The sequence below is a fragment of the Perognathus longimembris genome, unplaced genomic scaffold (genome assembly GCF_023159225.1).
Source record: "Perognathus longimembris pacificus isolate PPM17 unplaced genomic scaffold, ASM2315922v1 HiC_scaffold_457, whole genome shotgun sequence".
Classification (NCBI taxonomy): domain Eukaryota; kingdom Metazoa; phylum Chordata; class Mammalia; order Rodentia; family Heteromyidae; genus Perognathus; species Perognathus longimembris.
In genome coordinates, this window is record NW_025959901.1 from 25,178 (window position 1) to 97,266 (window position 72,089).

The 72,089-nt window shown below is 41.1% G+C and overlaps 1 protein-coding gene and 1 long non-coding RNA gene across 2 annotated transcripts; both read left to right on the forward strand.

Annotated features, from left to right (window-relative positions):
- Window positions 1-15,845: 15,845 nt before the first annotated feature.
- On the forward strand, window positions 15,846-33,480 carry LOC125344871. Its single transcript, XR_007209662.1, has 3 exons — window positions 15,846-15,858; window positions 24,208-24,216; window positions 33,193-33,480. It is a non-coding gene; the product is annotated as an uncharacterized LOC125344871 (long non-coding RNA).
- Window positions 32,289-33,005, forward strand: LOC125344870 (14-3-3 protein epsilon-like). Its single transcript, XM_048337176.1, has one exon. The coding sequence runs from the start codon at window positions 32,289-32,291 to the stop codon at window positions 33,003-33,005; it is 717 nt and encodes a 238-aa protein (XP_048193133.1).
- Window positions 33,481-72,089: the final 38,609 nt, after the last annotated feature.

A 72,089-nucleotide genomic window follows, 5' to 3' on the forward strand; every position in this document is an offset into this window, starting at 1 on the left:
CTATGTAAATATATGTTCAAATGTTATATATGTAAAATCTATTCATATGCTGATTAAGTTTACCCCTGTACTGCCCCAATGTTTCCCTCTCCTCTTCCATGACCTAAGTGCCTTTCTTTGTCTAATAGTGCCATTCTGCGCCCATATCTCATCTTTCTGGATGCCCCAGATTCCACATCCATACGTGGGAGCCCACCCCTGCATTTGCATAGCACTTGGGCCCTCTCTAGATGATGCAAGGTAACATTACTGTCTGCGGGCATCTTCAAAGATTCCTACACTGAGATCCTGGGTTCTTCCGATTTTGCTTTGTGGGTGTTACTCATTATCCACTTCGTTCAGACAGAGGTCGATGGAATTCCGCATAAGTAGAACTTGTCAGATATAACAACAAAACTTATAAGCCATTCAATGAGTCATTAAATCACAGACGTTAAATTGCAGAAATTAATTAATAATAATAATAAAAGAAAAAAGAAATTAAATAATACAGGCAAGAATTTCAGGGTATGTTTACCATCTAAAAGGTGGTAGAGGAAATTTTGAGTTTATGGCTCTATTTTCTAGGCTGTCAATCACCAGTTATGAGAAAGCAACTCTTTCACCGAGTTGGAATTTTACATCAGCCAATGCAAGCACTCTACTGTCTTGGGAGTGGAGGCAACTGTAACCATAATACCAAAGAATCACTTTTTAAACCATCAACATCATCATTCTAATTATTTATTCAACAAGAAAGAAAAAGAGAACACTTTCACAGAGGGATTTTACAGCCAGAATATTATTAAATATGAATCCCCAAAGGACAAATTCATGGAAGGAACAATGTGGTCTATTAAAATAATCATAATTTGGGGCTGGGGATATGGCCTAGTGGCAAGAGTGCTTGCCTCATGTACATGAGGCCCTGGGTTCAATTCCCCAGCACCACATATACAGAAAACCGTCAGAAGCAGCGCTGTGGCTCAAGTGGCAGGGTGCTAGCCTTGAGCAAAAAGAAGCCAGGGACAGTGCTCAGGCCCTGAGTCCAAGCCCCAAGACTGGCAAAAAAAAAAAAAAAGAAGTTAAAAGAAGTTAAAAATAATCATAATTTGTTGACACATTTCACACACAAATGATACATTATGCAACCTAATTGGGCTTTGCCATTAGCCGTAGAGTTTTGTAAAGTGGGAGAATTTTTTTCCCACTATGATGGAGTTTGAACTCAGGGGCTTGTGCTTCCTGGGTATTGGGTGATACTTCCCAGCCTGCCTGCCCAAATTTCTCTCTGGTGGCTGTTAGCCTTGGGTCTCACTTCCCACCCTGGCACGTGCCCAAGTCAAGATCTGCCTGACTCCATGGAATTAATGTCTACAGTACTTTACTGCCCATGTTGTCCTCAAATCACAATCCTCCCACACTCATCCTCCCATGCAGGAAACTATTCTCCCTGTAGCTATTAAAATATTAAAAGGCATAGTTCATTTCTTTCATTTCCTAAATGAACGGTGATTACATGCAAATAAGATTTTAATTTCTGTAAGATTATACTTCAGTCAACTAGCAAAGCTTCTTTTCTTAGCAAAAAAAATAATCCTTTCTTATCATCCAAGCCTATGTTGTCCAAGATGGCAACCAATAATCATGTGTTGGGGATATTTGATATGTCACTGAATTTAGTTTTGTTTTATCTTCACTTATCTTTAAACTTTTAAACAAGGCCCTCAGCTGGTGGATCATGCCTATAATCCTAGTTACACAGGAGGATGAAATCTGAGGATGAAGGTTGAAAGCAGACACAAACAGGTAAAACAGTAGCCTCTTATCTCCAACTAAGCACCACAAAACCAAAAGTGAAGCTGTAGAAGTCTAGACTTACCTGAAAGAGCTCAGGGACATGCTTCTAGGCTCTGAGTTCAAGCCTCACACAGGAAAGGAAATAAAATAAAATGAGAACTTTATAGAGATTTCTATTGAACTTAATTATGGTTTTATAGTACAATATTTCTTTTAAATTGTTGAAAATTTAGCACCTAAATTAGGCTGTGCTGAAAATCCATTAGCCATACTACTGATTTAATGTAGAAACAATGGAAAATATCTTAATGGTGTCATGTTAACTCAATTTATTTTAAGAAAATACACTAATGAAATTATTTTTACAAAAAGTGGCTAGAAGGTTTAGATTTTATGTCTGTGTCTCAGAGACATAATTTCTGTAAGCCATTATTTCTGTTTTGTCTGGCTCATCTTACAGTCTAGTGATACTGAGTCATGTTCTAATCTGTATAGTAAAGATTTTATCAAATGTATCCTCTTCCAGATAGAATTTAAAAATTGAACCAGATAGAGGACAAAAGATTTTAATTTTTATACCAGTAATGCCCTTGAACTCAGGGTCTGGGCATTGTCTCTTAACTTTTTCACTCGAGGTTGGTGCTCTACCATTTGAGCACAGCTCCACTCTTAGCTTTTTGGTGGTTCACTGAAGAGAAAAGTCTCATAGACTTTGCTGCCTCTGCTGGCTTTGAATCAAGATCTTCAGACCTCAGCCTCCTGAGTTGTTAGGCTTATAGGTGTGAACCACCAGCACCCAATTCACAAAGGATTTATGAAGACACAATGAAAATGAAAAAAAAAGAACGAAAGTAATAGGACTATGAGCAAAGGGGATTTTTCTGGATATATCTCACCCCAAGTCATCGCTTAATCTTCAGGAATCTGACTGGACAGAACTCAAACACAAAGTCCCAGGCAGGAGACCAGAAAAGAAGAAGCCAGATGTTATGGGAAGTTGACAGGAAGCTGCAGGAAACCAGGGGGCCTTACCTCTAAATGTGAATGTCACTCAATGGGAAGCCCCAGGGCTCACAGACTAAAACATCTTCAACATTTATGTGTGGGTACTTGTTTTTGGTGGTCATAGAGCTTGAATGCAGGACCTGGGCACTATCTTTGAACTTCTTTTTGCTTAAGGCTATCATTTTGAGTCACAGCACTACTTCTGAACTCACTGAACTCTCTCTGTCTCTCTCTCTGTCTCTCTGTCTCTGTCTCTCTCTCTCTCTCTCTCTCTCTCTGTGTGTGTGTGTGTGTGTGTGTGTGTGTGTGTGTTAATCCTAGAGCTAAAAGTCAAGGTCCGGGTGCTGTCCCTGAGCTTTCTTGCTCAAGACCAGTGCTCTACCACTTGAATGACAGCTGCATTTTTGGATTTTCTGATGGTTAATTTAAGGTAAGAGTCTCAGGGACTTTCCTGCCTGGGCTGGCTTTGTACCATGATCCTCAGATCTTAACGTCCTGAGTAGCTAGGATTATAAGTGTGAGGCACTTGTGCCCAGCCTAAGCTAAAACAGACACACACACACACACACACACACACACACACACACACACACACAACTTTTCCCAGTCTCTTTCTATTTTAGAATTAGATACCAATTGTAGAAAGGTAGAAACGTTCAGGATCTGTGTCTTTGAAAGGAGTTCATGTCAATGAACTAACTGTCCATGGATGCCCCAAAGAAAACATCTACCTAGCCAGGATGCTAGAATGCTCCAAACTTTCCTGTGTGTGAGGAGTGGTGAGTGAGAAGTTGAGTAGGGGCTCTCAACTCAGGACATCTGGCAGACTTTATTGTGAAAGATCATTCAGTAAGACTATCTAGCTTCCCCTTTGGGGAGACTTTCATAGTTTTTTTGTTGTTGCTCAAAACTACTGTATAATTAGGAACCCCATTTTAAAAAGGAATACTTGGTTTAAATTGATGCAAATCAGCAATGAGCAAATAGTGGACCTAGTTCTGATGTGTGCTCTACAGGATTTCACAATGTTGCCTGGGTAATTCCAGCATCTGGAAACACTGCCTTCTAGCGACAGAAAAGTTAGTACCGCCTGGAACACTCCTGATTATCTATGGGTAATTATTCATCCATGATCACTTTGAATCCATGTGTAACAAGGAAACCCAGTGGGATTAATCCCCTCTCCCTCACTCCTTTCTTACCTTCCTTTACTTTATTTTGTTAGTACTGTGTCTTGAACTCAAGGCTTCTGACTCCATTTTTCTACTTGAGGCTGCCCCACTACTACTTAAGCCACAGCTCTACTTTTGGTTTTTGGGTGGTTAACAGGAAATAAATGTCTCACAGACTTTCCTTCTGTCTAATTTTGAACTTTGATCCTCAGATCTCAGCCTCCTGAGCAGCTAGGATGACAGGAGGGAGCCACCAGCACCTGCTTGGTTCATTACATGGTGGAAGCATAGTCCAGAAGCTGGCTACCTCAGATGTGCAAAAAAAGCTCTTCCTCCATATAATTCAGATTAATGAGCTCATAGCTTCTTATATGCCTGGGTGCACTGTCTGAGCTTCTTTTGCTCAAGGTGAGCACTCTAGACTTGAGCTACAGCATCACTTCCAGCTTTTTTTAGTACTTTACTGAGTTTCATAGATTTTCCTGCCTAGGCTGGCTTTGAACGGCAATCATCAGACCTCAGCCTCCCAAGTATTTAAGATGACAGGCATGAGCCACTGGAGCTTGGCCTTTTATGCTTCTTTATAGATTCCCAATCACTAGACTTAAGTAAAGTGACTGCTTAGGATTCAGAGGGGTATTTGATCAAATACCCATCAATATTTTGATCATACTGATCAAATACTAGCATCCTCACACTAGCTAAATGAGAACGGATGAGGGCTCTACCACAGCTGAGATCTTTGCTGTTATCTTGCTATCTCTTCCTTGAGCACACACAAAAAGGGAGCTTTGTCTGTCTTTTCTCCTGCAGCTACTGTGGGTCAGCATCACATCCTTCCTGAATTATCCCAATGACCTCTCAGGTCCAGCCTCCCCTTCAACAACTCCTTCCCTTTTAGGTAGTTCATGTCTATAATCTCAGCTAGTCAGTATGTATACACATGCACGCATAATATGCATATAGACCTTCTGCACCTGCCTCATCTCCTGTCAGCTGCTACTTGTTCTCATCCCTGGTTGGAGAGAGAGAGTAAACACCTGTCATTACTGTCATTCAATGAATTCCCAGGTGCATTCAATTAAGGTAATTAAGAGAAGATTTGGGTCTATCCTTCTCACTCTACTTCCCCTGTAAGGAAGCCATTGGTCTCATTGGGGAGCCTTCTTAGTCTCTGAGAAATGTTGCAAAATATTTCTTGCCTTCTCTCAGTTTCCCAGAAGCCTACCAATGAGAGTACTATGGTAAGTGTCTAATCCTCAGAACTCCAGTTTTCAATATCGAGTGATTTGTCCCCCAATCTTTCCTTGATGTTTATTCCAATTTCTAAGCCAATTGTAAGACCAATTTCTATACCCATCTCTGCCACTCCCTCCTGGCATCTCTGCCCCTCCCTGGACTTAATTGTAGAAGAGAAAATAAGTGATTTATAAAGTCAGAATATCTTGGAGCCAGATGCCGGTGGCTTATGGTCGTAATCCTAGCTACTCAGGAAGCTGAGATCTGAGGATTGTGGTTCAAGGACAGCCTGGGCAGAAAAGACCCCAATGAGAGTCTTCTCTCTAATTTAACACCAAAAAGCAGGAAGTGGCCCTGTGGATCAAGTGGTAGAATGCTAGCCTTGAGCAATAAAAAAGCTCAGGGCCAGAACTCAGGCCTGAGTTCAAGCCGCAGGATCCATTCAGTCACACACACACACACACACACACACACACACACACACACACACACACACACCATGATAGTTCTTAGTAACCAATGTGATTAATGACACATAATCAAGAGCTAAAGAAAATTATATTCTTACATATTTTACATAATCCCAAACCACCAGTACTTGGCTTTTCAAGTTGAGAGCAAGAAAGCCAACAAGAATCTTTGCTTACAAAGGATTCTCTTAAATGGTAAACATTGGTCCTTTTCTGGCCTAAATTTAACACAGATTGAGGACAATTTTTATTAAGACATCCACATGGTTCTTTCTCAGGACTGGTTACAAACAAAATACAATCTCTACCTTCCAAATGGCTGTGGAAAATTCCATTCTGTTTAGGTACCACATTTTTTGTTTGATCCGCTCATCTATTGTGGGGCCTCTAGGCTGTTTCTGTATCTTGGATATTGTGAATAGTGTGGCCATGAACATGGGTTTGCGGGTGTCTTTTGGAACTAGAACAAATCATTAAGTAAGGTAAGCCAAGCTCTGAGAGACATACAGCACATCTTCTCTGTGAAATGCAGAAGTTAGATCTAAAATGCACTGGGATCTGATAATAGTTTACAGGATTCTAGACACTCACAGTGAGACCAAGAGAGGCTACTCTTAGGAGAACAATTCAAATGTACAATGCCCAAGTGCCCCTTCATATATAGAAAAAATAATGTACATATGGAAACAAACTGCAATTTATGGAAAAAGAGAAAGCACTTATTGGACACTGATGAAAATGAACTATGCAACTTATAGGTACAGATGAGAGGGAGGGGTTGGGAAAGAATGAGCGAACAGAAGACACTCTACAAAAGGAAATGTACTCATTACCAGACTCATGTCATTGCAACCTCTCTGTACATCACCTCTACAATAACAATAAATCAAATTAATAAGTAAAAAAATCTCTCTTCCACGCAGCTGAGTCGATCCAAATTATAGGAATCTTCCAGCAAACTTATTTGCATATCTTTACTCTCTCCTCCATCATGTAGATTTAAATGGAAAAAATAAATGGCAAAAATGAAATAGCCTTATTGGTCTTTTGGAAAAAGAACAAAATAAACTTGCTTCCATCTATTTGGCTGATGATTAAATAGATGAGTGAATAGCCTGTTCACATGTACCCCTCCATCATCCTAACTGAGCCATTTCTCGTGAGCTTTCTTCTAAAACCAGATGTACCCTGAATTGAGGAATTGATTTATAATAAGAATTATTAAGGAATTCACTTATAACTGAAAAAAAATTGCAATTGTCAATCAATTGTGAGAGTCTCTGGTGTTCCAAAGCAACTCTTCCTATGGATAGCACTCATGCCTTCTCTACAGAGAGTAAGTTATTTAGGGGGAAAAATACTGAGAAAAACATTGAGTAAGGAAGAAGGGAAATATGGTATACAGGGCCTCATGGAGAATCAAGGGAGGCAATCACAAGTGATAATATGTGTATTATTTCTAACTCAGGTCACTAACTAGTGAGAGTAAGACAGTAAGAGTCAGATCACGTGACTCGAAACTCATTCCAACACACTCAACACAAACCTCAGGATGTGATGTTCCTGCACTCCTCCTGCCGACAGCCATGTCTTCCTGTGATCTCAATCCCCCTTGAGCCATGGCACCAAAACTTTGAGCCCAGAGTCTTTTATCATCTATATACTTACTGCATCGGCACTTTTTCCTCAAGTGCAGCTTGTATGACCAAAGATCCTGTCTACCAGGTTCACTGATTTTTTTGTGTGTGTAATATACACTTTACAACCCATAGCTGGACTTTGAAGTGAGCCTAGGCAGGAAATTCTGTGAGACTCTATTCTCCAAGGAGTCACCAAGAAACTAGAAGTGGAGCTGTGGCTGAAGTCATAGAGCACTACCATTGAACAACACAAAACAAGACCAAACAAAGTACCCACAGAGACAGCATCACTGGTGGCTTGTTTCTGTGATCCTAGCTACTCAGAAGTCTGAGATCTATGGACTGAGGTTCAAAGCCAGCCTGGGTAGGAAAGTCCATGAGACGTTTTTCTCCAATGAACCACCAGAAAACAGCAGTGAAATGGATTCTCCATATGGAGGAGGGAAGGCAACTCTAAACATGGGTGCCCCCCTCCCCCTAGTACCTAATCCTGGTGGTTTGCCAGTTCTGTAGAGTGGGAACCGTGCTCCCTCTAGGGTGCTCACTCAGGACACACAATAAGGCCCAGGAGCCGCTGGGGACAACCTAACCTCAAAGGAGGTGAAGTCAGATGACCTGATTGGCCCACGACCACAGCCTCAGGGTGGGACAGGGTGGGCCCCATCATCCATGGACTGAAAGCTGTCCTGAAGTCAGGGCTCCGGACATGGCATGTGTCTCTCTGTAAACCGAAGTGATGATGCCATTTGCGTCCTCTCAGCCCAAACAATCTTCTTTTAATTTCCCCAGGACCACAAGAGAGAATTAATTTGCATGGTCAATTCATTCACAGACATGATGTAATTTGATCTTGGTGAAGCCAGCCTGAGCCTAAGGATCTCAGCAGTAAGGGAGTCGCCGCCTCTGCATAGAGACCCAACTTGCCAGGCTCAGGGATGCAGAGAATGTGAGCTCATGGTAAAGGAAGGCCATACACCATTCATGAACATGGCAGGCCACTCTCCCTCAGGCAAAGTCCAGTGAATATGTCCAGCCTGGTCTGTCACAGGAGCCATGGCTTGAGGCCTCCGGTCTCCTTCCCTTTCTACAGCCTTCCATTCCCTAGTGCTAAAGTATCTCATAAACCCAGGCAGATGATCTTTAACAATATGCATCTACATTCCATTGGATTATGTAATCAGTGTGGAAACACTAGAAAGACAGAAGAAACACACACACACACACACACACACACACACACACACAGACACATGAACACACAGACAAGCTTGCAAGTAAAAATAAGCTGGTGTCCATGGTGGCTCACTCCTGTCATCCTAACTACTCAGGAAGCTGAGATCTGAGGATCATAGATTGAAGCCAGCCTAGGCAGGAAAGCCTGTGAGACTCTTCTTGCCAGTCAACCAGCAAAAAGCCAGAAGTAGAGCTGTGCCTTAACTGATAAGAGCACTAGCCTTAAGTGTAGAAGCTAAGTGACAACACCCAAGCCCCGAGGTCAAGCCCCAGCAACAGCACAAAAAAAAACAAACACCAAATGCGTGATATGTCTTCACTCAGAGGAATAAATAATACCAATCTGTCTACTATCACACACTTATATACACTCCTATACACTGTATTATATGAAATGTTGTTAGGCAACTTGCTTTTTTCTATTCATTGCCTAAATGGGATATTTTTCTCATATGATTAAGCACTTCATTATTTTTGTGGATTTGAATCACTCTTTTATTAGACAGAATTATCTAAAACCATGAAACAATTTCCTTTTTTGTTGGAAAAGAGATTCATTCCACCATGTCTGTTATTCAATTTTAAAACAAAACACAAAACATCACAAGGGATGTTCTTGAGCTATCTTCATCTTTCTCCGGGGATTTCCTGAAGTGAAATACATACAGGCAATGCAACTTCTGGATGAAAAGAAGTGTCTGTACACATTTTGGAATGGATGTCTAAAGTTTTTTGAGGTATTCTCAGAGGAACATATCTTGGGGAAAACAGAAATAGTGTGGGGAATCCATGGGAGGCCTTGGAATGGAGCTGGCCTAGCAACTTGGCCATATTTATTTTACAAATCTCATAGGCATCATGATAGCCTGACCCTGGAATATATGAATTAGTGTATTCCTGGTCAGAGTTGTAGACTCTGTCACTTTTTTTCTTTTTTTCTTTTTTTGAGGCATGGGGGGGCTCAATATTGCTAAATACTTTGACAGGGCTGAAAGCCTATAAAACAGCCCTGAAGAAACTGAAGCTCCATTCATTTGGAGCCAGTGGTCATTAGGGGAGTGTGGAGAGCCACAGACAGTTTCAGGATGCTTACAACAAGGTGGTTTCACTTAAAACCATTTTCTTCTTCCTTTCTTCCTTTTTCCTTCTTTTCAATACATATATTATCTTTAAAAAGTTGCCCAAAGGCTTTGCCATTTAACAAAGCAGTTTATGAATACCATGAACTTCGATCCATGTCACCCTTTTCAACCTTCCCAACCACCCTTCACACACCACCCCCTCCCTCCCTTTTCTTAATTTCGTAGGATACATATTAGATTTTTCTTTTTTGGCTATCTAACAAGGAAGTTTGTGTACACAATATATCTTGATCTGTGTCATCTCCAGAATATTGGCAAACCTCCCCCCTTTTTTCCCCCTTCATGTTGTAGTATATGCAATGAATTCTTGACTACACAAAGTTTGCATGGTTTCCTTGGTTTGTGGTAGCGAAGCTTGTGCCTATAAATCTATACGTAAACACACGGGGTGGTAAGCAAGTAGTTACAAATGAATTACAATAGAATCTATGGAAAGCTCAAAAAATATAACTCATTAGAAAGATGAAGTCAAAGCCCAACAAAATAAGTACCAGGAAATGAGTACCTTCAGGAGATGAGGTGTGGCTAAGGGAGGAGGGGTAGACTAGTGAAGAGAGAAAGTGGGGGTGAATGCATTTCTTATTGAATGGGTTTTGGGTCTCAGAAATCCATCTCAGGGGTATTGGTTGGGAAGACTAGCTTCATTTTTCTTTCTGTCAGTCCTGGGGCTTGAGCTTGCCATCTGGGCACTATCCCTGAGCTCTTTTGCTTAAGGGTAGCCTTCTACCACTAGGAGCGACAGTTCCACTTTTCTGGTGTTTTATTGGAGACAAGAGTCTCATGGACTTTCCTTTCTGGGAGGACTGAACTGTGATTCTCAGATCTCAGCCTCCTGTGTAGATGACAGGCTTGAGCCACCAGCACCCAGCACCCAGCAGCCAGCTTCATCGGGGGCAATGGTATGACCTTGCTCTATCATGCTATCTGTGCATGTCATAGGAGAGACCTTAGCCACACCTCCTGAGCTTCTCTTTAGCCACACTAGTGCCTGAATATTGACTTAAGTATCTATGATGTTGTCTATTGAGAAGGAAATACCAAAACTTTCGTGGAATTTTAATAACTTAGACCTGAAAAAATTTACAACAAAACATAGCTACTATTATGACATTATGGACAATATTTGCTCAAATAATCTGGCTGCCCTTAAGCACAATGTATAATGGATTTGAGGGGAATGATGAATATATTATTAAAAATGACTGCCGGACAGCTTGCCGCCCTGCCGACATGCCAGCCTGCTTAACCACTAGTGCCTTAATATTGACTTGAGTTTCTATGTTGTCTACTGAGGAGGGAAATAGCAAAACTTTCATAGAATTTTTATAACAAGACTTGAATAAATTTATAACAAAACATAGCTACTATTATGTCACAACAGACATTATTCACTCAACCTTCATGGTTGCCCTTAAGAATAATGTATAAAGGATTTGGAGGCATGTTGTGTACATTATTAAAAATGTGTGCCTTTCTCCGCGTCCTGCTTGCCTGCCTACCTGCCTTCCTAACTCCAGTGCCTGAATAGTGACTTCAGTTTCTCCAATGTTGTCTATTGAGCAAGCAAATAGAAAAACTTTCATGGAATTTTTAAAACTTAGGTTTGAAAAAATTCACAAGAAACATAGGTACTGTGATGTTATTTATGGACATTATTTGCTCAACCAATCTGGTTTCCCTTAAGCACAGTGTATAAAGGATTTGGAGGCATGTTGTATACATCATTAAAAATGCCTGCCTGCCTGCCTACATGCCTTCCTCATCCCTAGTGCCTGAATATTGACTTGAGTTTCTACCATGTTGTCTATAGAGCAGGTAAATTGAAAAATTTTGATGGAATTTTTATAACTTACAATTGAAAAAAATACAAAAAACATAGCTACTATTATGTCATTATGGACATTATTTGCTCACCCAATCTGGCTGCCCTTAAACACAATGAATAAAGGATTTGGGGGAATGTTGTATCCTTTATTAAAAATGCTGCCTTTCAGCCTGCCTACCTGCCTGCCTGCCTGCCAAACCTCTATTGCCTGAATATTGACTTGAGTTTCTATGATGTTTTCTATTGCGCAGGAAAATAGGAAAACTTCCATAAAATTTTTGTAACTTAGACTTGATAAAATTTACAACAAAACAGAGCTACTATTATGTCATTATGGAAATATTTTGCTCAACCAACCTAGATGCCCTTAAGCAGAATTTTTTAAGGATGTGGGGGCATATTGCAACATTATTAAAAATGTCTGCCTGCCTTTCTGTTTGCCTACCGGCCTGCATGCCTGCCTTCCTAAACTTTAGTGCCTGAATATAGTCTTGAATATCTATGATGTTTTCTATTGAGCAGGCAGATAGCAAAACTTTCATAGAATTTTTATAACTTAGACTTGATAAAAATTACAATACATAGGTACTTTTATGTTATTTTGGATATTATTTGCTCAACCAATCTGGCTGCGGTTAATCACAATAAAGGATTAGGGGGCATGTTGTATATTGAGGGCCTGCCTTCCTGCCAGCCTACCTGCCTAACCCCTAGAACAGGAATACTGACTTGAGTTTTCACGATATTTTCTATTGAGCAGGCAAATAGCAAAACTCTCATGGAATTTATAACTTACACCTAAAAAATGTACAACAAACATAGCTACTATTGTGTCATTATAGACTTTATTGGCTCAACCAATCTGGATGCCCTTAAGCACAACATATAAAAGATTTGTGGCATGTGGTGTACATTATTAAAGATGCCTGCCTGCCTAACCCCTAGTGCTTGAATATTGACTTGAGTTTTTGCAATGTTGTCTATTCAGCAGGGAAATAGCAAAACATTCATGGAATTTTTATAACTTAGAGTTGAAAAAAATTACAACAAAACATAGTTAATATTATTTTATTATGGATATTATTTGCTCAACCAATGGGGCTGCTCTTAAGTACAATGTATAAAGTTTGGGGGGCATTTTATACACATTATTAAAAATGCCTGCCAACTGCCTGCCTGCCTGCTTCCTTGCCTTCCTAACCCCCAGTGCCTGAATATTGACTTGACTTTCTAAGATACTGTCTATTGAGCAGGCAAATAGCAAAACTTTCATGGAATTTTTTCTAACTTAGACATGAAAAAAATTTACAACAAACATAGCTAATATGTCATGATGGACACTTTGCTCAACCAATCTGGCTACCCTTAAGCACAATATATAAAGGATTTGCGAGCATCATATATATATTATTAAAAATGCCTGCCTGCTGGCCTGCCTGTTCTATTTCCTGCCTGGATGCGTAACCATTGGTGCCTGAATATAGACTTGAATTTTCATGAGGTTTCCTGTTGAGCTTGCAAATAGCAAAAGTTCAAGAGAATTTTTATAACTTAGACTTGATAAAATTTACAACAAAACATAGCTAATATTACATCATTATGGACATTATTTGCTGAACAAATCTGGCTGCCCATAAGCACAATGTATAAAGGATTTGGGGGCATGTTGCATACATTATTTAAAATGCCTGCCACTGGCCTGTATGCCTGACTTCCTGCCTGCCTGTCTTCTTAACCCCCAAAGCCTGAATATTGACATGAGTTTCTATGATGTTGTATATTGAACAGGCAAATTGCAACACTTTCATGGAATTTTTAAAACTTAGACATGAAAAAATTTACAACAAACCATAGCTAGTATTATGTCATTATGAAGAGTATTTGTTCAACCAATCTGGCTGCCTTTAAGCAAAATGTATAAACAATTTGGGGTATGTTGTATACATTACTAGAAATGCCTCCCAGCCTGCATGCCTGTCTGCCTGCCTTCCTAACCCCTAGTGTCTGAATATTGACTTTAGTTTCTTCGATGTTGTCTAAAATGCAGGCAAATAGCAAAATGCTTGCCGTAAACATGTTGAGACAATTCAGGAAGTTCTGCTTACTGTAGTCTTGGATTTCTGAGATAAGAGTGATCATGACAGGATGTTCACTGTACCACCTAATGCTTGCCTGCCTATCTACCTCTCTGACTGTTTGCCTGCCTGCCTTCCTGCCATGATCACCCTACTCTCAGAAATCCCATGGTACAATCAACACAGAAAATTTACAAAAATACATAGCTACTATTATGTCATGATTGGCCTTATTTGCTCAACCGATTTGTCTATCCTTAAGCAAAATGTATAAAGAAATTCGGGGGCATGCTGTATACATTATCAAAAATTCTTGACTTCCAGATGTGTGCAGACAGTTCACCAAGTCTTATTTATTGTAGCCAGTGATTTCTGTGAGAAGGGTGATCATGACAGCATATTGATTGTACCACCTAATGCCTGCATGCCTTTCTGCCTGCCTGAGATCCTGCCAGAATGCCTGCCTGCCTGCATGCCATACATGCTCAACCTTCTATCAGAAATCCCAGGCTAAAATAAACCGAAATAATTTACAAAAAACAGAGCTACTATTATGTCAACATGTACATTATTTGCTCAACCAATCTGTGCCCTTAAGCACAGTGTACAAAGGACTTGGGGGCATATTGTATACAGCATTTAAATGGCTTGCTTTCCCAGATATGTATAAACAGTGCACAAAGTTTTGTTTATTGTAGCCTGGAATTTCTGAGAGAAGGGTGATAATGACCGGATGTATAGTGTACCTCATAATGACTGCTTGCCTGCCTGCCTCCCAGCCTGCCAGCCATGATCACCCATCTCTCAGAAATCCCAGGCTACAATATCAGGAAAATTTTACAACAAAACATGGCTACAATTATGTCAAAATAGACATTATTTCCTCAACCAATCTGATTGCCCTTACCTACAATTTATAAAGGATTTGGGGTTATGTGGTGTATAACATTTAAAGGCTTGCCTTCCCAGATATGTAGATACCGTGCACGAAGTTCTGTTTATTGTAGTCTGGAATTTTTGAGGGAAGGGTGACCATCACAGGATGTTGAGTGTACCTCCTAATGCCTGCCTTCCTTCCTTCCTTCCTTCCTTCCTTCCTTCCTTCCTTCCTTCCTTCCTTCCTTCCTGCCTACCTGACTGCCTGGGTGCCTGTAATGATCACCCTTTTCTCAGAATTCCCTTGCTACAATAAAGAGAAAATATTTTGAAGAAAACTTAGCTATTATTATGTCAATATTGACATTATTTGCTCAATCTGGATGTCCTTAAGCACAATGTAGAAAGGTTTTTGGAGTATGTTGTATACTTTACTAACAATGCTTTCTTTCCCAGTTGTGTTGAGACAGTGCACGAAGTTCTGTTTATTTTATCCTGGGATTTCTGAGAGATGGGTGTGTATAAAGGATGTTGATTGTACCGCCTAATATCTCCCTGCCTGCCTGCCTGTGATGATCATCCTTCTGTAAGAAATTCTATGCTACAATAAACAGAAAAATTTATAACAAAACATACCTATTATGTCATTATGGACAGAATTTGCTCCACCAAATTGGCTGCCCTTAAGCAAATGTATAAAAGATTTGGGGCTCTGGTGTTTACATTATTAAAAATGCTTCCATTACCAAAGGTGTTGAGACAGTGCACAATGTTCTGTTTATTGTGGACTGGGATTTCTGAAACCAGGGAGATGACAGGATGTTTACTGTACCTCAAAATGCCTGCCTGCCTGCCTGCTTGTGTTCCTGCCTGCATGCCTGTCATATTCACTCTTCTCTCAGAAATACCAGGCAACAATAAATAGAAAAAATTACAAAAAAATATAGCTACCATTATAACATTATTGACATTATTTGCTCAAACAATCTGGCTGCACTTAAGCCTAATGTATAAGAATTTGGGGTTATGTTGTATACATTATTAAAGATGCTTGCCTTCCCAGATATGTTGAGACAGTGGACCAAGTTCTGTTTATTGTAGCTTGGTATTTCTGAGAGAAGGGTGACCATGACAGGATGTGGACTGTACCTCCGGATGCCAGCCTGTCTGCCTGGCTGCATGTCATGATCAACCTTCTCCTAGAAAACCCAGGCTACCATAAACAGAAATTATTTCGACAAATCATGGCTACTATTATGTCATAATTGACCTCATTTAATCAATCAATCTGACTTCACAGATTTAGCACAACCTGTTAAAAATTTGGGGGCATGTTATATACATTATTAAAAATGCTTGCCTTCTCTGATGTGTTGAGAGAGTGGACGAAGCCCTGTTTATTGTAGCCTTGGATATCTGAAAAATGGTGAACATGACAGACTGTTCACTGTACCTCTTAATGACTGCCAGCCTCCCTGTCTACCTGCCTACCTGCCTGTCATGATTACCCTTCTCTGAGAAATCCCAGTCTAACATAAACAGAAAATGTTACAAATCATAGCTACTCTTATGTCATAATTGACATTATTGATCAATCAAACTGACTTCCCTTAAGCAAAATTTATAAACGATTTCGGGGCATGTGATAAAAATTGTTAAAAATGCTTGCCTTCTCAGACATGTTGAGACAGTGGGCCATGTCCTGTTTATTGTAGCCTGGGATTTCTAAGAGACAGTGTCCATGACAAGATGTTGACTCTACCTCCTAATGTCTGCCTGCTAGCCTGCCTGCCTGCCTGCCAGCCTGTAATGAACACCTTTTTCTGAAAATTCCATGGCAACAATAAACAGAAAAATATCACATCAAAGCACACCTACTATTATGTCATTATGGACATTAATTGCCGAAACAATTTAGCTGCCCTTAAGCACAAAATATAAAGGATTTGGAGGCATGTTGTATACATCATTAAAAATTCTTGCCTTCCCAGATGTGTTGAGACAGTGCACAAAGTTTTGTTTATTATAGCCTGGGATTTCTGAGAGAAAGGTGATCATCACAGGATATTGACTGTACCTCATTATGCCTGCCAGCCTACATGCCTGTCATGATCACCCTTCTTTCAGTATTCCCAGGCTACAATAAAAAATAATTTACAACAAATCATATCTATTATTATGTCATAATTTACATTATTTGCTCAGTCAATCTATCTGCCGTTAAGCACAATATATAAAGTATTTGGTGACACGTTGTCTACATTATTAAAATGGCTTGCCTTCCCAGATGTGTTGGGACAGTGCCGAAATTCTTTTCCTTGTAGCCTGAGATTACTGAGAGAAGGGTGATTATGACAGGATGTTGACTGTATTTCCCATGCCTGCCTGCCTGCCTGTCAGTCATGATTACCTTCCTCTGATCAATCCCAGGCTACAAGAAACAGAAAAAATTTACAACCAAGCATAGCACTATTTTGACGTTATTTGCTCAACTAATTTGGATTCCCTTAAGAACAATGTATAAAGTATTTGGGGCATGTTGTATACATTATTAAAAATGCTTGCCTACTGCTTTTGCTCAGAAGGTAGAGGCAGCTGGAGGTACTATTCAACCATTTAGCTTAGAATGTCAACTCCATTTCAGCTGTCCTTTCCCCTAATCCCTGCTGCAGGATCCCCTGGCACTTGTCACAGGACCTGGCTGGGCTGGCCTGAGCTGAGGACTCTGATGGGTGTGCTGGCCACATGCAGTGTGAACTTCCAGCATGACTTGCTCTCGCAGCATTTATGTGAACACCTCTCTGATTTCCCACACCGCAGTGAGAGAAATTTTCTGAGTTCTGCACCCCTTCCTGGAATAGCTGTGCTCTTACCCTATGGGCATTAGTTTGGGACCTTCACACAGCAGCAGAGTCTGGGAAAAATGGTGCCTATCCTGTAAACCACTCTCCTCCATCCCTGCCTTCTACTCCAGCTGGAGGCTGTGGCCTCCACTTGTGGCTGCCCAGAGGGAAGGGCATTCTCCTGTGCCTCACAACTCTCTAGCCTTCTCAACCAGTCAAAGGAAAACTGGTCCAAGATTCTGCTAGAACTGTAGCTAGGCAGGAAGAAGCAGGGAATGGCAGGCAGACTAGCAATTCAGACTCTCCTCACATGTTTCTGGGTGCCATCATCATCCCACTGAAATTCTGAGGATAAGCTGAAACTACTAAGTTGTGTGGGTAACCCGTGTCTCCTTCATGGAAGGAGAGGTCTGGGGTGATGTTCTTCAGGAGTTGGGTATGGTGGTACCATCCAAGGCATTGTTCTCAACTCCACATGGCTGTCATTCTATTTTAAGTTTCCTCTGATGACCAGGTAGATGCCCATGGCTTCATTGAATGCTCTGTGCTGTATTGCCTGTTGAGTCTCAGCTGCATTCTACCCTATGTCACACATGACTGCTAAAATAATGGGGTCCAGCTTGCTGGGTAGTGGCTAATCAGGACACGGGCTACATACCCTATCAGCCAGGGGTGCTCCAGTATTTGTTCAACATTGGGCCTCTTACTGGAGTCCACAGTCAGAAGTGGGAAAGTAGGTCATGTCCCTTTGCAGTTAGGTATAGTGGAGGGCTATACTTGGCCTCTATGACTAGGACCTGTATGTCAGCAAACTTCCTCCCCTCAAAGGGGAAATTTTGCTGTCATCAAATACTAAATGATGCCCGAGTTCCAAATGTCCATTTTGTAGTCATCACAGAGTATGTGTTGGAACATTTCCGGGGGTCATAATATCAAGGCTCCACAAGCTCCCTTTATCAACTGGCCTGTGGTCGTCATGACACTCAGCCTAAAATCACTGACCTTGGCATTGTGTTTGGCTTCCAACAGGCTGTTTTTGGGCTGGAGGTCTCAATGTGTAATTCCATTCTTGTGAAGGTAGTGCACAGCACTCACGATCTGCTTGAACAGCCTCCTGGTTTTATGCTTGAATATGCGGCTGCAGCAGTATTTGCACATCAACCCCATGAGGTGTCCCCATGTGGCCGACTCCAGGATGAGATATAGTCTTTATCCTCCATCACCTCAAAAAACCGGATGATGTGTAGGTGACATATGTTCTTGACAATGACCACCTCATTTTCTATGCCATGGTTCTCCAGGTCTCTCTTCAGGAGAACATTCACGGCCAGCCTTGTGTCTGTGAGGCAGTGATGGGCCACCTTCAGATATCCAAAGCTACCATGGCCGATGGTCTCCTTCAGTTGATACTATCTTATGATGGTGATCTACTCCTCCCTTTCTGAGGAATAATTAAAGGAAACTTTGTTGTATCTTGACATCTATCCACTGGGATGGCAAGAAATCAATGTTACAATATCTTGAATGTTCTAAATGAAGATGACACAAAAAATTTTAACGAAAATGAGCTAAACTAAAAAACAAACAAGTAAATAGAAACACCAGAATAATGAAAATACCCACCACCAACCACAAACCACACCAACACAGCTCCCTCCCAAACCCCCACACAAATAATGCCTTATAGTCGTTCAAAGTTAGTCCAGTAGGTCACCAAGAAAGATCCCAGTGCTGTAACTGACAAAAGTGAAGCAAAGCTTATTATATACCCTACTGGGGATGCCTCACAATGCCTGATGACATCAGGGAGCAAAAGGACCAATCACAAGTGGGACCAGTGACATCAGTGAGGAATGGACCAATCAGGGCTCAGCACGCACCCACTGATAGGTATGCTCTTGAGCTGGAGGACTGTTGCCAAGGAAGCCAAGTACATGGGTTGATGCTACTGCTTCCATGGCAGCCATGTGGGAACCATAAGAAGAGGACACTGGCCAGTGGCCCCTAATCTTTGTAGTGTGGGGGTAAGGAGGGCAGGGTACCTTAGGTTTGCTCCTGGGGGAAACATCACCCAGTATACTCAATCCTTTTACAGAAATAGTAACATTGTTCTTGTCCCATAGTATTATCTATATCTAATTACAAAGGAGCCGAGAGATGGAGACTTTGCAATGATTTCTTAATAACCTGAGAGGCAGAAGCCCCTCCCCAGGTTGGCGTGAGTGCCACGCCCCACTGCATAGAAAATAGGAAATCATGCCCCACTCTGTGGGGACCAGAACCTCCACCCCAGGACTGCTGGTGCAGGGAAGTAAAAAGAGGGGAGTACTTCTGGAGGAGAGGAGGAGAAAAGAGAAGGAGGAGAGAGGAGGGGAGTGAAGTGGAGCAGAGTGGTATGAGACCAGACAGAGCTGGGCGTGGAGGAGAACAGAGCAGGTCGGAGAAGAGTGGAGCAGTGAGCCATACTCGGCCTGCTGTAGGAACAGAGTGAGCCAAACCAGGCCAGCCGAAGGAGAGGGCGAAACAGAACTGGAGCCTTAGGCCTGAGGAGGAGTCTTAGGCCTGAGACCTGAGGGAGAGTCCCAAGCCTTAGGCCTGAAGAAAAATCTTGGGCCTGAGGCCTGAGGGAGGATTCCAGAGCTCTGTGATGGCAGAAAAGCCTAAAGCCTGTGGGGGAGGCTTGAGGCTTAAAGTTTGAAGAGAGGCGAGGCCTACAGGAAAGAAGCCTGCTCTGCTGGATGTCTGGAGTTTTGGACATTTTGAGGCCTGGAGGCTGAGGTGGTTAGAAATTAAGTTGGAGATTCAGAGTTCAGGTTAAGACAGGTCACAGGTCTGAGTTCTGGGTAACTATTCCAGGACAAGGTAATTGCAGGCAAGCATAAGGAGGTGGAGGGTGGATCTGCTTCTGGGTTTTAGATTATAAATAAAATACCTTTGTAAATAAAGCTCCTTCAAACTTTAAGTGTGCCTCCGTGGTTTATTCTCGCTCTCAGAATACAACAATTTGAATCAAATATTCTGTTTGTACCTGAGAAGGGAGAGAAGACATCCAAGATTAAGTCATAGTTTTGTCCACATCTGCCATTCTAGTTTTAGTTTCTTGTTTGTACCATTTTATATGCTTCTTTGTCCTGTTTTGGTTTTGATTAGCTAAATCATTTTTCTCTTTTTTATATTTAATTTTAATGTCAAGGTGACATATAGAGGGGTTACTTACATACATAAGGTAGTAAATACATTTCTTGTCACACTTTTTATCACCTCTTTCATTCTACCATCTCCCCTCCTCTAAAATTCCCCTTTGCCTGAGATATACAGTTAATTAATGACATATTTTCTTGTATCACTATTGCTTTGGTTTGCCATTTATCTTTTGTCTCACCATTTTGATGTTTTCCCTTCCCTTCTCTAATTCAGATAAATGTATACACAATAACCAGGGTACCGAAATCAAATAAAGTGACAACATGTACCTGAAGCTTATTCTACTTGAGAGGACTTTTTTGTTCTTGCTGCTGAACTCTGTCTGGATGCTGTCCCTGAGCTGACCTTAAGCTCAAGGCTAGCTCTCTACCACTAGAGCCAGAGTTCTACTTCTGGTTTTCTGGTGGTGTGAGCCACTGGTGCCCATTTTACAGTTCATTTCAAGGAAAATAAATAATGGGTGGTCCAGTGATGGCTCATACCTGCAATTCTATCTAATCAGGAGGCTGAGATCTGAGAATCTCTTTTAAAGCCAGCTTGGGCAAGAAAGTCCATGAGATATTTCTCAGCAATTAATTATCAGAAAACTGCAAGTGGCCCTGTCACCTCAAGAATGATAGGCCTACCCTTAGCATAAATGCTGAGGGACAGTTCCCAGGCCCTGTGTTCCAGCCCTACATCTGACAAAACACAGTATTAAACATGGGCTGGACATAATAATGTCATAGTCACAAACACAGAAGGCAGAAGAGGCTGAGGAAGGTGGTTTGGGGGGTTGAGTCCAGCTTGGCCTGTATAATTATTTTCAGTCCAACTTACCATAGCAAGACTTAATTCCAAACACTATACCAGAAATTTCACTGACAAAACAATCTCAGAGAGCCATACTTCCATAACCCTATTTTATTTTTTCAATTATTGTGACCTACTACATTATTCTTCCTCCTTTAAAAATTCTCCATAATTAGTTGCTGTCATTTATCACTGTTGGTTTATCCATGATGGTTATTTACACATCCAAACTTATACTTTCCCTTGTAACACTTGTTCTTCTCATACTCTCCCTCCCTACATTCCTCTACTTACCCCTCTGTCTTCCTTACCATCTCCTCCCATTCTCTTCTTTTCCTTTGTTACATTTTTCCTCTCTTTGTTTCTATCTTCCTTCTTTTTTGATATAGAAGAGGATGATGTCACCAAGCTGAATTGGATTCATGGTCTTTCTGCCTTTGTGTTCTGAATATCGGGGCTACAGGAGTATATGGCCATGACTGGCGTGGCCATTATCTTTTATCATAGAGTGCTCTCTCTATTCCCTAGACTCTTCACACAGATTACACTGTTTCACGTGCTAGATGTCTCTTAGACTATTTTCTGAATTTCCTTTCTTTTCTGTCCCATTCAGGAGCCCATAGCCTCAGGGCATTGCCAGCCAGTGCCAGACATACCCAACACTGCCCAAGACCATGGGCACAGACCCATTCAGGCACTGGATATGACAGAGCATAGGTGAGGTTTAGATTGTTCCTTCAATTCAGGACTGCAAGTCATTAGCTGAGCAGTTCCCTTTAACAGAAAGTACTCTAAAAGGAAGTCCCAGGTCAAAACTGCGCCAATTCTGACAATCACCTGCCTCATTTTTCAGATGTGGACAGATCTAGTCTTTGCATCTAATGAATACAAAGGGACAGAAATGATGAAGTATCACTTCTGATACTAAGTTATAAATGGCTGTTACTCTCACTGTGACATCTCTCTATATCTCTCTCTAACACTCTTTGCTCCTGGTGAAACAACTGCATGTGTGAGCAGTCTATGGAAAAAGCCCCATGACAAGGAGATGCAGCTTCCAGATGATGGCTGGGGGACATGAGCTGGGAAGCAGTCAAGCCTGGTGATGACCATGGCCCTAACAGAAAACTTCAGTTGTTTCCTGAGCTCCTTACTCACCCCCCCCCCCCACAAGCTTCTCCTGGACTTCTAACCCCTTGAAACTGAGTGAGAATAGATGCTTGGTGTTCAACAATATTTGCTACACAGGCAAGACACTGAAATGGTGAGAAATATAAAACAGAGATCATGTGAGTCACCTTCTCTATGTTAAAGACTCATGGTCTACAGTTCAGTTGTAGTCTATAGATTATTAAATTCACTGTCTAGTTCCCAAATATGTGGGGCCTTGTTACTGAACTTATTTGCACCTCAGTTTACACTTAGATATGTACAATATGTATTTTATTAATTGTCAGTTTTGATGTGACAGCTTACATTCAAGTATATTCATCTGAAGAAAGGCTTCAATAGTCCTTGGGGCAATGGCTATAGCTATTACATTATATGAGGAACACTTGAATTTTTAAAAATCAAGTGAACATCCCATAGTTTTCAGAGAGGCTGATGAAATCTGCACAGTCAGGGCTAAGATGCTTTATGCTGACTTGTGTAGTTCTGAAAGAGAATCTGGACCCTGTAGCTCTTGACATTAAGGTGAGCAATTAAGCCATCTAGCACACTTTGAATCAACTTCAATTCAAAGCCTTCTGTAATTCAGTGAATCCTATTTAAAATGACAAGGGAAGCCTGGAGGTGAGGGCTCTTGCGTGCAATCCCACCTACTCAGGAATCTGAGATCTGAAGATCAGATCCTGGTTCACAGCTAACCCTACCTCCAATTAACTATGAGAACACTGGAAGTTGAGCTGTGGCTCAAAGTGATAGAGAGCTAGCCCCATGACAACAAAAGACAATGGCCATGATTAGATAATTTATTAAAACACAAAACAGAGAAATACAATCCAGATCAGAATGATAGTTCAATTGACATTCGAGTTGTCAAATTTCACAGAGGACTGAGGAAAATCTTATAAGTTTAAACTCATAGGTTGTTAGAACTGAAAACAACATGAGATGAAACCTTCCACCTTCTTTTTCTCTTTGTAGCTCCGGGCTGTTAGCACTTGCCTTAAGGCTCTTCTGGACATGATGACTTGAACTCAGATCACCTGAATGTCCTTCTCTCCTGGAGTCAAGCAAGATATTGCCTTTCATAACAGAAAAGATATAAGGAACATAATTCCAAGTTGTGCATACATCTTCCATTTAACCATTTGAGTGTAAAAGGAAGATGGACAGTTACACATCAATTGTCTGAGAAACCCACAATCTGTACCACTTTTTCCCAATCCTCCATCCATCAGTATTTTTCTTAGAGCCATCTGTGTGCCTGCCTTCAGTGATTTGTGAAACACACACTTACCTGGAAGAGTGCTTTGTGGAGTGCTACTGTAATTCCACTGACTTCTCTGACCAGTGGGGGACTTAGCCTCAGAACAGATATTCTGATGCCTTATTAGCAATCTAAGAGGCCTATGTGGAAACATCTCCATTAAAGTCTCCTGTGTTTGTTGGCTAAAGGAAGCCACTTTGTCATGGGACTCCCTTCCGTCCTGTACCGAGCCTCCCTGGGGAGACTTATTTGCCCAGCTGCTCCAGGGAAAGCTTTTTACAGTAAATAGGGAAGCCAATGGTCTAAGATAATTAGTCTTGAGGAAATAGTAGCTAGGTGATAGCGTTGTTTTGCCTTGACTGGTTTGATCCTTTGTAGTAGTGACACCCTTAGTTGTAGGGACTTCCTTTGTAAGTAGTGACATACCCACCTTTGGTACTGATATGGATATCTTTCTGTATTAATTTTATTCTAGAAGTTTTTTTTTGTTGTTTTGTTTTGTTTTTTTTTGGCCAGTCCTGGGCCTTGGACTCAGGGCCTGAGCACTGTCCCTGGCTTCTTCCTGCTCAAGGCTAGCACCCTGCCACCTGAGCCACAGCACCCCCTCTGGCCGTTTTCTATATATGTGGTGCTGGGGAATCAAATGAAGAGCTTCATGTGTAGGAAGCAAGCACTCTTGCCACTAGGACATACTACCAGCCCTCTAGAAGTTTTGAATTGATTTCTAACCCTATATAAATCCTGGCCCTCCTAAAACAAAGTGTGCATTGGTCCACTCGCCTCTGCGTCCCACGTGTCCTGTCTTTCGGCTGCAGTTACCCAGATATATATATACATATTTAAGAAATAAAATAAAACATGAAAAATATTGCATGTGTAAACATATGAAAGCACAAAATATAAAATATAATCTGTACGGAATCTATGAAAATTAATATATATGAACGTTTTGTGTCCTCAAAACCTGGAGCAGGTTACAATGCAATGCATGTGGAGCCGATAAAACACGATGAACCATATAACATCTGTGAAAGCCTATGGAATGGAAGATATGTGAGTATATATAAAATATAAGTATAAAACATAAAATGTATAATTATAAAATATAAATATATAAAGATAAATTATAAATATAAGTATAAAATGTATAAATATGAAATACAAGTATATAAATATAAAATATAAATATGTATAATATAGAAGTATATATAAATATAAAATATAAATATAAATAAATATAAAATATAAATATTACTATAAAATATAAGTATATATCAATATATGTAAATATAAAGCACAAGGTATATAAAATGTTAAAATATAGACGTACTAATATATTTTATCAAATTTTATATTTGTATACAGGATATTTTTATATATTCTGCCTATATTTAGTGATGGGATGGGGTCGGGACTCAGTTTCCCCAGCTGTGTGTCGGGGGGAGGATTTAGCAATCAGCACCCTCCCAGGCAGACGGACAAACAGCCAGGCAGACCCCATAGATAGGCAGACAGACAGACACATACACATCGACAGGAAGACGGAAAGAGGTGTCGCACTAGGCCTGTCTACCCATCCGTCCGTCCATCCGTCTGTCCTCCACCTCTGTGTCTGTCTGCCTGTCTGTCTTTGTGTCTGTCTGTGTCTACCTGCCTGTCTGTCTCTTTGTGTCAACCTGTGAGTCTGTCTCCTTGCCCATTTGTCTGTCCATCTCTGTGTCTGTTTGTCTCTGTCTCCCTGTCTATCTGCCTGTCTACCTGTCCGTCTGCGTCCACTTGTCTGTCTTACAGTGTATCTGTCTGTCTGTTATCTGTTTACCTGTCTGTCTGCCCTGTCTGTGAGTCAGTCTGTCTGATCTCCTTGTCTGTCTCTGTGTCTGTCTTCCAATGTATGTGTCTGTCTCTGTGTCTGTCTCCCTGTCTGCCTGTCTGTCTGTCTCCTCATCTGTCTGTCTCTGTGTCCATCTGTCTATGTGTGTCTGACTTTCTGTGTGTCTGTGTGTCTCTGGGCCTCCTCTCTATGCCTGTCTGTGTGTCTGTCTTCCAATGTATTTGTCTGTTAGTCTTCCTGTGAGTCTGTCTCCTTGTCTGTCTTCCTGTCTATGCCTGTGTCTGGCTGTCTGCGTCTGTGTCTATCTGTGTCTGTGTCCAATGTATGTGCCTCCCTGTCTGTCTCCTTGCCTGTCTATGTGTCTGTGTGTCTGTCTGTGTGTTTATCTGTCTCTCTCTGTGTCTCCCTGTCTATCTGTCGGCCTGTCTACCTGTCTGTCTGCGTCCACTTGTCTGTCTTCCAGTGTACCTCTCTGTCTGTTATCTGTGTACCTGTCTGTCTGCCCTGTCTTTCTCTGTGTCTGTCTTCCAATGTATGTAACTGTCTGTGCATCTGTCTCCCTGTCTGCCTGTCTGTCTCTGTGCCTGTCTTTGTCTACCTGTGAGTCTGTCTTCTTGTCTGTTTGTCTTCCTATCTATATCTGTGTCTCTGTGTCTGTCTTTTTGTCGTCTAATGTATGTGTCTGTCTCCTCATCTGTCTTTCTGTGTCCGTCTGTCTATGTGTGTCTGTGAGTCTGTTGCTGTGTCTGTGTGTCTCTGGGCCTCCTCTCTACACCTACCTGTCTGTGTGTCTGTCTTCCAATGAATGTGTCTGTCTGTCTGCCTGTCAGACTCTCTCCTTGTCTGTCTTCCTGTTTATGCCTGTGTCTGTCTGTCTGAGTCTGTGTCTGTCTGTCTGTGTCTGTGTTCCAATGTATGTGTCTGTCTGTCTCCTTGCCTATCTATGTGTCTGTCTATCTGTGTGTTGGCCCGCCTGTCTGTCCCTCAGCCTGTCTGTCTCAGTGTCTCTGGGCCTCCTCTCTGCATCTGCCTGTCTGTGAGTCTCGGTCTCTGTGTCTGTCTGTCCACCTATGTCTGTCTCTGTCTGTGTCTACCTGGGAGTCTGTCTTTCTGTCTCCTCATCTGTCTGTCTTCTGGTCTATGCCTGTGTCTGTGTGTCTTTCTTCCAATGTATGTGTCTATCTTTTCTGTCTGCCTGTGTCTCCCTGTCTGTCTGTCTCTGTCTCCTTGTCTATCTCTGTCTTCCAATGTATGTGTCTGCCTGTCTGTCTTTCTGTGTCTGTATCTTTCAGTATGTCTGTCTGTCTCTGTGTGTCTGTCTGTCTCCTTGTCTGTCTTCCAATGTATGTGTCGGTCTGTGTCTGTGTGTCTCTGCGTCTGTCTTAAAATGTGTGTGTGTCTGTATTTCTGTGTGTCTGTCTACCTGTAAGTCTGTCTTCTTGTCTATCTATCTGTCGCTGTATCTGTCTGTGTGCCTCTGGGCCTCCTCTCTGCACCTGCCTGTCTGTGAGTCTCTTTGCCGGTGTGTCTGTCTGTCTGCCTGTCTATCTTCCACTGTGTGTCTGTCTGTCTTTTCTATGTTGGTTTGTGAGTTTGTCTCCCTGTCTGTCTGTCTAGCTGCAAGTCTGTCTTTCTGTCTCCTTGTCTATGTGTCTGTCTACCTGAGTCTGTCTATGCCTATATGTGTGTGTCTATGTGTAAGTCTCTGTGTCTGTCTCCATGTCTGTCTCTGTTGTCTCTGTTTGTGTGTCTGCCTTCCAATGTATGCAGGTCTGTCTTTTCTGTCTGTGAGTCTGTCTCCCTGTCTGTCTGTGTCTAGCTGTGAGTTTGTCTTTCTGTCTCCTTGTCCACCGGTCTGTCTCTGAGTCTGTCTGTGTATGTGTCTATATGTCTGTCTGCCTGTGAGTCTGTCTGTCTCCTTGTCTATCTCTCTGACACCAGACATTTCATAATACAATGATCTCAGGGCCTGGAGAAATAAATAGAAATAGAGGAGAAAAAAAAGGAAATGAAGACCACATTCTGCTGAGTTCTGGTTGTTTATTCTTCATGTTTTCCAAAGACTTCCAGAACTTTTCAACTTCTAGAAAATAAATAAAAAATTATGTCACAATATTAAAATCAATTACCAATAAATAAAAATATTATAAATGATAAACACTGTAGATGATGAATACTATAAATCTTAAGTAAATGATAAATGTTATAATAAATAAGGTATAAATAATTAAATACAAATATGTAAATACAAATAAATACTATAAAGATTAAACACTGTAAATGATAAATACTGTAAATCATAAGTAAATAATGAATAAGTATTATAATTTTATAAATAAATAAAAACAAATATAAATAAAATATGAATCAGTAAATCACTAATAAGCAATAAATGATAAACATTATAAATGATAAACACTTTAAATAATAACTAATATAAATTATAAGTAAATAAACAAATCACATAACAAATAACAAATATTATAAATGATAAGCATTATAAATGGTAAACACTATAAATGATAAACACTATAAATCATAAGTAACTGATAAATGTTAAAATACATAAGTTATAAATAAATAAATACGAATGTAAACAGGATAGAAGTCAATAAAACTGTAATAAGCAAGGCCACGCCCCTGAAGAGCTCAGGGACAACAGGCCAGGCCCCCGGGACTGCAAAGATGACAGACCACGCCCCCTGATGCCAGGCCACGTCCCCACGGAGCATACAGATGCCAGGCCACGACCCTGAGCAGCCAAGGGACTCCAGGCCACACTGAGGAGGAGCAAGGGGACACCAGGCCACGCCCCTGAACAAAAGGTCACGCCCTCAATGAGCCAGGGAGACCAGGCCATGCTCCGGAGGTGCACAGGGTGCGAGGCCACGCCCCTGGATGGCAGACTATGCCCATGAATGACAGGTCACATCCCCAAGGAGCACAGGGATGCCAGGCAATGCCCCCACCCAAAATCATCACTTCTGCCAGGCCACGCCCCCAGTGACACCACTTCTGCCAACCATGCCATGCCCCCAAGGCCTCCCCCTGCCAGTCCATGCCCGCAAGCCCTCACATCAGGCAGGCCATGACCCCAAGGCTTCACCTCCAACTGGGCCACTCCTCCAAGCCCTCAAACCAGCCAGGCCACGCCCCCAGCAAAACAGCCTCTTCACTCCAGCCAGGTCTTGGCCCCAAGAACCACCTCTTGGTAGGCCACACCCCCAAGGTCTCACCTCTTACCAAGCCAAACCCCCTATACTCCACTTCCTATCAGGCCTTGACCCCAAAGCCTCAGGCAGGCCAGGCCACCCATGCCCCAACGACAGTCCAGCTCTATGGCCACGCCCACTGTGACACCACACCAGGCACACTATGCCCCCAGCACCTCCATTTCTTAAGCCCCGCCCACCACGTCACAATGATGTTTCTGGGCACCTCGACAAGCTTCAAGTCCCCTAGGCCCCACCCCCAGGTGCTGAGGCCCACTGGGCCCTGCCAGCCACCTCAGGATGCCCCTAGGACTCCACCTGGAGCCTCACTTCCCCCAGGCCCCGCCCTGGAGTCGCTAATGCCCGCAGGACCCCGCCCACCACATCACAAGGATGTCCCACCGGCCCCGCCCCCATGCCAATGCACGGACCCTAGATCACGCCCCCAAGCGCCTCACCGGCCCCTAGGCCCTGCCCACAGAAGGCTTCCCATCCTCCTGGCCCTGCTCCCTCAAGCACTCAAATCCCAGGCTTCCTGGCTTCTCGACCCCAGACCCGCAGCTTAAAGGCGCTTCGCACAAGCCCAGGCACCCACTGCAGGTATCCGCTGATAGGGAGGGGGTGTTGTCATGGAGGAGGCCACATCCACTTCATCTGTGGAAACCTGCTCCGCCAGCCGCCACCGCCACAGCTTCAACTGCTTCACTTCCTGGCATCATCACAGTGAACAGAATGCCGCTTGTTGTGTCATCAGGCGGTGACCACCGCCCTCCACACCAGCCTGCTGCGCATGGGCCAGTGGGGCTGGGGATGCAACACAGCCAAGGAGGCTTCACTTCGTGTGCACAGCAGGAGTGGACCAGGTGTCACTGCATGTGTGCAGCAGGCTAGACCGCCACGTGGGAGCTTCCCAGTGCCAGTGTGCATGTGCAACAGCCTACACTGCGGATCAGGGAGTTACCAGGTGTTAGTGCACCATGTCAGGCTACAGTGTGAAGCGGGGAGCCTCCAGGTGCCATTGCAGGTAGGCAGCATGCTGGACCACCCATTGGGGAGGCACCAGGCAAACTGCAGGTGTGCAGCAGGTTGGACTGCTGAGCAGAGAGGGACTAAGCACCATTGCACATGAGCAACAGTTTGAACCTCCCGGCGGAGGGGGACCAGATGTTTCTGGACATGCACAGCAGGCTGGAATGCCTAGTGGGGACCCTCTGGGCTCCAGTGCGCATGCGAAACAGGGCAGGGGATTGATTACCCACAATTCTGGGTGGTGACATCATTGTCCTCCATCCTGTGGTTCATCCTTTCTATGTAATTTATAAGAGTAAGTAATTGTAATTGTGATTTGTACTTATAATTATTAATAATTTATTTATAATTATATAATTTATATATAATGTTTGGTAATAATTATATATAATATATCATTATAATTATTCATATTCATTATAATAATTAATTATATATAATTTGAAATTACTGTAATTACAAGTTATGTATAATTTATAATGATTGTAATTATTTATAATCAATATACAATGTAAGATAATTATTTATAATTTATCTATAACATAATTATTTGTCATAATAATGATTATTGATAATTTATGATAAGTTATAATTTGCATATAATTTATAATGGCTATAATCATAATTACTCGTCAATATACATAATTTATGATGATCATTATTTTTGGTGTGTATATAATTTATGGTCATTTATCATTATGATGTGTATATATTGAACAATTACAATTATGTATAATTTTAATGTCATTTAGAATCATGATTATAATTATTAATAATTTACAAATTATACATAATTTATAATCATAATTATTTATAATTAATGTACAGTTTTATAGTAATTTATAATATATCCTTGTAATGAATTGTAGTTATAATTAAGAATGTATAATTATTTGTAATTTATATAAAATTTGTAATTATTCATTGTTATTCTAAGTATAATTTATTAGTAATGTATAATTATGTATCTGTTAACGTGATTTCTATTTATAATTATTTATAATTTAAAAATTATTATTATTATAATTTATCTAATTTATGATTACAATTATTTATAATTTTTATGTAATTTAGAATTATAATTCTTTAAAATTATACTTATTTGCTTTATGATTATTTATTATTGTCAATACTAATAATTAATAATTATTATAGTTATGTATGATTTCTATATAACTTATATTTGTTATAATTATTGTATTTATAAATTATATATAATTTATTATTGTTATAATTATGTATACTGTATAAATGTTATCCATATTGTAATTTTCCTAAATATATTATTAGTATAATTATTATGCCCTGAGATTGATGTGGCATCATTGTTCAGTATCTTTTATTTTTAATTATACATATCCTATGATGTACATCATCTATTATTCTTTATATGTATATATAGATTTATTCTGTCCCACGTTGCATGTGGTATATTATGTATTTATGTGCATCTTACTTTCATATATATTTATATGTGATCTCTTATTTGTACGTCATTTCATATCTATTACATATATTACCATATGTAATAAATTCGTATGTCTTTTTATACCTATTACGTATGTATTATCACACATAGTATATAAGAATTATAAATCATTGATAATTTATATAAAATTCATGATTATTACAATTATTTATAATTTGCATGTAATTTATAATTCTTTTTTTATAATTTTAATGTAATTTAGATTACCCTATTATTGTTAGTGTATAATATTTCCCCTTTCTTTTTGTTTCCTCTTTTCTCCATGAGTTGGTCATCAAACCCTGATGGTGTCCATTTCCCACCATTTGCATTGATCTATTGATTGGATTCAGATATCGATACCCATGGACAGGAGGATTTTCTATCTCCCTCTTCATTGGAATTCATATTACAATTATTGATGAAAAGCGAGATGATTGGGATTATAATCACCACACAGGATGATGGATGGAAATTAACATTTATTTTCTTTTTTAATTTAAGTTTTGTCCCTCAGGAAATATTGGAAAAATATGGTTGGGTAAAAACGTAAAGTCCACGTGTCCATAAGAATTAATCACTATAAATAAATGAAATAAACAAATGATGCAATCTTCAGATCTGGCCCTATAGCAACCTTAAAGCTGATGGAGCAGGAAGCACAGACTGTAAGTCAGACTCTGCAGTGGCCTTGTGGAGCTGTGCTTCTTTCTCTGTGTTAGAGGCAGAATTCAGGCTTCTTAGACCCTAGTATTCCAACCCTACTCCAGAGTTTGGAAAGAAAAAGCAGAGTCAACCAATAATAACTAACAGGAAATACAAACATGAAGCAAAAAGAACCAACTGATTTCATCCTAATTTTTTATTTTAGAATTTCTCCAAAGAGAATATTGAAAAGCTAACCAGGGATGGAGATGCCGCCATTTTTGCTGCCTGGACGCAGAGCGAGAGGGAGAGAGAGTGGGAGATGCTATCCGCTTCCATCCTTCCCGCAGACCCTGCCAGGAGCCGCTGCAGCTATGGATGATCGGGAAGCTCTGGTGTACCAGGCGAAGCTGGCTGAGCAGGCTGAGCGATACGACGAAATGGTGGAATCAATGAAGAAAGTAGCAGGAATGGATGTGGAGCTGACAGTTGAAGAAAGAAATCTCCTATCTGTTGCGTATAAAAATGTGATTGGAGCTAGAAGAGCCTCCTGGAGAATAATTAGCAGCATCGAACAGAAAGAAGAAAACAAGGGAGGAGAAAACAAACTAAAAATGATTCAGGAATATTGGCAAATGGTTGAGACTGAAGTAAAGTTAATCTGTTGTGACATTCTGGATGTACTCGACAAACACCATATTCCAGCAGCTAACACTGGCGAGTCCAATGTTTTCTATTATAAAATGAAAGGGGACTACCACAGGTATCTGGCTGAATTTGCCACAGGAAAAGACAGGAAGGAGGCTGCGGAAAACAGCCTAGTGGCTTATAAAGCTGCTAGTGATATTGCAATGACAGAACTTCCACCAACGCATCCAATTCGTTTAGGTCTTGCTCTCAACTTTTCCGTATTCTACTATGAAATTCTTAATTCTCCTGACAGGGCCTGCAGGTTGGCAAAAGCAGCTTTTGATGATGCAATTGCAGATCTGGATACTCTGAGTGAAGAAAGCTATAAGGACTCTACACTTATCGTGCAGTTGTTATGTGATAATCTGACACTATGGACTTCAGACATGCAGGGACGGTGAAGAGCAGAATAAGGAAGCGCTGCAGGATGTGGTAGATGAAAATCAGTGAGACAGAAAAGCCAACAAGAGAAACAATCTCTGACTACCCCAGTCCTCCCCACCCCTTCCCTTGGAAAGTCCCCATTGTCACTGAGAACCACAAAATCTGACTTTCACATTTGGTCTCAGAATTTAGGTTCCTGCCCAGTTTTTTTTTTAAACAGTTTTCAAAAGTTCTTAAAGGCAAGAGTGAACTTCTGTGGATTTTACTGGTCCCAGCTTTTAGATTCTTTAAGACACTAACAGGACTGTATAGAGGCTTTTTCAGCATTACTGTATTGTCTCCATGCCAGAAGTGGCAAGATCATTGGAAATGGAAATTACATTTGAAAGCCATTAGACTCCTAGGTGATGCATCTTAAAAAAGAGATTGATCACACTAAAGAGGCATATGTGAATCATTTTTCCTTTTTCTAATTGTTTAAATCAAATTTTATACCAACTGTTTAAATTTAATTGGGTGTTAACTTGAAGTGGTTAAAGATTGTTTAGGGTGGGGAGTTTGTTGCAATGGTTTTGCTGTAAAAAGTGTTTCCAACTCTGCTGAAGTGTTGGCTGAAAAGTGAGTGCTGGTAACAGTTCACCAATCCGTGGCTGCTCATTCTTGCCTACCTTTTCTCTCCCTCTGAAGCAGGTTAGCATTGAAGGTGATATGGAGAAGCCTGCATGCATGTTCAGTTCTTTGTTTCTTCTCCTTCCCTCTCCCCTGCCATCCCTTCTTCCTTCCTCCTCCCCTCCCTTCTTCTCTCCCTCTCCTTTGCTCGCTCAAGCTCTTTTGTTCAGTATGTGTAACTTGAAGCTAATTTGTACTACTGGATATCTGACTGGAGCCACAGATACAGAATCTGTATTGTTCTTACTGAAACACAGCATGGAATTAACATTAAACTTAAATAAAACAAACCTAAAAGAAAAATGCCAAAAAAAAAAAAAAGCCAACCATATGGGCGGATAAGTCTGTTTAGATTCATCCTTTATTTAAAACATTGAAAAAGAAAAGGAAATATCAGCATTTCCAATTCCAGGATCTATTCACCATATATTTTTGACATTCAGAGTTCTCTATTTCACACACACACACACACACACACACACACACACACACACCCTTAATTTCTTAGAACCCAGATTTATTTTTAGGCTAGAGATTTGCATTCCAAATCAGGGCTCTCTGCTCCTGAGCAGACATTCTAAAAAACCCTTACTGCCAGATATTAAAAGGCCACTGTATAATTTATTAGAGGAACTTTCAAAAAGCTCTGATAACTTTTTAACCACAAGGGCGAAGCAAAATTACAAGCATCCTAATAAGCTCCAACCCTGCACTGGGCACTTGTGAATGTGTAGGAGCTACACAGTCTTAGCTCCTCAACTCTTCTGCCTCCTCCTTTGCAGCATGCCATGAAGGAGTATTCAAATTCCCTGACATTCCGTCTTGTCTCTCCCCTTCAAATGTGTGATTCCATTTCCCTAAAAAATGAGAGAGACAGAGCTAATAAAAACTCAAAACAGCAAAGTATTAGCTAACAGGATCTAGAAACTGATCAAGAAAATCATACTTCACGATCAAGTAGGCTTCATCCCACAGACCCAAGGATGGTTCAACATCCGAAAATCAATAAATGTAATTCACCACAATAGAGCTAAGACCAAGAGCCACATCATCATCTCATCCGATGCCCAAAAAACCCTTGTCAAAATACAACATCCATACATATTAAAAGCCCTGGAGAGAACAGGAATAGAGGGAACATTCTTTAAAACAATAAAAGCCATATATATCAGACCAACTGCTAATATCATATCAAATAGGGAGAAACTAAAACCATTTCCCCTGAACTCAGGAACAAGACAATGATGCCCACTCTCCCCACTTCTATTCACTATACTTCTGGAATCCCTAGCTATAGCAATAAGGCAAGAGGAGGACACCAAAGGGATCCACATGGGCAAAGAAGAAATCAAACTATCCCTATTCACATATGACATGATCTTATATCTGAAGGACCAAAAAAATCAGTCCCCAATTTCCTACACCTAATAAACCATCCTGGCAAAGTAGTAGAATACAAAATCAGCACACAAAGATCAGCAGATTTTGTGTACACCAGCAATGCACAAGCAGAAAAGGAAATTATGGACATAATAGCATTTACAATAGATAAAAAGAATAATTTACCTAGGGATTAACCTAACAAAAGACATGAATGACCTATTTAATGAGAACTAAAAAAATCTAAAAAGGGAAATCAAAGAGGGCACAAAGAGATGGAAAGAGCTCCATGATCATGGGTAGGCAGAATCAATATAGTGAAAATGGCCATACTGCCCAAAATGTTATACAAATTCAATTCAATGACCATCAATATCCCAGCTATGTTCTTCACTAGAATAGAGAAATCAACCCATAAATGCATATGGAACAGCAAAAGACCTAGAATAGCCAAAACATTTCTAGGCAAAAGAAGCAGTGCAGGAGGTATCACAATACCATATTTCAAGCTCTATTATAGAGCCATCATAACAAAAACAGCCTGGTATTGGTATAAAAACAGACCTGAAGACCAATTGAATAGAATAGAATACCCAGAAATAAAGCCGCATTCTTACAATGAGCTGATATTGGACAAAGGAGTTAAGGACATTCAATGGGAAAAACATAGCCTCTTCAACTCCTGGTGCTAGGAAAACTATGCAGCCACATGTAGAAAACTCAAAGTAGACCTAGCCTATCACCATGCACCAAGATCAACTCAAAATGGATCAAGGACCTCAACATCAGACTGGAATCTCTGAAACTACTGAAAGACAGAGTAGGAAAGATGCCAGAACTTATAGGCACAGGACAGATCTTCCTGAATATAGTCCCAGGGGCATAACAGATAGGGGAGAGCCTCGACAAATGGGACTACTACAAAAAAAGTTTCTGCACAGCTAAAGACATAGCCACCAAACTAGAAAGGCAACCAACCATATGGGAAAACATCTTCACCAACACAGCAACAGAAAAAGGCCTAATATCTGTCATCTAAAGAGAACTCAAAAAACTAACCCCCTCCAAGCCCAGTAAACTAATTATTAAATGGGCAAAGGAGCTAAAGAGAGACTTCACAGGAGAAGAGATAAAAATGGCAAAGAAGCATATGAGCAAATGTTCAACATCCCTGGCAATGAAGGAAATGCAAATAAAAACAGCCCTGAGCTACCACCACACTCCAGTTAGAATGGCCTATACTCTGAACTCAGGCAACAACAAATGCTGGAGGGGATGCAGGGAAAGAGGAACCCTTCTCCATTGTTGGTGGGAGTGCAAATTAGTACAACCACTTTGGAGAACAGTATGGAGGTTCCTCAAAAAGTTCAACATAGATCTATCCTATGACCCATCCGTACCACTCCTAGGTCCTGAACAACAGATCTCAGGATATCAAAAAGACATCTGCACATCCATGTTTATTGCTGCACAAGTCACAATAGCCAAAATATGGAAACAACCCAGATGCCCCACCACAGATGAATGGATCTAAAAAATGTGGTACCTATACACAATGGAATACTACATAGCGATTAGAAATGATAAAATATTGGTATTCTCAGGGAAATGCTTAGAACTTGAACAAATAATGTTGAGTGAGACAAGCCTAGAACACAGAGAACAAAGGGGCATGGTCTCCTTGAAATATGACTGCTAAGGTGGGGGTGGGGGGACATTAGAGACCAATTCTGTGAAACAATATCTTCTTGTCAAATGGTATTTCCACAGGTTTGGGACAGCGACCTTACATTATGTATCTAAAACTAAACAACTACTAAACAGAAAAAGGTCTAAAATAGACCTCTCGGTGAATCACAGTAGCTCAACAGCTATGTATATATGATGATATTAGACAAGGATAAGCAAACTATTGTTGACATTATGTTTGAAGTTCTAGGTGAATTTCCTTTGGCATATGCCACATGGCTACTGTGTATGTTTTTGGTACACTAGATATTGTATGGGTATTGTATATATCCCTCTGATCTAGGGAAGGTAAGAAAAACGAGGGTGTAAGATATCACAAGAAATGTTCACACTGCCCCATTATGTAACTCTTCCCCTTTTGCACAACAACTTGTCAACAAAATTTAATAAATAATTAAATAAATAAAAAATTGTAATGAAGGGATTTTCAAATGTTGTTGAGAAGCTAAATTCTGCATTAGAGGTATTAAATCTCAGAGTCAAGTTACATAAGAAATCAGGAGTTTTATTGATCTTTTCAATAGCAACAATCAAGGCCAAAACACACTGGTAGATCTTGAAGGTAAACCTGTGTAATGAGCTCAGAAATTTCAAAGTATTTCAAAACTTATTATTTTGCTGGACTGAAACTTTGCTTCTATGCCAAGGAATATTTTAGAAAGAATTCCCCTCAATTGGTATGGAAGATGTTTGTACTGTATTAAGCTTGCATATAAGATTATATAAGGATATGAAGGTAATTTGCTATGAATGAGATTCAGAAACTTACTTGTACCAATAACCAGAGTTTGTTTATTCCTTGCTACCTCAGGCACCACTGCAAAATCCTCTTGTCCATTACAACTGGAATAGGCTTTCATGAGACACTATATATATATATATATATATATATATATATGCACAGTAGCTAAATCATTTTTCTTTTATTTTATGATTTTTTAATTTTATAGTGGTATTGATACAGAGAGGGATTACAGTCACCTGCTTCAGGTAGTGAATAATGAGTACAATTCTATTTAACCATATCTTCTCTTCTGTCATTCTCTCATTATTTTTCACTACTGTCCCCACCCACAAGATATAACAGTTCATTTTCCACATAGTGTCTAGTGAGTAGCATTGTTGTACTTTGTCAACCTTCTTTGACTTTTTTTGTAAACTCAATCCCACCCCCATACAATCAAACAAGAATAAAGGAAAAGGAAATGAAAACAGCAACAATGACAACTAAAAATGTCGCGTCTCCTTTTCTTGGAGTTCATTGCATAGAGTATTATTTTATATGATCATCTACACATAGCTGTTATTCCATTGTTAAACATTCTTATGCAAATACGCCTTTGGCCTCAGTGTGTAATGTCTAGAGTCCTATATAATTACCAGAGAAACCAAACATTCTGTTGTCTTTATCTTGGAGTAACGAGCTCCACCTGTGTGAAAAACTTCTGTGTTTTAAGTCAGAGTTTATGTCATGTGGTTATGTGGCAGGTCATGCTAACCAAAAAATCTTCAATTGAAGAGCATATTTCAGAAGCATACTTAATTAAAGCAAGATTCTATAGGAATCTCTGCTCACATACCCAATATATTGAACAGCTCTCTCTGCAATATCAACCAGAACAAGAGCTCAAATATCAGATAAGGGAATCTTATTTTTATTTTATTTTATTTTTAAATTTAATTTTATTTTAAAGGTAATGGACAAAGGAGTTACAGTTAAATATGTAAGGTCATGAGTAAATTTCCTGTCAAATTTGTTACCCCTTCTCTCATTTCTCTCCCACTTTCCCTCACCCTTAGACTTCCTCCCCAAGTTGTTCAGTTCATCTCCAACATAATGTCTTATTCCTGCGAATGTGGCTTAGGGGTAGAGGGCATGCCTAAAATGCATGAATCCCTGGGTTTGATTCCTCAATACCACATACACAGGAAAGCCAGAAGTGGCACATGTGGTAGAGTGCCATTCGTGAACAAAAGAAGCACAGGGACAGTGTGCAGGCCCTGAGTTCAAGTCCCAGAACTGGCAAAAATTGGAGTTTTATTTTTATTTATATAACAAAAAAAGGGATGCATCGAGCATTGAGTACCTTCATGGAGAGAGGCACCTAAAATATGGGTGATGAGGAGAGAATTGTATGTAAGCTTTACATTGAAATTCAAGTTCCAAGACCAACATCATAAAATGTAGTGATTACTACTATCTTTTGAACATATTTAGATTAAGAAACTGGAAAGAAGGGAACATAGGGGACGATAGAAGATGAAAGTACCTTTGTTTCTTCCTGCCATGTCTGTGAGGGTGTGTGTGGGGGGGGGCACGCATGTGAATGTGTGTGCACACACATTCTGAAGAAATTCATATGAAATCAACACTTCATTATTCAAAAAAGCATGGAGGCAAGATGGCAATCCAAATGAAGGACAAAGTGGTTCAAGAAAAGTATTTGTATGCGTGAAATTTCACAATGGAAGCCTATCATGTTAGTTATGTCTTCTAAGAAGAAGAAAAAAGTGAGCTTGAAGAAAATCTAAGTGAACATACACAAACTAAGCAGTAACTTGAAAGTATCAATGAAGATATGTTGAAAACGTTTTGCCAAAGTTGGCAACAGTGTTTCAAAAAGCAAATATTAGCATTTGAGAGATTCCATAGATGTTTATGAAAGCCAAAACATAGAAATGCTTGTTCTTATATGTAATGACAGAATTTAAAGTTCCTAATATAGACAGTAATGCAAATAAGATATCTAAAGGCAATATATGTATATATATACAACACATATATACATATACATATACATACATCTACAACAAGTTATTCCCACACAAGCACAATCAAGAGAATATATTTCACCAGACCTGTTCTACAACAAATACTAAAATATTCTGGCCAAAGGCCACTAACGAACTGGAAAAATATACATGAATGTATAAAATTTACCCATTAGAATGTGTGCATAACGGGGCTGAGAATGGTCTAAGCATGTAAATGTGTTAGCAAACCGAGACACAATTCTTAAGCAGAAGGAAAATTATTAATATAACTTTGTGTCATAATTACTGTAGAACAATGTAAAATTAGATCTCCAATACTGAAAATGGTGAGAGGAATACTCTGCAGTTGCAATTTGTATTTGGTTTTAATATTTCATTTAAGATATTTCATTATACATATCTGTACATTTACTCATGGACTGTGTAAGTGTTTTCTCTTTTTCTATCATCCGTATTATTATCCCAGGTTATTGTAATTATCCCAAAATATTTTTCTGGAGTCTATTTTAAGGTCCTTAATTATGAGAACATCTGTAATAGAGAAATGAAAACTCATAATTCAGAAATAAAAATACATTAATATTAGGCTCACTTAATAACCACGGAGGTCTCTAAAAGTAGAGAAAGAGTGGAAGAAGCTTCAATATATCTGGAGAAAAACTTAAATAATGGCAGTAATGAGACGTGATCTGTCAACAATGACTGGGATTGGAAATGCAGAAAATGTTACCTGTGAGAACTAGAATGGATGAATGAACAAAAACTCAAACCAAATGATAGGTTGATTCCAAGATACTCACTTCAACACCAGAGGTCCTCAGTGATCCCAAGAAAGGAGTGGTATAGGCAGTTCAGGCCAATAAAAGCCAAAAGAAACAGGAGATTCTGCAGTATGTCACACAAGTAGACTTCAATGAAAGAAATGAAAAGTGGAAAATTTGTTATGCAATAATAGAAGGTATCAAATCTACAAGAGGAAATAATAACTCAGAATATATATTTACACACTGGCCAAGCACGGAACTTTATTAGAAGACTTTGAGGTAGTCCTCAGTGGAATACTAGCTGAAGTATTTATGGAGAAATCATTCAGACAAAATCAACATGGAAGCATCAAAGTTAATTTCCATGCTGACCAAGTGATTTTCACACACACTAACATAACATGTCAACCAACTTATAAGTAAAACATCTCTTGATAACATACAGAATGTTCTCAGTAGGAATCATGGAATGGGATAGGAAAAAACAAACAAACAAACAGCCACAGTTTTTAACTGTCGGAAGTAGATTGAGCACACATGCAGATCACATGTAATAAGGATAGATATTAGGCAGAAATTATGTATATAGCATGGGTATGAATAATTTCTCATCCATAATTCAATAGTTAAATTATAATTACAGTAAAAAATTCAATTTAGTTAAATAATTAGTGAATGATAAAGTAAATTGTTTTTCATGCCAAATTTGAAGATATGAACTGAACCTAGGAACAAATGAAAATATAATCAGAATCCATGGATATAGTGAAGGAAGGCATAAAAGGATACTGTAACAACCTTTTCTTAACTCAATAGGAAAGATACTGAACTAGAAAACCTACACTATATCTAAAAGAACCAGCAAACCAAACCCCAAATTAGTAGGAAGAATGAAATAATCAGGTTGAAGAAAAAGAAACAGAATCAAAACACAGCAGCATGGGCTGGGAATGTGGATTAGTAGTACAGTGCTTACCTAGCATGCATGAAGCCCTAGGTTTATTCCTCAGTACCACATACACAGAAAAAGCCAGAAGTGGCTCTGTGGCTCAAGTGGTAGAGTGCTAGTCTTGAGCAAAAGAAGCTCAGGGACAGTTTCCAGGCTCTGAGTTCAAGACCCAGAACTGGCAAAAATAAATAAAAATCCAGCAGCAATAATCAATAAAATAAAGAGAAAATTCTACAACAACAAAAGCTCAGGGATATTTCCAAAGCCCTAGGTTTCCAAGACAAGCACAATAGAAAGAATGATAAACAAACATAGATGTGACATATATCTCCTATAGCAGGAAAAAGATTAACTCCTATCTGGCTCATCTTGGCTCTTGATGGTGGACAGCAACCTCAGGCTACAATGATCACACCAGCATTTGAAAAATACTACAAATGATACAGGAAATGACATTTCTAAGACAAGAGGACTCAAATAGACTTCTAGAATTTCTTGATGTTCCTCATAGCCATTTTTCTTTTCCATCCTTTTTTTTTTCTCTCTTATCTTGTACATTCATTTATTAGTGATCCTCTCTAGTGCAGATCAAAAGCCAAGGACACATATGTGCATAACAAAAGTAGATCTTGTTTTTTGCAGATGAAATTGTTCCATAGGGATCATTGATACTGCGTGCCAACACCTGGATTTGGGGCAATATATCTGGCACAAAATAATGATACGGTGCCTAGTTTGAAACAGTAACGACATGCCTACATGAAGAGAGAGAGAAGTGACAGACAGCCCGACAGAGAAAGAGAGATGGAATGTGTGAGCATGTGCACCTGTGTGTTATGGTTTGAAATCAAGAGTCTGAATTCATTGTCCTCAAGGTTTTTTGCTGAAGGTTAGCACTCTGTCACATGAGACACAGCTACTGTTCCAAATTTTGAGTGATTAATTGGTGATAAAATACTCATGTATTTTCATGCCTGGGCTGGCTTCACACCTCAGTCTTCAGCTATCAGCTTCCTGAGTAGTTAGATTTACAGCCGTGAACCACTAGAGTGGAAGAAGAATTTTATCATTGTCCTCAAAATATAAGAGTAACCAAAGAAACCTTCTCAGACTAGTGGGCTGTGGGGTAGGAAATGTGTTTGAAGCCTTTTAGTTTTGAACTTTTGCCACTGACTCAGGTTGTTTGTCATAACATCACTTCATCATCCACCATGACAGCTGAGATGGTGAAGATTCAGGGATGTGGACATAAATTGAAGAGCTTACCAGACATGCAATGGAGAAGCGATATGAAAGGCAATCAGAGTCCTATCTGACTAACATGCAGGAAATTACTCAAAAACAGTTACAGGATAAAATAATTAAACTGAGCTCTTTCCGGTGCACTAGGGATGGGAGGTCAGGTTAGAGAAGACAGACAGCATTCGTGTGTGCATCTAGAGTTCCCTCACCTGTTGCACATCCTGAGAAAGAAACAGGAAATGGAAATACAACGTGTTACTTACAGCATGTTCTCTTTGTAGTTGGAAGCACTGCTGTTACTGTGATCTGTTCCCAAGGTGTAGAGAGGGAAAAACCCAGCAATCATCATATCACCATCCATGACTGCTGGCTGATTCATCTTGGAAAAGCAGCTAGTGCCAGCCAAGGACCTGTCAAGGAGGAGAAGGTGGAGAAGAAGGAACTTGAAAATGAAAGGGCACATCCCTGAATCATCTGCCAACCTGAAATTCTCTCTGGAAGTGAGGCCCACAGTGTCTGGTATGTATATTCTTATGTTTGTATAGGTGTACATGTACTTTTTATTGACAGTGATATACACTATTGTCCATCTTTCATTGTAGTGTCTTGTGAATCCCCAGGAACAATGTGTAAAGCACTTTCCTGGGGCTCTGCATCTGAGGCCTTGCATCCAAGAAAAAAATATTTTTTGGAAAACATGCTTGCCATTCTCGTCCTTCATCGCAGGAGCAATGATTTCCTCTAAGGTCACAGATAGAAGAGGCTTGGGATGAAGTTATTTTTGATATATTTGCATCTACATCTGTGCCCAGAAACTTTTTGCATGAAATCTATTTGGGATGAGGCAACTGGATTGCATCAGGTGGTGCATGGAAATGGCCAGAATACAATATTAGTACATTGTATCCACAGGGTCAGTTCACACACCCAATGTCCATTACAGCCATCAGATATTACTAGTTGATTCAAGCAGGTTTCAACAAGAATTCTATGTGCACAGTCCTCCACAAATGCACCCTGTTACTATTGCCCAAGGAAGCAACAATGCTGCCATTTCTCTTCAAAAAGTCAAGGCCAATACCAAAATTGAGTTGTCCATTTCCATCCTGAACTTTTACCTTCAAACAGCTCATTTTTACTAAACTTTCTAACATAGAAAAGGTTACTTTCCTGATACACTTCTCTGAGAACATAGAGTAATTGATGAAATTCTTCTTAATTCTATGTTTTCCTCTTCTCAAAATAAATTAGACCCAAATTCAATGGAGAAAGTTTTATCACCGTGGAGAAGACAAGTCCATCAGGGCAGTGAACATACTCTGTGCATAACTGCAGTGATGGATGTACATTATGTTACAATCGCCCATAACCATGCTGTGGCTATCACAAAGACATGAAGGGCTTAACAGTACAAGAAATTTTAAAATGAAGAATGTAAAAAAAGCCTTTCTAATGAGATTGATACTGGTCTATTATACCTGTATATTCATTGCATTATACAGGATTTTATCACTGAATTTGAAAATTCTTGGTGGCATATGTACAGAGGTCTTATTGAGATGTGTACATGTATGCATGCAATGGGCCTCAGCCTCACATGGCTGTGATTAATACCATAAATATTTTTATAGTTTCTTGTGGAATATACATACAGATTTCCATAATGGATTCGTGTGTAAGTGTGCTCTTTCTCTTCATTCTTGGCAGCATTTGTTACTAGATAGTAGGATAGACATTGTCACTGGAGTGACATAAAATTCAGTGTCATTTGGCTTTGCATTTTCCTCATCCCAAAGATGTTTAGTATATTTTTGTATACTTTTGTGAGCCATCTATACTTCTGGTTTTGAGAAATCTTTAAATTTATTTTCCCATTAGTCAGTTATCCAGTTTATTCCTTAGAAGTTTAGGTTTCTGTGCTTCCACCATATTCTGGTTATTAATCCCTTACCATGTGTTTAATATGCAAAATCTCTAGGCCATATAATGTCTGTTGGCTCTTCATGTGCCAAAGGTTTTAGTTTGATATAATCCCCTTTGCCAATTCTTGCTTTTATTTGTTGCTGTACAAAATTTTTCATTGTTGTTGTTCTTTGTGCTGTAGTGTTTTATCTTAAGCTTTAGCTCTTTAATATTTTGGGGCTTGAAAAATAAGGTAAAAAAACCCGAAGGTCATTTGCATCTTAAGCCTTCCTGGACATAGTATTTTGGAGAAGATGGGTGCAAGTATGATCACAGAGAAAGAAACTGTGAGTGGAGACATTCAATGAGCACATTGCTCGGCCTTATGTGTCCTCATGTGTTTTCCTTTGCAGCCAGTGGGAAGATAGCTCACTCATAAACCAGAAGAGCCTCTGCAGCCAGCCATTGCTTCCAGGACTTCAGTGGATGAATAGACCAAGAAAATGTAGCATATGTACACAATGGAATTCTATACTTCCATCACAAATTAAGATATTGTACTATTTGGGAGGAAATGGGAGGACATGGAAAAAATATATATTAAGCAAAGTAAGCCAGACCCAAGTAAATCCCAGGCTTCATGACTTCCCTCATTTATTGTAACTACAATATGCCTGTAAATTTACAATTAAACACACTGTATGATAAAAGTCAAAAAATATATTTCAACATGATAAACAATACAGGATTCTAGATAAGAGGACCACAAAGACTCAATTACTATGTGAATGAAATAAAGAAGTCTTATTCATGAAGAGAGTACCAGATTCCTTCTGGAAGGACCAGCCTTAACCTAGATATAGACAGAGCAGGGATTCTGAAAGGAGAGACTCTAGCTACAGAGGATTATCTGGGAAGGAGCTGATTGTCCTTACACATTACATCAAATAAGCATGTAATGGTATTGATCCAGGCACTGAGCATAGACACATGCACACACATACACAGAAACAAACTAGGCTAGGGCTCTCTCTCCATATGTATGTATATATAGAGAGATTTGTTGTGACAAAACAAACACACAACACACACATATGTATACATATATATAGAGAGAAAGAGAGAATGTATGTATGTATATATATACACACACATGCATAGGTGTATGTATATTTATATATGGTTGGTGAAAGTAGACAGCCATGTAGTTCTGGCAGAAAATAGTTTATTTGGGAGGGACAAACTTCTGAGCTCTTCTCTAGAGTAGGGCCTAGCACACAGCTGCCTGACTACTCATGAAGAGAGATTCCATAAGGGAAGGAAAGGAGGCATGACTGAAGTGAATGAGGGAGTGACCTCAGAGGAGAAGGAAGTGATCTCAGAGCTGAGAGGACCTCCACTGTCATGCAGGTGGGTGGTGACCTGTTACCTTGGCTACAGGTACTGGTGGAAGACCAGGTGCAGTCTTGAATGCAGAGGGAACAAAGGGGATGGGTGGGGGGTCTACGGCTGGTTATAGATGGAGAGAAAAAAAACAAGGGCCAATATTCCTGGGTGGACCTAACCTGTGTGCACATATATATGCATATATATTTATATATGTGTGTGTACATATATATGCACACATATACACATGTATACATACAAGTATATGTATATACTAAATACATATATACAACTACATATTATATATACTATAGCTGTATAGGTAGACTGATAGAGAAGGACACAGACACAGACACACACACACACACACACACACACACACACACACAGAACCAAATAGAAATAATCCTGTCCTCTGATAATTTTCTACGAGGCCAGTGTGCCTTGGACCTCTCTACATTTCTAACTCAATTCAGCTTTTGGCCTAGCGATTTTAAAAGTTATTTGAAGTGATTTTCTTGCAATAATTTCCTTGATTTTTTTACTAGAGACAGGGAGAATGAGGAGGAAAACAGCTAATTATCTTCCTTTGAATTTGTACTCATGTTCTGAGGATCCAGGTACAGTTACTTCCTTTTCTAAGCTAAAGAAGACGCACTGCTTTCCATCCTCACTGGGTCGACTTTGAAATATTTGAACTCATTGTCATTTTCCTTTGTGATCTCTTCCAGATTGTGTTCTTCCCTGGGTGCGATGCTCCGCATTGTCTCCTATATTCTAATGGGAGAATCAGCTATTTCCAAATCCAGGGCTGAAAGGGATAGTCTGGCTTTTCCCCCTGTATGTTGTTCACCATAATTATTTGTGATTTATCCTCAAAATACTTCTTTAAAGCATCTGAGTAGATGTTACCATGTGATGTGGGGCTATATATCGTAAATCAAAAGAGGTCCTTTATAAGAAGCAAGTGTAAATCAGACGTTGTGATTTAAGAGACACATAAAATGAGGAGTTTGAGGTGACCTACTAGCAAAATAATCATGAGACATCAAGACTGTCAAGTACAGAATGGAATTATATTTTGTGCTTTTACATTGAACAAATAACATTTTTTTTCATTTTACACAAGGACATGGTAATATGTGTACATGAGATTTGGGATACTGTGTAAAGTCTCCACTAGAGCAATATTCACAAAACTATTTCAACAAAATCTCTGCATTTCCTTAATTTATTCCAATTCACCAACATAAATGAAATTTAAGTTGAAATAATTAAAAACAAAATTCCTCCCAAAATTTGAATAAAATCTATATAAAACTCCCCTATCTCTGAGTCATTAATTGCTTAGGAAATAAAAATAAAACAAGAATATTCTATTGATTGATTAAAGAAATATTGTATGTATACAAAGTTTGAAAAGCTTTGCTCAAACTCATACAATACAGGCAGCTCACTGAGACTTAAATTTTAACAAAATAAAAGCTGTGCTATTGAAAATGCAGACATTGGACAGCTCTGTGTCACCTAACAAAAAGAGTGTGATATTCTACTGGAACTAAATTAAAAGGTGTGGCTGATCTATCATATTTAGCAGCACTTTGAGGAAGCACAAAATCTTCTGGGACGTGGATAAAAACAGGAAGAAATAGCCAGGCACCCAGTGACTCATGCCTCTAATCCTATCTTCTCTCAGGAGACTGAGATCAGAGGATTTTGGTTCAAAGCCACAATGGTCATAATAGTTTGTGAGACTCTTATCTCCAGTCAATCACCAAGAAGTCTGAAGTGGATGTGTGGCTCAAGTAGTAGAGTATTATCCATCAGCAAAATTTTTTTTTGTTGTTTGTTTGTTTTTTGGGCCAGTCCTGGGCCTTGGACTCAGGGCCTGAGCACTGTCCCTGGCTTCTTCCCGCTCAAGGCTAGCACTCTGCCACTTGAGCCACAGCGCCGCTTCTGGCCGTTTTCCGTATATGTGGTGCTGGGGAATCGAACCTAGGGCCTCGTGTATCCGAGGCAGGCACTCTTGCCACTAGGCTATATCCCCAGCCCCCATCAGCAAATTTTAAAAAAAGCTCAGGGACAGTAAACAGGCGCTGAGTTCAAGCTGCAAGATTGACACTAAAACATTAAAGGATGAGCCCTATACACTTTGTCTCTAGGCATTCCAACAGAGTGAGACCAATGGAAGATATTCATAGGAGAGGAAGACTAAGGCGCAATACCTATGTGCATCCTATCATATAAAATGCTATTTACTGTAACGAATTCAAGTAAAGGGAAACAACGTTTTGTTTTTCATGGTTGTTAGTTTTGTTTTCATTCCCTTTGGTCTTGTTCATTCGTTTATTGTTTTTAGGTGTGTGAGTGGGGGCACAGAAATGGAGGGACCAAATGGAGGGTAAACAAATGAAGCGTTGGTACTCTCTGGACACTGTTGAAAAGGAAGGATGAAAATTGCCGGTGGGGATGGGAAGGAAAAACTGGGGCAGAGAGATGCATGGGGTGACATTGTCCAAAAAGAAATGTAATATTTCTATGATGTTTGTAATTGTAATTCTTCTGTACATCTCCTTTACAATAATAATAAAACAATGCAAAAAAAGAAGCTGAAAGAAATAACATCTGGCTAGTAAATACAAAATTCCTAAACATTTATTGTCAAAAATCTGCCTTCTGTGCATACTCAGAGTAACAATACATTGAATCCCATTTCCCTCTGTCTATTACATCTCTGTCTGTTGCACTCTCCTACTCCACTCTCTCCACTTTTTCATTCCCCTCCCCCATCTCCTTTTCTCTCTGCTGTTCTTTTTCCCTTTCCCCCTCATTGTAGTTACAGTAAAACTACTCTCAAGAATCATTACCCAGGATTATATCCTCTGAGATGAAAGGCCTCCTCTTCCCCGTCTGTGATTTCTTGAGGCTATCTTGGTAATATCCTGCTGCTCCCCTTCTGGGTGCCTGAACTTCCTTCTGGAATGGATGTAGCAGAAGAAGAGAATATACCAGTGTTGTTTTTCATTATGTGTACACTTAGCCCTTCGCTTAGGACTTAGCTCAAAAGACACCAAAAATTGGAACAAAGATTATGGAATGAAAAATATGTAAGAAAAAATGTAAGCAATATTCATTGAAGTAACATTTCCATAATATAAACAAACATAAAATTGGAAAATTACTATAGATTTAGTTCTGAAATTGTATGTAGTAATCAAATATATGAGTATGTCTTAACAATGTTTATTTCGACTTCAATGGCTTTTATCCCTGAAGACATGAAGACAATTTCTGTCTGTCCTTAACAAGATGATGAGCACTTGGGGTCAAAAATGCAGCCCAGGTGCCCTGTACTGGACCAAAGATGGAGAATACCTCCATAGCCACCATGACCTTGCCCTTCGCACTGTGGTAGACAGGCAGGAAGGTGAGCCACACAATGCAGAACTCCAGCATGCTGAAGGTCAGGAACTTGGCTTCATTGAAGGTGTCAAGCAGGTTCCTGGAAGAGGAAAGCCACAGTGAAGCTGGCCAGGGCCAGGGAGCCCAGGTATACCAGGACACATTTAAAGGCAATGAGTGAGCCCTTGTTACACAGGATGATGAGGTGGCCATGTTCAGAGTGTGTGTCTGTCTCAATGAATAGAGGAAAGGTTCCCAGCCAGAGTCCACAGAAAGTCACCTGGATCAGAGTGCAGATGGGAATGATGAAGTTAGGAGCCCCTGACACCAGCAGCCACATCATACTTCTCCCTGGAGAAGTGACCTTGAAGATCAGAACCACCGTTGCAGTTTGGGCAAAGAAAACAGAAACAGCTACAGTAAATGCAACTCCAAATGTGGTTTGCTGTAGAATGCACATGACTGTGTTTGGACGACCAATAAAGAGCAAGGAATAGAGGAAATAGAAGATAAGAGAGATGTGCAGGATGTAGCTGAGAGCCAGATTATTAGCCTTGACAATGGGGGTGTTGTGATGTTTCACAAGGACTCCAAGAACAACTGCTGTGATTGTAGATAAACCAAGAGCCACACAGGCCAAGACCGTCCTCAGGGGTTCTCCATAAGCCAGGAAACTTGCAGCTCTTAGGAGACACTTGTCTCTCTGCACTGGCATACTGGTGATCTGGACACTTTACACACTGTTCCATATCTGGTGAGGAGGACAGTCACCATTATTCCCTTTTCACTACTTAAAAGTCAATTAGAAAATCCCGCCCTAGAAAATAATTCTTGTACATCAATAATGACGAGCACAATCTTCATTTGACCAAGTATTACCAGACATGTTTAGCATTATTTTTTCATAACTTCATCATGTTCCTACACTTGTTTCCAGAAGTCTAGTTGAAACTAGTTACTTGCAAGGAATACCATTCATATTGTTTCTTAGCATCCCTAATGTCCTAACAATGACTTTATATATCTCTTCGTGCTTTCATAATAATTCTCAGATTCTTGTGTAAAACTCAATGTCCTTATTTAAAATGACTAGAGGATCTTGCATTTTTCTGTATGTCTCTGTGCAATGTAGCTAGGAGCACTGTGGTCCTTCCTTGTAATTGTGACATTTGCTTCTCCTACTCACCTGTAAAGCACAAGGGAACAGAGAATATAATCATTCTTTGAAGTTATAGAGTCATGCCATGCACAATACTTGTACCAAACCAGAGCACCTGCTCTGTTTTAAGAACAGTTCTGGGCATTAGGATATAAAGATTTGTGCTATCTTTATAATGTAAAAGTAATTTTGAGAAACTTGTAGACCACATTCTTAAAAGTATTTTGCACCTCATATGATACAAAATTTGCTAACATTACTAAGTAGTTAAATAAATATGCATACAATATACTAGAAAAAGTTAATCCTATACACAATTCAGAGGACATGATTTTGTTTTAGTTTTTTTTTTTTCATTAAGGAGCAGCATCCATTGTTGCAATTATATTACTTCTAAGTGAATGAAGGAGGACATTGACTGAAACCCCTATACACAACTTTAGTAGTGCTTTGCATGGTTTGTGGGACACTAGGAGAGAACAAGTATTTCTCCCTCTACTGTGAACTTACCTGTCCCATTGGCCATCTCATTCTCTGTGCAAGGGGTGCAATCAAAGCAGCAGGCAGCCTTTCCCTCCTGAGGAGATTTCCTGAATCCAAGACCACAGAACTTACTGCAGACAGAATGTACAGGCTGAGGAAAATCAGACATGTGTCAGAAACTGTTTACACTTTTCCTAATATTGCAAAAGTTCCATTATTTGAGCAACTTAAATTCACAAAAGGATTATATGCTACCTCGTTCAATGATTACTCTAATGAAAGATACCTAAGTAACAGCTTAACTAATCATTAAATGAACCAACCAGAGGACAGAACCAAATAAAACTTTCAAACACATGAAGCAATTCCTTAGATACTTTATCAATGTTAGAATCCTGCTAAGAAACATGTAAATTGTATTTTATGATAATGTTCAAAATTAACATTTTTAAACAAATGAACTTTTCTTGGATGATGCTAATCCTGGAGCTTGAACTCAGTGTCCTTGAGTTGTTTTATTCAAGATGAGTAAAGGGCCACTTGATCCACAGCTCCAGCTTAAGTTTTTGTTAGTTTAATGACATAGAGTCTCACAGATTTCTTGCCTGGCGGGGCTCTAAAATGAGCTTTAATCTGAGAACTGAGGATGTCAAACACCCAAGTAGATAGGATTAGAAGCATCAGCCAGCACCCAGGATCTCTTTTGCAGTGGTTAAATGAAGATAAGAATCTCACAGGTGTTCCTGCTTGGCCAGACTTCAAATCAGGATATTCAGAACTGAGTAGCTAATGTTACAGAGACAGTTGCTGACATTCAATCAGGTATACATTTTAAGTGTGAATTTTACTTACGTATTTGTTCTTAAAATCATTAGAATTAAATCCAACCCACTTCTCTGGTTCCTATGGCCCACTGTACCATATCTTCAGATAAAGAGAGTTGATGATCATGTAGAACAAATGGAGAAAACTTTTCTATTTTCACCTGAAGATCAAGACCTTCTGGAAAATTCCAAATGTTCACAATGTCACACTCTGCTTCCAATTTGTTTTTATCATCTAAAATCACCCGATTTCCAGCAGGATTCTGAAATTGGGTGTTCTTCAGAAAAGGGTGCAGCTACAAGAGACATCATCTTATGGTGAAGTACATCCCAGTGGTTAGACAGAAATTAAGAAAATTAGAATTAAGAATTAAAAAAAGCTCCTGAGTGTCTTTAATCTCTGATTGAGAATTCAAAAAAAGCATGGACACATGATGAACCACTCCAGAAGAAAATCTTTGAAGGAGTAAAAATCATTTTCCTGAATGCTGGTCACTCAGCAAAGTGCTAGAAGTCCTTTTTTCAAGATAAACCTATTTCATTTAAATAATCATAAATGCAGGAATTCACAGATGTCTGGTTAGAGTTTTCCACACAGTGAATTCCATTAGCGTCTAGAGTTATAGTTTGAGCTTGTTCAAGATTTACTATCTAAAGGAGAATGAAACTAGGTCACTTATTAAAAATATACTTTTGCTCAGCAGGTCATGCTTAGAAACTCATATGGAAAAGGTACTAATCACTTATCAAAACATTATCTGCATGTATGTTCAGGTTATTAGTCAGTAGAAGAATGTATTGAAATATGGAATTAATTTATTGCGTGTTCTAGGCTTGTTTTCCTTAAGAGCACAAGAACACGTCTAGAAAACCTCACAGTCATTTACAGAAATATAATTACTTTACTTTGGGGAACAAAACTAAAATAATTAATTTCATGTTGTAATAAAGTGCTGTACAAATTTACTATTCCTACAGTGTGTGCTATCAGAAACAGAAGGCCTTACCTGTGCAGGGGAATGCACTCTCCCTGTTCCCCACTGTTTGTACTTTTGACTAATAAAGAAGCACCTCATAGAGAGCATGGGCCACAGCATACATAGTGTTGTACACATTGTAACTCTCTCCAGACATAGTCATGTCAAAAATGTGCCCCGGCAACCCATCTATGGAGATCTCATGAGGACAGTTCTCCCATGTTACATGGTCAGACTCAAAACCTGAGCAATTAAAAGACAGAAACCACAACTGAGCAAGGAAAAAGTCTTCTGGGTATGTGGAAGGGTTAATTGCCTTGACAAAATCTGTGAATCCAGAAACATCTGGGTGGTGATGTGAGAAAATGGGAGGTACATTGGATGAGCCTAGCATGAAATATCTCTTACTGATGGTTAATTCCCACTGTGAGTTCAGGATACAAACTTTGCCTTTTATTAATAGTTGCTGAACACACCTCATTAAATCTAGTAGGTATTCATCATCACTGTATATGATGAGGACATTTACTGAGGATGTATTAATCTGGTTATAGAGGGACGTGAATTTGAGTGTGTAAGATAGACCATGAGTTGGAATAGCTAGCTCAAAGGCTATAGAAACTCTGTTCTTGGACATTTCTTTTTTCAATGCAGGAAAAATCCACAAACCTTTCTAATCTTCAATGGTAAACAGATTCATCCAGTTGCAGTTGAAGTGAATCAGTAAGGAGACCATGGCAGTAGCTATTGATGTGTCCTTCTGGGCCATCTGATACAGGGCAGGGAACTTGTAATGGTCACTCAGGTCTTGATTAAAAGGCCCAAAGGTAAGCTGAAAAAAATCAAAATTGGACAGCCCATGAATGAGAATATTACCATCTATCACAATCACTATCGTGAAGTACATTAAGTAACCAGTATAATTAGATGGAAAGTCATATTCTCATTTAAACATTTTAATTGTTTTTAATAATTTTGAAATGTACTCATACAATGCCTTTGATATCTGTCATTATTTCTATCTATAACTCCTATCTCTAGCAACCACATTCATTCCAACTTTTCTAAGTCTGTTTTTACATAGGTACATTGAACATTATCTTGTATTTTCCCACCCATCTACATCTATTCCCCATTCCTCTGCTCTTTTTCAGATACCTTTAATATCTATCACCATCAGACAGGATAGGCTTCAGCTTTCTATTGTTCACTTATTTTTATACTGTCAGTTATTTGGTCAGACAATACGTTATGGACTTCAATCCCTATATGTAGCATAAACTAGCCAGATGGATCATGCACATACCAAAAGGCTTTGCATATATTTCATGCTTATTTCATAATTCATGGTCATGTTTTAGATGTACCTTTCATATATGAGAGAACACAAGTCCTCTTTCTTTCTGAGCTTGATTTCATTCAACATAATATCTTGCATGAGTGTGTGTTTGTGCATGTGCAAGCTAGCCAGTAGATCACAATGAACTCAGGGCCTCATGCATTATCATGACTTTTTCCTCTCAAGGCTAGCACTCTGCCAATGGAACCACATATTCACTGTCGGCTTTTGGCTGACTAACTGGACATAAACATTTCTTGAGTTACTGGGATTAGAGGCATGAGCTACCAGCACACTGGTCATCATAGCTCCATACTTTAAAATCATTTCCTATTTCATGCTTTAAAAAGGAATCACTTTGGTGTTTTTTTTTTTTTTGCTCTAACTTTTCTATCCTCTTTTCTACGCATGTGACTCAATCAAATTATTGTGAACTCTATGTTTTTTGGATATCACAAAATTCAATAGGATCCTAAATCTAGTATCTTCCTATCATTCTTTCCTCTCATGTGAAATGGCACTAAATTGGACATTTATTTAATATCTGCTCACTTTCTCACCCTCATCTGTGGAAAACAGCAGAGGCCTAGCATCATTACAATCTGGGTAGATGTTAATCCTGATGGTCCTATCAGCACTGCTATGGACTTGCTCTCTTTCATACAGGAGTAGTTTGGACTCTTGTAGTTCCCAAAGAGGCAAATGAAGGGATTTTTTTTTTTTTTTTTTTTTTTTTTGGCCAGTCCTGGGCCTTGGACTCAGGGCCTAAGCACTGTCCCTGGCTTCTTCCCGCTCAAGGCTAGCACTCTGCCACTTGAGCCACAGCGCCGCTTCTGGACGTTTTCTGCATATGTGGTGCTGGGGAATCGAACCTAGGGCCTCGTGTATCCGAGGCAGGCACTCTTGCCACTAGGCTATATCCCCAGCCCCCAAATGAAGGGATTTTTAAATGCTAGCCAATCTCCAAATTGCACATCATAGATATCAAATCCCAGAGTCAAGTTGTGTAAAAGTTGAGAATTTGTTTTGATTCCTTCAATAGCAAAAGGCAAAGCTAATACAAACTGGTAGTTTTTGAAGATAAGCCTAAATAATGAGCATAGAAATTTAGGAGGAGTAACTAAAAACCTATGACCCGGATGGATTGAATACTTGTTTATTTTTGCCAGGGAATAGGTTAAAACATTGCACTTATTGTACATGAGGTAATACTTGGATTGTGGGCCATATCTGACATGATATAATGATTTAGTAACTTCTTGTCTACAGTAAAAGAGACACAGTAAGAGAGAGAGAGAGAAAGAGAGAGAGAGAGAGAGAGTCTGTGAGTATATGTGTGTGTGTTGGGGTTTGAAATCAAACCCTGGAAACTCTAATAGAACTTTTTGGCTCAAGGATAGCACTCTGCTACTTGTGCCAAAGCCCCACTTCCAGCTTTTGGCTGGGTAATTGGAGATAAAATTTTCAAGGAAGTTCCTGTCCAGGTTGGCTTCAACCCACAACACTCAGATATCAGCCTTTTGCTTAGATAGGGTTACAATTAGGAGCCACCAGACTACAATAAGAATTTTAATCAACTTCCTTGAAATATGTGTCACAAAAGAAAAAAATTTCAGACCACTGGCTAGTTGGGAAGGAAAGGTTTCTGTAACCTTTTGGTACAGAAGTCATGCCACTGACACAGGTTGTCTCTAATAACATCACTTCATTATCAACCATGATAGCTGGGATGCAAGAGATACAGGGATGTTTGAATAAAGTGAACAACTTACAGCCCTGGAAGGGAGAAGCTACACTGCATGAAACAAGAGTCTTCTACTGATAGGGAGAAAGTCACCCAGGAGTACTTGTAAAATAGAATAATGAAACTGAGCTGTTTCTGGTACACTAGGGAGGGGAGGTCAGGGTAGAGAAGACAGAGATTATTGCTTTGTACACACAAGTTACCTCAGCCACTGCCAATCCTGAAAACAAAACAATAAATGAAAATAGAATGATAAGTTACTTTCAGCTTATTGTCTTCTTTCTTGGAAGCATCACTGTTACTGCCAACTGACAAAAGTGGAGAGCAGCTTCTTATATACCCTACTGGGTATGCCTCACAATGCCTGGTGACATCAGGGAGCAAATAGGCCAATCACAAGTGGGACCAGTGACAATCAGTGAGGAATGGACCAATCAGGGCTCAGCATGCACCCACTGAGAGGTATGCTCTTGAGCCTGGAGGACTGTTGCCAAGGAAGCCAGGTACATGGAATGATGCTACTGCTCCCATGGCAACCATGTGGGAATCATAAGAAGAGGACACTGGCCAGTGGTCCCTGCTCTTTGTGGGGTGGGGATAAGGAGGGCAAGGTATGTTAGGTTTGCTCCTGGTGGAAACATCACCCACTGTACTCAAACTTTTTACAGAAATTGCAACACTCTTCTTGTCCCATAGCATTATCTATAACTAATTACATATGAGTCCGAGAGATGGAGACTTTTCAATGATTTTGTACTAACCTGAAGGGCAGTAGCCCCTCCCCACTTTGGCGTGATTGCCATGCCCCGCTGCATAAAAAAGAGGAAGTCCCGCCCCACTCTGGGGGAACCAGAACCTCCACCCCTGGACTGCTGGTGCAAGCAAATTAAAAAGGAGAGTACTTCTGGAGGAGAGGAGAAGAGAACAGTAGGAGGAGAGAGGAGGGAGTGAAGCAGAGCAGAGCGGAATGAGACCAGCCAGAGAGCACGGCGGAGAGGAGAAACGAGCAGGTCTGAGGAGAAGAGTGGAGCAATGAGCCGTACCCACCCTGTTTAGGAATGGTGTGTGAGCCAAACCAGGCCAGCCAGAGGAGCAGGGCAAAGCCGAACCAGAGCCTTAGGCCTGAGGAGGAGTCTTAGGCCTGAGTACTGATGGAGGAGTCCGGAGCCTGATGATGGCAGAGAAGCCTAAAGCCTGTGGGGAGGCTTGAGACTTAAAGTTTGAAGAGAGGTGAGGCCTACAGGAAGGAAGCCTATTACTCTGGAGGTCTGGAGTTTTGGACATTTCGAGGCCTGGAGGCTGACGTGGTTAGAAATTAAGTTGGAATTTCAGAGTTCAGGTTAAGCCAGGTCTCAGGTCTGAGTTCTGGGTAACTAACCCAGGACAAGGTAATTGCAGTCAAGCATAAGGAGGTTGAGGGTGGATCAGCTTCTGGGTTTTAGGTTGTAAATAAAATACCTTTGTGATTAAAGATCCTTCCCACCTTAATTGTGCTCTCGGAATTCAAGAATTTGAATCAAATATGCTTTTTCTACTTGAGAAGGGAGAGCAGACATCCAAGATTAACTCATAGTTTTGTCCACATCTGCCATTCTAGTTTGAGTTTCCTGCTTATACCATTTTCTGTGCTTCATTGTCCTGCTTTTGTTTTTGATTAGCTTAATCACTTTTTCTTCTTTTTTTTTAATTTAATTTTATTGTCAAGGTGACATATAGAGGGGTTACTTACATACATAAGGTAGTGAATACAATTTTTGTCACACTTTTTAACACCTCTTTCATTCTTCTCCCATCTCCCCTCCTTTAAAATTCCCCCTTGCCTGAGATGGACAGTTAATTAACAACATATTTTCTTGTGAGTATCATTGCTGCATTGGTTTGCCCTTTAGCTTTTGTCTTACCATTTTGATGTTTTCCCTTCCCTTCTCTAATTCAGATAAACGTATACACAATAACCAGGGCACCGAAATCAAATAAAGTGACAACATGTACATGAAGCTTATTCTACTTGAGAGGCCTTTTTTGTTCTTGCTGTTGAACTCTGGGTTCGGATGCTGTCCCTGAGCTCTTCAGCTCAAGGCTAGCTCTCAACCACTAGAGCCATAGCGCCACTTCTGGTTTTCTGGTGGTGTGAGCCACCGGTGCCCACTTTAAGGGTTCTTGTCAAGGAAAATAAATAATGGGTGGGGCAGTGGAGGCTCACACCTGCAATACTAGCTACTCAAGAGGCTTAGATCTGAGAATCTCATTTAAAGCCAGCCTGGGCAGGAAAGTCCATGAGACGTTTCTCAGCAATTAATTATCAGAAAACTGCAAGTGGCCCTGTGCCCTCAAGTTTGATAGAGCTACCCTTAAGCATAAATGCTGAGGAACAGTTCCTAGGCCCTGTGTTCCAGCCCTAGGTCTGACAACAACACTGTATTAAACATGGGCTGGGCATAATAATGCCACATTCACAAACAGAAGGCAGCAGTAGGCTGAGGCAGGAAGTTTGGGGGGTTGAGGCCAGCTTGACCTGTATAATTATTTTCAGTCCAACTTACCATAGCAAGACTTAATTCCAAAAAACATACCAGAAAGTTCACTGACAAAACAATCTCAGAGAGCCATTCTTCCATAACCCTGTTTCATTTTGCCAGTTATTGTGACCTACTTTATTCTTCCTCCTTTAAAAAGTTCCTATAATTACTTGCTGTAATTTATCATTGTTGGTTTATCCATGAGGGTTATTTACACATCTCAACTTATACTTTTCCTTTGTAACACTGGTTCTTCTAATTCTCTCCCTCCTTTCTTTCCTCTATTTACCCCTCCAGACGATGTTGGGGAACCCTTGGCCTTGTGGGGGATGGGCATTGGAGAGTGCGCCCAAGACGCTGCCCTTTCCCCAGCCCTGGGGAATGTGGAAGCAGGCCACAATTCTCTGGGACCGGAACCAGAAGAACCGGCTTTGCGAACAGCCCCCAAACTTTTTCGCCAGCCCATGCGCCCCCAGTTTCGCGGCGTTTTCGAAGTGCCGTTAGCTCATGAGAGGGGGTCCTATGGCAAGCTCGCCAGCCTATCAGCGTCCTGGCCAATCAGCCTTCTCTTGTCCCTTCCTACCATATTAGCCTTTGCCCCCGGCCTAATAAATCAGATTGCTCACGAAGCGTCTCTGAGGTCCGTGTATACCTGGCTTTCTTCACGGGTAAGGAGGAAGGTAAAGCGATCTCATACGACCGCGTGCACCTGTGGTCTTTCCTGGGCCCCCCACTCCACCCTGGCCTTGCCTGTGGGTCGGGTGACCAGGGGAGAGGGTGAGAAAGGGAGCTGTTAGAAGCATAGCAGAGCCTTGATCCCCGCGCCAGGGGAGGCATCCCGAGCCCAGCATGTCTTCTTTACCATCTCCTCCCGTTCTCTTCTTTTCCTTTGTTACATTTTTCCTCCTTTTGTCTCTATCTTCCTTCTCTTTTGATATAGAAGAGGGTGATGTCGCCAAGCTGAACTGGATTCATGATCTTCTTGCCTCTGTGTTCTGAATGGCAGGACTACAGGAGTATATGGCCACGACTGGCATGGCCATTATCTTTTATCATACAGTGCTCTCTTTATTCCCTAGACTCTTCACACACATTACACTGTTTCATGTCCTAGTTGTCTCTTAGACTATTTTCTGAATTTCCTTTCTTTTCTGTCCCATTCAAGAGCCCATAGATTTGGGGCATTGCCAGCCAGTGCCAGGCATAGCCAACACTGTCCAAGACCACGTATCTTGGGCATAGACCCATTCAGGGACTGGATATGACAGAGCATAGGTGAGGTGTAGATTGTTCCTTTAATTCAGGACTGCAAGTCATTAGCTGAGCAGGTCCCTTTAACAAAAAGTACTCTAAAAGGAAGTCCCAGGCCAAACCTGCACCAGTTATGACAATTGCCTGCCTCATTGGTCACATATGGGCAGATCTAGTCTTTGCATCTAATGAATAGAAAGGGACAGAAATGATGAAGTATCACTTCTGATATTAAGTTATAAATGGCTGTTACTCTCTATAGCGCTTTCACCCTTTGCTCCTGGTGAAAAAACTGCATGTGTGAGTATTCTATGGAGAAGGCCCCATGACAAGGAGATGTAGCTTCCAGATGATAGCTGGGGGACATGAGCTAGGAAGGAATCAAGCCTGGTGATGACTATGGCCCTAACAGAAAATTTCACAGTTGTCTCCTGACCTCCTCACTCACATCCCCCCACCCTGCGAAGCTTCTCCTGGATTTCTAACCCCTAGAAACTGAGTGAGAATAGTTGCTTGGCATTCAACAATATTTACTACACAGGCAAGTCACTGAATTGGTGCGAAATATAAAACAGGTCTTGTGAGTCACACTCTCTACATCAAAGACACATGGCCAACAGTTCAGTTGTAGTCTATAGATTATTCAGTTCACTGTCTAGGTCCCAAATAGGTGCGACCTTGTTACTGAACTTTCTTGCAACTCAGTTGACACTTAGGTATATACAATATGTATTTTATAAATTGTCAGTTTTGATGACACAGCTTATGTTCAAGTATATTCATCTGAATAAAGGCTTCAATAGTCCTTGGGGGCAATGACTATAGCTTTTACATTATATGAGAAAGATTTGAACTTTAAAAAATCAAGTGGACATATCAGAGTTGTCAGACAGTCTGATGAAATGCACACAGTCAGGGATAAGATGCTTTATGCTGACTTGTGTAGTTCTCAAAGGAGAATCTGGACCCTGTAGCTCTTGACATTAAGGTGGGCAATTCTGCCATCTAGCACACTTTGAATCAACTTCAATTCAAAGCCTTCTATAATTCATTGAATTCTATTTAAAATGACAAGGGAAGGCTGGAGGTGAGGGCTCTTGCCTGCAATCCCAGCTACTCAGGAATCTGAGACCTGAAGATCGAGGTTCTCAACTAACCCTACCTCCAATTAACTATGAGAATACTGGAAGTTGAGCAATGGCTCAAAGTGATAAGAGAGCTAGCCCCATGACAACAAAAGACAATGGCCATGATTAGATAATTGATTACAACATACAATAGATAAATACAATCCAGATCACAGTGATAGTTCAATTGACATTCAAGTTGTCAAATATCACAGAGGACTGAGGAAAATCTTATAACTTTAAACTCATAGGCTGTTAGTACTAAAAACACCATGAGATGAAACCTTCCACCTTCTTTTTCTTTTTGCAGCTCCCAGCTGTTAACACTTGTCTTAAGGGTCTTCTGGACATGATGACATGAACTCAGATCACCTGAGTGACCTTCTCTCCTGGAGTCTATTGACTTTCCTCACAGAACAGATCAAAGGAACATAATTCCAAATTGTGCACCCTTCCTCTATTTAACCATTTGAGTCTAGAAGGAAGATGAACAGTTACCCATCAATTGTCTGAGGACCAGACAATCTGCACCACGTTTTCCCAATCCTCCATCCATCAGTATTTTTCTTAGAGCCATTTGTGTGCCTGCCTTCAGTGATTTGTGAAATACACACTTCGCCTGGAAGAGTGCATTGTGGAGTGTTGGGGATTATTATGGCCTTGGGAAGGCTGCCCTTCCGCCAGCTTTGGGACAATGGAAGTCCCTCCCACCTTCTGGCCTCCACCCCTTGGGAGGTGAACACTTGCTTGCCACCATGATGCGGTTGTCCCGCCCACAAAGGGAAGTTTCGTGAGGTCACTTGATGAACGTGATCCCTAGCCTATGACTGGCCCTTTGGCCAACCCCCTTTCTTTCCCGCCATTACTTCTATATAAGTGCCCTTCCATATTAAAGTCTTTGAGACACTTCCCACCACCGCAGCGTGTCCCTGATGCCTTCCTTTTCGCCTCCGCCCTTGGTAACATGTGAGGGGACTGGGGGGAGGGGAGGCTTCAGCAACCCTTCCTCAACTTAGCGCTTGCCCAAGTGAGCACGCCTTTGGCCTTCCGCTGGTGGAGGGCCAGGCTGAGTGCTCTTTCATAGAGTTTGTGGTTACCATTCTCCCCGTGGGGGGAGAAAGGGGTTGTCCAAACCCCAACATTATGGCGCCCAGACGTGGGGTGAATCATACGGCCGAGAAGTTCGGGGTACAGTATCCCCACAGATTGTGCTAAGTAGGGTTTTAGAGGAGGGTCCTGCCCATCCAGATGGGGCAGAAGCATGGAGACAAGACAGGCCAGACATGGGCTCGCGGGACGCGGCGCCAGAGAGTTGCCCCGCCGTGGCGATTTGGCGCCAGGCGGCGGAGGGAGCGGGGCGCGCCTCCCACAGAAACGTGTCAGTGCTGGAGCGAGAGGACGGCGACCCTGGGCTGGGGTCGGTTCTGCTCTGCGCGCCCCGGGCCAGAAGGCAGCCCGGCACCCACAGTGGTGCTTGAGAAGCAGTGGGTGGCCGAGCGCCGGAGCGGTTTGGCTTGCGCAGGCTTAGCGTGAGTACACTGGGCTCCGCGCGGCCCCGGGTTTGCGAGCTGCGTGCGCTGGGGCCCACGTGGCCCCGGGCGGCACCAGGCGTCTTTTGCGGTAGCATTTGGGCAGCCGAGTCCGAGCACGGCATGGCGGAAGCGCGGTTCCGCCATGTGGGAAGCTGTGGCATGGTGGCGGCAGAGCTTTGGGGATTGCTGCTGTTTTGGCCAGGCTTGTATTTACAGTGGCTGGGCTGGAGCCAGCAGATTGCCTGCGGCCCCAGCCTGCGGATAGAATTAAAAAAAAAAAAAAGGCGTGGCGTGCAGTTTAGGCCATGGGCCGGCGTCCCCGTTGGGGTGCGCGGGCGGCAGCAACGGCGGCAGCAGCCCCGGAGTGGCTGGACCTGCTGCAGCCCGGCAAACTGCTTTGTGCCTGCTGATGGTTGTTAAGCTCAGAAATTAGGGTGAGTTGGTTGAATCCTGATTTCTCTGACTTAACACACACGTGGAGCACAATGGGGCACACCATATTGGAGGCGGGGCCCCACCAATTCCCCCCAGGTGAGGGGCGTGCCAGACTCCCCTGGGCTGGGCGGGGACTCAGACTAACAGGCCTCCAGCGATTGCGCTGCAGCTGAGAGGGGCTAGCACCCCGCTGTGCTTGCCTGCACGTTTTCTCTCTGTCTCGGACTTACAGCTGCAGACGGGGTTGGAACCAGGAAAGTCTCAAGTTATAAACTAAAATGGAATATTAAAAGGAAAACAAAGAGTTTTGATACAACAATAGGTAATTTGATTGAACTTCCATGTTTACCAGTTCAAAGATATGAAATCAACTGGAGTTTTTCTAGATGGATAAAAGGGTTTGCTTGTCCACTGTGATTTAAAAATTGTCATGTTGGGAGTGTGTAATTAACAGGTTTCCCTTTTGTTTTTTATTCAACCACGTGGTTCTATAATGGGCAAATTAATATCATTTGCCGCTGGAATTCCAAAAAATTTAAATGGCCAATCAAAGCAATTTTAAAGAGCGCTCAGGTATTTGTGTGTGTGTGTGTGTGTGTGCGCACGCGTGCGTGTGGTTGTTGGTAAGATTTAAAAGCATAACAATAGGTTTTCATCCCAATGTTCGATGCAAATAAAGGTGCCTATAAAAATTTCCATAAGGTTCAAATATGCAACATGTGGTAAAAGTACACCAGTATGTTCTTTTATATTCAGTGTGTTTCCATAAGGTTCAAATATGCAGCATGTGGTAAAAGCACAATGGTATGAAATCAGCATGTTATTTTATACTCAGTGTGTTAAAAGTTAAGTGTGCATCTAGTCTTAAGAACTCTTTGGCATAAATTAAGATTTTACCTTCCCATTTTTCTCTCCTGTGTTCTCATAAACTCTCAAGATCAAGGAATTGGGATTGCTTCATACAAATGTGACTATTAACCTCAACTTTCCTGACCCAGGATTAATATATTGCTTTATAGGATACAGGTGGACAGATGTGCTAGCCGCCTGGGTGGTGGCAGCTCCTGGATACAGGAAGCTGCCACCACAGTCTGTTCCCAAACTGCCTTGTTTCACTACTAATGATTCTTTGCTCTCTCTCCCATTGGAAGCTGCTCGAATGATTTATGAGCCTTGTGAGGATGTGAATAGTTCCATCCTAACAGTTACTCCAGGTTAAATCACCATAGTTATGTTAGTGGTCACAGCTAGCCAGGTAAATTTTGTGATTAAGAAAGTCTTTGAATTTTGTGATTAAAAAAGTCTTTTCACCCTGCTTAAACCAAAAGGGCATCGATATCCCAGCGCCAGAAATGCTAGGAAAAAAATTCTAAACACCCTAACCAATCTATATAGAAATCTTGCACGCAACCCAGAGCAAGATGTGAGTCTACCCAGAGATGCCACTACAGCCTTGCCTAGAGTTCCCCATCGCATGGCATGGAACTTGCCAAATGGGGATGAGGGACGCAGCCACTTCCGAGACTGAGGATTCCGCAATGCTTTAACCCTTTGCCCTTGGTTGTCATTGAACTGTGTTCTCTTTCACTTGCCAGTGGGATTCAATGGCGTGATTCAAGTTGATGGCATGTAAATCTCATGTTCTCTAAGTGTTATAGCCAAACCTTCACAAGCAGTTTTTGGTCAGTTCTCAACGAGTTACAAATGGATTATCTCTGTTGTGTTTTTTCCTTGTTGCTCAATTTGGAATAAAAAGGGCTTGTAGGACTATGACTCCCTGGATAGCTCAAAGCCAGCCCTGGCAAAAGGAAAAAATCTCTCCAAAATCCCACCTCCCAGTTAAACAGCAAAGAGCCAGATTGAGAGCTCAACCACAGAGAGCGAGCAAAAGGCTGAAGCAGCACCGTGACTCAAGTGGTAGAGCACTAGCCTTGAACAAAAGTGCTCATGGACAGTGCTCAGGCCCCGAGTTCAAACGCGGATGGGAAAATGCAATTCCAGCCACAAACGTTAAAATTCCTGGGACTTAGCCAGTCCAGGAGACGGAAAGGTGGAGTGGAGTGAGAGGAGAATGGTGCCATATTATCCTAAAGGGAGCTGCCTTGTTTCACCCTTTCAAAATGGATCAGAGCCGGGAAATCGAGAGAGATAATTCCTGTCCATTTTCTTCTTTTCGGACAGTTGTATATAGGTGTGTGTATATATATATATATATATATATATATATATATATATATATATATATATATATATATATATTTGCCTCTGACTGGCTATGCCAAACCAGCTTTCCATCATTAAACACTTCTTTCAGTCGTTTCTCCTTACCTGTTCACTTTACAATTGGGTTTATGCTCCAAAAGGGAGCTGTTCCTGGCTTATGCCCAGGGTGTGTTCTATGCCATTCATGCCAACCAGCTCTGAGAACTTGTCAATACTTTGCCTGACCTTTTCAAAAGTGTCTTTTGACAGAATAACATCTCTTGCTGAGATCACCAATGGGGAATTTGCCGTTCACATTCGTCACCCTAACACAGGCCTGAACCCTGGAGGCACCAGCCCTGGAAACTTCTGGGTATGCCCAAAGACTCAGGGGGGCTGGAGAAAACCATAGCGCTCTCTGGCCCTAGTGACCATACTCATGGTAATGATGGGAACTTTTTGCCAACTATACCGGACTGCCAGGCTGACCAGGGGCCCTTGATTTACGTCGCCCCCTTGACAGCAGGAAGTAGCTGCAGAAGACGAGACCTCCACCCATACTCCCTGCCTGGTGGCCGCTGGTGTCATAATTTTAAAAAACAAAAGGGGGGTATTCCCCAGGATTAGTTATGCTTATGTTAATTATCAAGAAATTTTAAATCATCCCGAATCAGTGTGGGATGGAGTACAGTATATGTGTTTTTCCAGATGGGAAAATTAAACCCAGAGCACCCGCTCTGGAGAAATGTTTTCTTGTTCTCTCCAGGAAAAGGAGGACCATGTTGGACTTCTGCTCTCCCATGAAAATATGGAAAGTAGGACTGCCTACGGTAGGAGGCAAACAAACTTCCTTTCCTTGTTTGCTTTCTAGATTCCTTCTTGAGCATCTCATGGCTCAATGTTTTGCTGTGGCAATACTGCCTACAGCGTCACACAAAGAAACTAAAGGAATTTTGCACCATGCTTCTTCCTTTCCTCTCCCCCTGCTGCTAGACTTGGGGAGTCCCGTTGGAAAGAAAATAGGAGCTGAGGGTATTGACACTCAACCCCAATGTTTTATGATAGAAATGTTTAAAAAAAGTAAACGCAAAGGTTTAGCACCTTGGCTTCAATGTTTATATAAAAGAATGTTTTACTAATCACTTATGTTTGAATTATCAGCTACTGTGAACTGCCGGGAATGCCAGAGTTTCAGCTTCTACCTCACCAGCAAAAGAGGGCACCTTCCTGCACTCGGCAGAAACCAGCTGAGGATTCCGACTTCTGGACATAGCCAGACAGATGGACTCTTACCTACCCCCCACCCCAATTTTGTGGAAGGGGCCCCACAGTTCTTATGTCAGCATTTGCCTTATGCCCACACATGCCATGTGTTTACAGCATCCCCTGCTCATTGAAAAAACAAAAAGGGGGAGATGTTGGGGATTATTATGGCCTTGGGAAGGCTGCCCTTCTGCCAGCTTTGGGACAATGGAAGTCCCTCCCACCTTCTGGCCTCCACCTCTTGGGAGGTGAACACTTGCTTGCCACCATGATGCAGTTGTCCCGCCCACAAAGGGAAGTTTCGTGAGGTCACTTGATGAACGTGATCCCTAGCCTATGACTGGCCCTTTGGCCAACCCCCTTTCTTTCCCGCCATTACTTCTATATAAGTGCCCTTCCATATTAAAGTCTTTGAGATGTTTCCCACCACCGCAGTGTGTCCCTGATGCCTTCCTTTTCGCCTCCGCCCTTGGTAACATGTGGGGGGAGTGGGGGGAGGGGAGGCTTCAGCAACCCTTCCTCAACTTAGCGCTTGCCCATGTGAGCACGCCTTTGGCCTTCCGCTGGTGGAGGGCCAGGCTGAGTGCTCTTTCATAGAGTTTGTGGTTACCATTCTCCCCGTGGGGGGAGAAAGGGGTTGTCCAAACCCCAACAGTGGAGTGCTACTGTAATTCCACTGACTTCTATGCAGCTCTGATTCTACTATAAGCCTTTGACTTTTGATTCTGTTTTCTGTAAGTAATGGGAGAATTAAATGATGGCAAGTTTTACCAACTGTTTCTGAACACTGTTGGCTCACACCTCTAATCCTAGCTACTCAGACAAGGTTCAGATCTGAGGATTGAGGTTTGAAGTCGGCCCAGGAATGCCATGAAACACTTATCTCCAAAAAAGCCATAGGTGGACCTGTGGCTATAGAATAATAGCCCTGAGCATGAAAGTTCAGGGACAGTACCCAGGCTCTGAGATCAAATCCCAGGACTGGCACACACACGCATGGAAAATTCTACCATTTCTAAACTTGCATTTACATATACAGAGATATTGGTGTTATATAATTCTAATTTGACTTCCATGTTCAGAGCAAAGATGTGAAAATGATAGCTCCCTGCTCCACATTGTAGGCTACTGTGCATGCAATGGTGCTTGGAAGCTCTCCAAGTGGCAGTCCAGCCTGCTGCGCGTGTGCAGTGACATCCTGTCCACTCCTGCTGGGCACGTGCAGTGAGGCCTCCTTGGCTGTGTGGCGTGCCCAGCCCTGCTGGCCCATGTGCAGCAGGCTGGTGGGGAGTGAGTTGGTCACCCACTGCTTGATGATGCCACAAGCGGCACTACATTCACTGTGGCGAAGCAGCCGGAGCTGTGGCGGCAGTGGCCGTTGGCGGTATAGGACCCCACAGAGGAAGTGGACGTTGCCATTGCCATGAGGACACCCCCTCCCTATCCCAGTAAACCTGGAGGTGGTGTGAGGTGCCTTTAAGCAGAGGGGCAGGGGCTGAGAAGCCAGGAAACACTGCTTTTGAGTGTGTGGGGGATCAGGGCCAGGAGGATGTGAAGCCTTCAGTGGGTGGGGCCTAGGGGCGGTGAGGCACTTGGGGGTGTGGTCTATGGTCCCTGCATGGTCTGGGGGCGGGGCCGGGTGGGACATCATTGTGATGTGGTGGGCGGGACCCGGAGAATATTAGAGACTCAGGGGCAGGGCCTAGGGGAAGTGAGGCTCAGGGCCGGGCCCCAAGGGATGTCCTTACATGGCAGGCAAGGTTAGCTGTGCCTTAGCAAATCAGGGGCATGGCCCAGGGGAAGTGAGGCTCTGGCTGGCCAGGCTCCTAGGGATGCCCTGATGTGGTGGGCAGAGCCAGGTGTGCATTAACGAATCCGGGCGGGGCCTAGGTGAAGGGAGGCTCCGGGTAGAGTCCTAGGGGCATCCTGACTTGGCCAACAGGGCTCGGTGGGTGTTAGCACCTCCAGGGTGGGGCCTAGGAGATATCATTGTGATGTGGTTGGCGATGCTTAACTGGAATGGAGTGCTGGGGGTGTGGTGTGCCTGGTGTTGTGTCATAGTGGGCGTGGCCATGGAGCTGGACTGTCGTTGGGGCATGGGTGGCCTGGCCTGCCTGCGGCCTAGGGGTCATGGCCTGGTGGGAAGTGGGGTATATGGGGTTTGGCCTGGTAGGAGGTGAGGCCTTGGGGGCATGGCCTACCAAGGTGTGGCTCTTGGGGCCACGACCTGGCTGGAGTGAGTAGACTGTGTTGCTGGTTGCCTGGCCTGGCTGGTTTGAGGGCTTGGAGGCGTGGCCTAGTTGGAGGTGAAATCTTGGAGTCCTAGCCTGGCAGGGGGAGCCTTTGGGGGCGTTTTATGGGTGGCAGAAGTGGTGTCACTGGGGGCATGGCCTGGCAGATATGATTCTGGGTGGGGGCGTGGCCTGGCATCCCTGTGCTCCTTGGGGACATAGCCTGTCATTCATGGGCGTGGTCTGCCGTCCAGGGCTGTGGCCTGGCATCCTGTGCTCTTCTGGGGTCATGGCTTTGCCTCCCTGGCTCGTTGAGGGCATGGTCTTTCATTCACTCTTCCTCAGTGTGACCTGGAGACCCTTAGCTCCTCAGGGGCGTGGCCTGGCATCCATGGGGGCGTGGACCTCCATCAATGGGTGTGGCCCGGAGTCCCTGCACTCCCCGGGGGCCTGGCCTGTTGTCTCTGAGCACCTCGGGGGCGTGGCCTTGGTTATTACAGTTTTATTGACTTCTATCCCATTTATATTCATATGTATTCATTTATAACTTAATTATTATAACATTTATCAGTTACTTATGATTTATAGTATTTATCATTTACAGTGTTTATCATTTATAATACTCATTTATATTTGTTATCTTTTATGTCATTTATTTATTGTTTACTTATACTTCATAGTAGTTATCATTTAAAGTGTTTATCATTTGTAATATTTATCATTTATTGCATATTATTTTTACAGATTCATATTTCATTTATATTTGTATTTATTTATTTATAACTTATTATAATACTTCATCATTTACTTATGATTTATAGTATTTATCATTTACAGTGCTTACCATTTATAGTATTTATCATTTATAATATTTATTTTTATTTACATATTTGTATTTATTTATAACTTATTTATTATAACACTTATTTATCATCTACTTGTGATTTATAGTATTCATCATCTACAGTGTTTATCATTTACAATATTTTTATTTATTGATAATTGATTTTAATATTGTGACATAATTTTTTATTTATTTTCTAGGAGTTGGAAAGTTCTGGAAGTCTGTGGAAAACATGAAGAGTAAACAACCAGAACTCAGCTGAATGTGGTCTGCATTTCCTTTTATTCCCCTCTATTTCCATTTATTTCTCCAGGCTCTGAGATCATCGTGTCACGAAATGTCTGGCGACAATGTTTAATTTAATTTATTTTTATCTCTCTAGCTTCCTCCTCTTTAAACCTTAGTTTCCTTTATTCAGAATATATTTTAATTTTTATTTTACTTTTTTAACTTGCATTATTCCCCTCCCTGTAATTTTTCATTATAATTTTGATTTTATTTCCTCTTATTTTTCTATTGCTTTCTCATTTTACATTTTTTTAACCCATGAGGATTTTTAAAAAATTTTTATTGTCAAACTGATATGCAGAGCGGTTACTGTTTCATATGTTAGGCACTGGATACATTTCTTGGGCTGTTTGTTACCTCCTTCCTCATTCCTCTTATTTTACTTTTCTCTATTTCATTTTTCTTAATCTTTTTCACTCTCATCTCTTGCCCTACTTGGCTTTCCACTTTATTTTTTAAATTGTATTTTACTTTATTTTTGTCTTATTTTTGTTTATTTTGGTATGTTTAATTTTAATTTATTTCACTTCCTTATTTTATTCTCATGTTTAATTTTATTTTATGACTTAATTTTGTTTATTTCTTTTCCTAAGCATTATTGAAGATACAGCATATTCTGGTTATTCTCTCTTCTTTTCTTCTTTATTTCCTCCAGTCCTCCCTCCTTACCCCACTCCTTTGGTGACAGGGTCTTTCAAATTAGATCAGTCCCCTAACCACTGAACTACATTCTTAACCCCGATATTTGCCTCATTTGTTAATCATGTGCAGTCAGAATTCCACTTTTTAAAATTTTATTTATTAATTAAAATTTTTTGACAAGGTGTTGTGCAAAAGGGGTACAGTTACATAATAGGGCAGTGAGTACATTTCTTGTGATAGCTTACACCCTGTTTTTTTTCCCTTCCCTAGATCAGGTAGACATATATGCATTACACAGTGTACCAAAATCATATACAGTATACGTGGCCTACGCCAAAGTAAGTTCACCTATGACTTTAAATGTAACATCAACAATAGAGTTAGCTTATCCTTGTCTTATATGAACATACATACATAGCTTTTGAGCTATTGTAATCCATTGAGAAGTCTATTTTAGACCTTTTTATGTTTAGTAGTTGTTTGGTTTTAGATACATAATGTAAGGTCGCTGACCCAAACCTGATGACACCAGGGTTTGATGATTGACTCACCTAGGGAAAAATATAGAAAAAAGGAAAAAAAAAGAAAGGAGAAATATGCAATAATAATAATAGTGTAATCTAATCTAGACAGACACATAAACAGACAAGGAGACAGAAAGACAGACTCACAGCTAGACAGACAGACAGACAGCGAGACAGACTCACAGACCAACACAGACAGACACACATACATTGGGAAACAGACAAGGAGACAGACACACAGAGACAGACAGACATACTGAAAGCCACAGACACAGAAAGACAGACAGGTAGACACATATATTGAAGACAGCGACAGATAAGGAGACAGAGAGACAGACACATAGACACACAGACACAGAGACAGACAGACATGGAGACAGGCTCACAGGCAGACAGAAAAGATAGACACATACATTGGAAGACAGACACAGAGACAGACAGACACAGGCATAGACCAGAAGATAGACAGACAAAGAGACAGAAAGACAGACGTCCAAGTAGACACAGACAGACAGAGACAGACATGGTGGACAGAAAGACACAGAGACTGAGACTCACAGACAAGCAGATGCAGAGAGGAGGCCCAGAGACACACAGACAGACAGGCTGAGGGACAGACAGAGAGGCAGGCCAACACACAGACAGACACACAGACACATAGATGGGCAAGGAGACAGACGGACAGGCAGACACATATATTGGACCACAAACAGACACAGACACAGATGCATACAGACAGACACAGGCATAGACAGGAAGACAGACAAGAAGAAAGACTCACAGGCAGACAGACACATACATACATACATACATGTATACATACATACATACATACATACATACATACATACATACATATTGGAAGACAGACACACAGACAGGTAGGCATAGAGAGGAGGCCTAGAGACACAAAAACACATAGCAAGAGACAGGCAGACACACATAGACAGATGGACACGGAGACAAACAGATGAGGAGACAGACAGGCAAACACATACATTGGGAGACAAACAGAGAGACACAGAGACACAGGCATAGACAGGAAGGCAGACAGACAAGGAGAGAGACTCACAGGTACATAAAGATAGGCACAGAGACAGACAAGCAGACACAGAGGCAGATGCACAGATAGACACATTGGAAGACAGACACAGAGACAGACAACGAGACCAGACAGACAGACTCACAGACCGGGCAGACAGGTACACAGAAAACAGAGAGATACGCTGGAAGACAGACAAGTGGACGCAGATGGACAGGTAGACAGACAGATAGACAGGGAGACACAGAGACAGACAGACAGACACAGAGACAAACAGACATACGGGCAAGGAGACAGACTCACAGGTAGACAGAAATAGACTGGCAGACAGACAGGCAGAGAGACACAGAGGTAGAGGGACAGACAGATGGACAGACGATGGGTAGACAGGCCTGGTGCAATGCCTCTGTCTGTCTGTCCGTCTTCCTGTCTATGTCTATGTGTCTGTCTGTCTGCC

What these genes read in the sequence shown, in the direction of transcription:
- LOC125344870 (XM_048337176.1), top strand. Translation starts at nt 32,289, where the DNA reads ATGGATGATCGGGAAGCTCTGGTGTACCAGGCGAAGCTGGCTGAGCAG.